This window comes from Chiloscyllium punctatum, chromosome 5 (genome assembly GCF_047496795.1).
Source record: "Chiloscyllium punctatum isolate Juve2018m chromosome 5, sChiPun1.3, whole genome shotgun sequence".
NCBI lineage: Eukaryota > Metazoa > Chordata > Chondrichthyes > Orectolobiformes > Hemiscylliidae > Chiloscyllium > Chiloscyllium punctatum.
In genome coordinates, this window is record NC_092743.1 from 118033658 (window position 1) to 118105746 (window position 72089).

At 42.6% G+C, this 72089-nt stretch overlaps 2 protein-coding genes across 4 annotated transcripts in view; both read right to left on the reverse strand.

Annotated features, from left to right (window-relative positions):
- Positions 1-213: 213 nt before the first annotated feature.
- LOC140477385 (activin receptor type-1-like) lies at positions 214-56278 on the reverse strand. Its single transcript, XM_072571196.1, has 10 exons — positions 56142-56278; positions 38928-39007; positions 28756-29010; positions 24028-24239; positions 21632-21731; positions 19671-19817; positions 16280-16555; positions 15995-16192; positions 5180-5310; positions 214-2380 (listed from the first exon to the last, which is right to left on the reverse strand). Exons 2-10 carry the CDS (start codon positions 38992-38994, stop codon positions 2246-2248), a joined length of 1521 nt encoding a protein of 506 aa, XP_072427297.1. The 5' UTR covers positions 38995-39007; positions 56142-56278; the 3' UTR covers positions 214-2245.
- An 11807-nt stretch (positions 56279-68085) lies between these two features.
- Positions 68086-72089, reverse strand: part of reck (reversion-inducing-cysteine-rich protein with kazal motifs) — a 177172-nt gene continuing 173168 nt past the window's right edge. For all 3 annotated transcript variants that reach the window (XM_072571197.1, XM_072571198.1, XM_072571199.1), the window contains one exon: positions 68086-72089. This exon is cut by the window's right edge and continues 273 nt beyond it. The gene's annotated coding sequence lies outside the window, so the exon portion shown is untranslated.

The window sequence follows — 72089 nt, forward strand, 5'->3', positions numbered from 1 at the left end:
AAATGGCTTATGTCTCACATTTACCCAGTATTTGAAATACAAATTACAGTAATATATAAATGTGTTATTAATATAAATTATAAAATGTGAGGTGATGGCCGAATGGTATTGTCACTAAACTCTTTATCCAGAGACCCAGGTAGCGTTGTGGGAACACAGAATATTGATTAAGTTTACTTGAATGATAACCTAACATTGCATCTGCTAACCAATTTTACTTTACCTGTATTGATAGAAACCATTTGCTTTTTTATTACTTGTGTGTGTTCTGTTTCACAACAGGTTTTCCAGAATGGCTGTTCATGATGTAGTTTTCTCGAATTCGGCAGTCTCAAACTGACTCCTACAAATATATTTGCACCATTACATTGTGACCTTTCAAGGCATCTGATGCTGAATGATAGAAACAAAGATGAAAGTGAAGAACACACAGGACATTCCTTTATTAGTTTTTTTTTTCTGAATTAAATGAAAAACTTTGAAATTGATGTATTTTTAAAACAGTGAAAAATTGCACCAGTCTTCTAAGGATTAAGGCTAAAACAATATTCTCCATAGATGAACACGAAAATTTAAATCATAATTGTTTCATCATATAATGCAAAACTGCTAAAAATGTAAGTGACATAGTAGCTTTAATATTGCTCATTCATAAATATCTGTTGCTTTAAGGAGTTACTGTTAAATAGATACTGCAACCAAGTTGAGTGTAGTGAAAGACTAATTGTGTCACTGCAGTCATAGGTTAACATAATGCTTTTGCTGTGCGTAAACAATTGCAGGAATACTAAGTTTCAATATTCAATTATTGCTGTTTCAGAAACTGAACTACACTGAAGTACTGGGAAGTATTACAGCGTAAGAATGGTATAGCTATTCATTGCATAATTCACCAAATGGTAAAGCTGATCAGATGTCCCAAATGAAATAATTAAAATCTTGTCTACAAATGCAACATACTTTCACTTATAAAATAATGCAATAAGCCCTTTTGTTTAAAACTACATAATAAATCGAGTGCTCTGTTACGCCTATTGCACAAATTAAAACAATAACAAAAGGCAACAAAGCAGGCTCCATACACGAACATTAAAGACTCACATATAGTTAGTGTTACAGTATTTCAGGGAAACAGTTCTCTGCATTGGAGATCACAATTTTCTTTTTAAACACTTTTGTGACAAATTTCCTTATTTCTCAGTGAGTGTATTGGCAAATAATTAATGTTGGTTTCTATTGTTCATTCCTGTAGTGTTTTTAGTGTTTTGACTTTTTACACATGATACAAATCAGTAACTTTGTTATTTCCTCTACTCAGCACAATCAACTTTCGAGGAAAATAAAAAGATCACAGAATAGTGTTTTGCCCATGATGAAGTTAAATAGCAGGGCATTTGCATGTTTAGAGAAACTGTATATTTTTTCAAATGTGGTTAGCTACAACAAAGACTTTTGTTTCCTATGCTTCTTTCTCCTAGGAACTCTTCAAGTTCAAAACAGCAAATCAAAATGACAAGAATGTTATTTCCTAACATGACAAAATATGGTATAAAAAATAACTTTAGACCTTGGGTACAACAATAAAGTCAAGGCATACAATCTGAACAAACAGTTTTAACAGATACACATACTGTGGAAAGTACTTAAAATAATTGTTTAACTGAATCTTAAGCAAGTTAACTGTAGCCCATAAATGCAAAGGCACCACCATTAGCAGTTGGTGAATATGTCCTCCTTTCACATAAAAGATAGGACCACTTTTATATTCAAATACAATAACCATTGAATGGCTCAAGTATCTCCTGTAACAAAACAACTAAACTTTACCTCATCGAATGAAAAACCTCATGCTATTTTCCAGGCTGAAGATCAATACACAGGTCAGGGCTATTGCAACATACTTGATAATATACAGCAATGCAAAAATAAAAAAAAACACAAAATTTAGTGCAAAACTTCCCCTTCCAAATAGAACTGAAATTTAGTGAGCACCTAGTGAACATGAAACTGCAGCCTGATTTAATTTGCATCAAGAGCAGCAGCCATTGTTGAGTGATTGGTTTGGTTAAAGACAATGATCCATCTGCCATTGCAAACCATAGCATCCTTGTTGCCACTTCTCGACAATGTCCAAGTGCCGACTGCAAAAACAGAAAAATGGGCAGTTTGAAATCTGCATCTCCTGCTCTGCTGCAGATCCAGTTATACTTGTTGAACAGTGGTAAAACAAGTGCTCATTTTCCGTTCAGCAGTCCATTTTCACTTTCTCTAGTGAATTGCTTATTTTTCCTAAAGTTTTTTTGATGCGTAATGCAGTGAGCCGTGCAGAGGGATTTTGGTACCAACACTCCTTCATCAGCTTGGCAAGAGCAGACAGTGTCTGAAACAAATGAGAACAAATAATATGATATAAACCAATTTACAGTTTACTGGAAACTCAGATACAAACCATGTTAAGAAAACACTAAGGTGTATTTGAAAATTGTAGCACAACACGCAGAATCAATCTTCATTTTTTTTCATGTAAGATAAATAGACTCTCAGTTTTTTCTCTTATCTGTTTTATTTTACATCTAAGTGTCACTTTTCTGTATTTGCTTCCTGTTTGAGAGTCTTTACATTTGATGCACACCAAGAACACATTTGCAGTTTGCTCCTTTTCCTGGGAAACTGTATGCACACTTGGATAGAGAATGTGAGGGAAATGGGGGAACGGACTGGACAGCATGGAGGATGGGGTGTCCACACACTTGAACAGAGTGTTGAGGGTCTACAAACTCTGGGGAGGGTGGGTGTTTTGTGTTTGGGGATGATTGCACTGTTGGTTGACTGCAGGTTAACAAGCCTGAGTTTTAAGGTCATGCCAGTGGATGGAGTCTGAAGCTCATGATACTTCCTGAGAACCCTGCAATGTATGACAGAGAAGCAGGATAACTGAGAAAAGCTAGTAGTAGCCTATAGAAGTGATGTGGAATAGAGTGGAACAACTTTGCTCCTCTGTGTTCTCCTTAAAGGGAGGGTTTTAAAAAAGACTTTCTGATGAGAAGTTATTAACATGGAACATTAACATTGTTTCTCACTGCACAGATAGTGCCTGACCCTATTTTCTATTATTTAAAAAAAATTAATTTCTTTAGCAGCTCCAAGCAGTCCCATTAAGGTTTGCTGTTGCACTGGAAATGAGTCGGCCATTCCGGGCACATGCTCCACCTGGATCATGCAAAAGAACCGGAAAATAAATGCAAGTCTATTTGCGTAATTACTTTGATGTGGGACATTGCAGTGTGTCAAAGGTAGCAGAATCAGGGGAAACAAAATTGAGGAGTAGGGACTTCAAAATATATATACATGGGAGGCGGTTGAGAAACATAGAAAATACTGAGTAGGCCATTTGGCCCTCTCAAGCCTGCTCTACCATTCCATCTGATCATAGTTGATCATCCAACTTAGTACCTTGGTCCTGTTTTTGATAGAATAAACTAGGGTTTCAGCACTATTTCATAGATGACAAGGCAGAAGGTAGAAAGGTACACCACTGGGCTTCAGGAGCAGATTAATTGCAGCCTTCCATCATGTAATAAGGGCTTGTGCCAAAGTCACCACCACTGTGATAAACCTTGCCCACTGGGCTCCAGAGCTACAGTTTAGTCCAGTAATCTCTGCCACATTTATTTCAGAGGGAGACAGTGGACCAAGACGTACAAGATTTCTTGGCTTCTGTTTTCTTTGGATCTGCTTCTTGGCTAGGTGAGCCTCGCTTCAGCCTTTTTAATCAGTCTCCACAAGCCATGACTGACAGTGACCGTCTTCCAGTTGTCAGTGTCAATGTCAACCATCTTCATAGCTCAGTTACAAGTGTCAGAGGTAGGAACAGTGCCACTGTGTCCCAAGAACCCTTGCTCTGGATTTATCCAACACTAGACATGTCTCGCTGAATAGCACTCTCAACATATGCAGCTAACACATCACTGACTAAGACTTGAACATTGTTGAGTGACAAATTGTTATAATTCATAGGACAAATGCCCTCCCCTTATCAATCTCAGCCATACTGTCTACTCAGTGAAAAACCAAGAGAACCTCAGCTGGACCAAACAGGCGCTCTCCACCCTTGGCACAAACAGTGTAGAAGTGAAAATCCACTTCCAGACACAGCATTGCATTCTCAACATGTGGGAAGAGGGAAACATTACTTACTACTTTAAGGATAACAGCACTGGAGTACAAGCTGTCATTAATGACAGCAGACTGCTTAGCTTCAGTTATAAAAGAGATTCAAGCGAGAAACCTATTACAGAATATATAGAATAGAATCTCCAGTGTGCAAATAGGCCATTCAGCCCAACATGATCACGCCAACTCTCCAAAGATTATCCCACCCAGACTCATCCCCTACCCTATCCCTGCACTTCCCATGGCTAACCTACACAACCTTGGACAGTATGGGCAATTTAGCAAGGCCAATCCACCTAACCTGGACAATTTTAGACTCTTGTGATGAAACCAGAACACCCAGAGAGAATGTGCAAACTCTATACAGACAGGTGCCCAAAGGTGGAAATGAATCCAGGTCCCTGGCGCTGTGAGGCACCAGTGCTAATCACTGAGCCACCATGCTGCCCCTCATGTACTAACAGCTGCTTGAAGTAAAGTCCAATGAACCGCTAGGCAGTGCACCATTCACTAATAAGTATTCAGTACTCAAGAGTACTGCCACAGTACTCTGACATCCTTCAGCACAAGGAATATCAGAGGCAGGTACAAAGTGACCAAAAAGGGGTCAAGTCCATAAGCAGAGCAGAGAAAATACCTTAACTCAACAGAAAGACTCAAAACATCTTCACGAACTGTAGCAAACTATTGGAGAGGCGGACAGACTACTATCTTCAGTGTTTTCCAGGAAGAACACTTTGGCATTATAAAAAAATTGCCAGTCATGGCTGAGCTGGTTATCAAAATTACAATGAAACAGTTGACTTAGTAAGGTCACTCAAGCACAGGAAATGGCTATCTACATAAACATCCCTGTCTCTGTTGAAGTAAATGGACTATTCCCCAGAGTATGCATGAATAGTGGAAGTTATGAAGACACAACAGACTTATAGTAAGATCACAAACTCCAGAGTGAAATGGGATATTAATAAATAACATCACATAAAACAAAGGGTGTCAAACTCACAGGATCCGAAAACCATCTGTTGGGAATATTTGGTCTTTGCTGTTCCACACATACAATTTTTCGCATATCTTCAAAACTAGGGTCATTCGGTACGAGATCATAGAATGGAGGTTTATACTCTTCAGCGATTCCTACAAAAACAAGAAGGAATTAAACTTCTCAACACTTCTTGTTTCAATGGCACATGGCAAACTCAATGTCCAATGCTGTGAGATATCATAGGCTTCTCAGGGTAGTTGAAGTTTCCAATGTTCTCAAGTTGGGAGGTTCTCTCCATGACCAGTGTCCTAACCACAGGGGTTCTTAAAGCAGGTGATGCACCAGGCACCTTGGCTGCACATCCCTGGTCTCAGGGTTCTCATAACAGGGTAGTCCTGAGGGTTTTCAAGTGGGTGATGTCTTTGAATGAGTGAGACAATTCATCCAAATTATCTTGCTGTTTGATGATGTAAAACCTCACTAAAGCAATTGTGAAAAGGACCATGGGTTTAGTTCCCTCATGCTTTGCGGAAAGTCACAGTGGAAAGCAACATCACGTGCTTTCTAGACCATTGTAAAGAACTAAAAGATATTTTTAATTTGAAAAATATATTTTATTAATAAAATCATATAAGTATATATAACGTTCTAAGTCATTTCTACATAATCTTTGCAGAGAGGGAAAAAATAAATGCATTGGAATTGTTGGCATGTCCTTCAAGCAGCTTTCTCTGCTGCTGGCCTGTGGTGGGCCTGCGGGAGGAAAGGGTTTTCTCCTCACCACCTGCCACACACACTTTGTTCACAGTCTCCTCCTCCATTGACTCTCTATTCTCAGGCAAAGGTTCAGTTAGTTTATCACTCTTCAGAGCATCTTCCTTTATGTTCCTGCAAGTCTTGCCCTCCTTCTGACGGACCCTTTTCTCAGTTGTCTTATTGGAGGCTGGTGCCTTACTGTCCTTTTGGGGTCCACTGCTTGTTTTGCTACTTCAGGCACCGCCCCACCCCACCCCTCAATTTGGGCAGGCTTTCCTGACAGAGGTTAAAGCTCTTGGTCCTTTGCAGTCCTTTGTCTGGTGTCCCTCCTGTTTACAGATACTGCAGATGGACACTTTGTTGTTCAGTTGCCATTTGCCCTGACCTCCCAGAGGTTTGGCACACTCTAGGCTGCCCCACGACTGAGTGGCCTCAGCTTCATCCAATCACGAAGCTGGAGGGCAGTTGGAGGATGTTCCCTATGGCATCTGCCTTCAGGGTCACCTTGACCTGCCACTTACTGTCAGAGTCATAAACATGTACAGCATGGAAACAGACCCTTCAGTCCAACTTGGCTGTGCAGATCAGACACCCTAATCTAATCTAATCTAGTCCCATTTCCAGCACTTGGCCCTTATCCCTCTAAACCCTTCCTATTCATATACCCATCCAAATGCCACTTAAATGTTGCAATTGTACCAGCCTCCACCACTTCCCCTGGCAGCTCATTCCATACACGTACCACCCTCTGTGTGAAAAAAATGCCCCTTAGGTCTCTTTTATATCTTTGCCGTCTCACCTTAAACCTATGCCCTCTAGTTCTGGATTCCCCCAACCAGGGAAAAGACTTTGCCTATTTACCCTATCCGTGCTCATGATGTTATAAATCTCTATAAGGTCACCCCTCAGCCTCCGATGCTCCAGGGAAAACAGCCTCAGCTTATTCAGCCTCTCCTTATAGCTCAAGTCCTCCAACCCTGGCAACATCCTTGTAAATCTTTTCTGAACCCTTTCAAGTTTCACAACATCTTTCCGATAGGAAGGAGACCAGAACTGTACACAATATTCCAAAAATGGCCTAAGCAATGTCCTGTACAACCGCAACATGACCTCCCAACCCCTGTGCTCAATACTCTGACCAAAGGAAAGCATACCAAACGCCTTCTTCACTATCCTATCTACCTGCGACTCCACTTTCAAGGAACTATGAATATGCACTCCAAGGTCTCTTTGTTCAGCAACACTCCCTAGGACCTTACTATTAGCTGTATAAGTCCTGCCAAGATTTGCTTTCCCAAAATGCAGCACCTCGCATTTATCTAAATTAAACTCTATTTGCCCACTGGACCATCTGGTCAAGATTCTGTTGTAATCTGAGGTCACCTTCTTCGCTTTGCACTACACCTCAATTTTGGTGTCATCTGCAAACTTACTAACTATACCTCCTATGTTCCTATCCAAATCATTCATATAAATGATGAAAAGTAATGGACCCAGCACCGATCCTTGCGGCACACCACTGGTTACAGGCCTCCAGTCTGAAAAACAACCCTCCACCACCACTTTCTGTCTTCTACCTTCAAGCCAGTTCTGTATCAAAATGGATAGTTTTCCTGTATTCCATGAGATCTAACCAGTCTCCCATGGAGAACCTTGTTGAATGCCTTACTGAAGTCCATATAGATCATGTCCACCGCTCTGCCCTCATCAATCCTCTTTGATACTTTTTCAAAAAACTCATTCAAGTTCGTGAGACATGATTTCTCACGCACAAAGCCATGTTGACTATACCTAATCAATTAAATACGCGTAAATCACTTCCCTCAGGATTCCCTCCATCACCGACAGCAGGCTCACCAGTCTATCGTTCCCTGGCTTGTCCTTACCACCGTTCTAATTAGAAGTACCACGTTAGCCAATCTCCAGTCTTCACCTGTGACTATTGATGATACAAATATCTCAGCAAGGGGCCCAGCAAACACTTCCCTAGCTTCCCACAGAGTTCTAGGGTACACCTTGATCAGGTCCTGGGGATTTATCCATCTTAATGCATTTCAAGACATCCAGCACTTCATCAGCTATAATATGGACATTTTTCAGGTTCAGATTCCAAAAAGGTCCACCACATACATGCTGCCTCCCTCAAGCTTTGTGCATTTTCCTAAGAAGGTCAGGACATCTGCTGGTGGGACATAGAGTTCTACATCTGGATTGTAACAATCCAGCTCCTCTGGGCTGGGAGGAAGAACGATGGTGAGCATCTGCTGTCCTCACTATGGCCTAGCTGCTGTAAACCATACTGTGAAGCCTCTGTAAAGATGCCCACCTTGAAGTTGTTTTCCTCTTCCCTCCACAAAGATCTCAGTAGGTCTCTGTCCCAATGTAACCTCCTGGTCAACTCCTCCAGGCTCTTTGGCCACAACCTCAAACAATCCTGGTACTACAGCAACGTCTCCTTCCTCAGCAGCTGCTTACATAGCCGGCTTATCCTCCAGGACTGCAAACAACATTCAGACCATCTCAACTTGGACCAAACTGTGACATTGCTATTTACAGCGCACCCATAGCTTCCAGAAACTATTCTCCCTGCGGATCCTCAGTTCCATGCTTGCAACCATGTGCCACTATCTTCTCTCACTCCAGTCTACCCTGCCCCAGCTTAGGGCCTCTCTTTCTCAGACCGGCAAAGACCTCAACTGTTTTTCATCCTCAGAAGAATCCACACCCTCAACCAATGTTTTTTTCTCCATCCTATCAGACATCAAAGAGTGCAAGTATGCGAATGAGTCCTGATGAAAGGTCCCAAGTTGAAATATCAACTCTCCTGCTCGTCTGATGCTGCTTAATACACTGTGCTTTTTCCAGCTCCGCACTTTATTGACTCTGACTTTTCAGCATCTGCAGTCCTCACTATCTCCTTGGATGCACAATGGTGCCTCAGACAGGATAGAAATAGGGCTCTCACCTTCTTTCTCCTCAAATACCTTCAGGTGATGTTGACATTATTTCATGCTTTGGAGGTCGAGTTGAAACATACCCGGCTACAGTCAGAAAATATCTGCTCCTTGGAACCTGTAGCAACCTGGGAGAGACCTCTTCACAAAGGAGGTCCAATTGACTTGTGTTCCTTCATCTACCTTTTTCACAGTCATTCTAGACAGCCTGGCCTAGGGCCTGAGGGCTTGCAGTGGTCAGAGGTCCAGTTGGCTTGGACACTGAAATGGCATTAGGCTGAAGCCAGCATAAGGATCTACCAACTCAAGTGATGATCCTCCAATATCCAATCACAAAACAACGATGATCTTTAAATCCTACGGTGACTCACAACTCAGAGCTAGCATTTGGTCCGAGCCAAAAGGCTGAAAGATATTGCATCAAAGTGCCACTGATATGCCCCTTCTTTAAATAATGGACAGCTGTCAAGGACAGAACAGATACTCCCACACAGTTCTCAATGATAGAGTTAAAAATCACATACCACCAGGTTTATTTAGAAGTACAAGCTTTCAGAGGGCAGCTTCTTCATCAGGTAGCTGCATAGCAGGATCATAAGGCACAGAATTTATAGCAAAAGATCATTTGAGTCATGCAGCTGAAACAATATATTGAACAAACCTAGATTACTGTTAAGTTTTTCATCTTTTAGAATGGGTTACAGGTTTTGGTTCATTAATACATAAATCCCAGAACTTCTTTCCAGTCACGTACCTGAGATAACTTGAGGGCTTTTATATATAAAAGTGACATCTCAGCATTAAAGGCGAGACATTATAGTTCATCTGTATCCCAATCTTGAGTCAGACTGGTTCCATTTCCAAAGTAGGAACATGTAAAAGCAGATGGTGTGCTTTTTGAACAAAATAGAATGTACCTGCAAAGAGAATTCTGCAAATGCAAATTCACCACATAGACTTGTGTGCACGCGTGTGGGCATGTGAGGGAGAGAGAGTGTGTGTGTGTGAGTGAATGAGTGAGTGAGTGAGTGAGTGAGAGAGAGAGTGAGAGAGAGAGAGAGTGAGAGAGTGAGAGAGTGAGAGAGTGAGAGAGTGAGAGAGTGAGAGAGTGAGAGAGAGAGAGAGAGAGAGAGAGAGTGAGAGAGTGAGAGAGTGAGAGAGTGAGAGAGTGAGAGAGTGAGAGAGTGAGAGAGTGAGAGAGTGAGTGAGAGAGTGAGAGAGTGAGAGAGTGCGTGTGTGAGTGAGAGAGTGAGAGAGTGAGTGTGAGAGTGTGAGAGTGTGAGAGTGTGAGAGTGTGAGAGTGTGAGAGTGTGAGAGTGAGAGAGTGAGAGAGTGAGAGAGTGAGAGAGTGAGTGAGTGAGTGAGTGAGTGAGTGAGTGAGTGAGTGAGTGAGTGAGTGAGTGAGTGAGTGAGAGAGAGAGTGAGTGAGTGAGTAAAAGTGTGAGTGTATGTGAGAGTGAGTGTATTTGTGTGCATGGTAGAGTATGCGGGAGTGCGATGGAATAGAAGTCTGTGAGAGGGTGTGCACGTGCGAGGGTGTGTGTGTGCGCATGTGAGTGTGTGCGCGCATAGTGCAGTGGGGTCACCTGCAGCGTAACATGAACCCAAGGTCCCGTTTGAGGGCATCCTCGTGGGTACCAAAGTTGGTTATCAGCCTCTGCTAGGCCACTCTGCCTTGTTGCGTATCCCGATGTCCACCTTGGGGACGGTCACCCAAGGATCAGAGGCTGAATGCCCCGACCACTGAAGTATTCCCCAACTGGGAAGGAACACCCCTGTCTGGCGAATGCTTCGTGGTGTTCATTCATCCGTTGTTGCAGCGTCTGCTTGGTCTCCCCAATATACCATGCCTCGGGGCATCCTTGTCTGCAATGTTGGACAAGTCACGAGTACCTGCAGCGTACATGGTGGTATCCATATCAAAACTCTGACACGTCTTGCAATGGTTGCCATGACAGGGTTGTAAGGTAATGTGGCCCATGTTGTCCTGAAGGCTGGGCAGTTTGCTGCGAACAACAGTCTGTCTAAGGTTTGGTGTTTGTAGTGAAGGTGTGGAGAAGGTCTTGGCGAGGTGCTCATCCTTATTGATAATGTGCTGCAGTCTGCGAAGAACATGGCATAGTTTCTCCACTCCCGGGAAGTACTGGACAATGAAGGGTACCCTATTGATCGCATCCCGTGTCTGTCTCCTGAGGAGGTCATTACAGTTTCTCGCTGTCGCACATCTGAACTGGTGATTGATGAATTGATCATCATACCCTGTTCCTATGAGCGTGTCCTTCAGCAGCTTCAGGTGTCTGTCGCGTTCCTCCTTATCTGAACAGATCCTGTGTGCGCGTAGGGCCTGTCTGAAGGGGATGGGTGTTTTAATATGCTTAGGGTGGAAGCTAGAGAAATGTAGCATCGTGAGGTTACCCATGGGTTGCAGTAGAGTCAGATACTGAGGTGCCCGTCCTTGATGGAAATGCATCGGTGACATGAACAAAGGTCCCAGTTGAGGCCATTCTCATGGTACAGAATTTGGCTAGGAGTGTCATCAAACCAGCAGATAAAGGAGGAGCCATCGTTATTCAGAATAGAATGGACTAGTGCAAGGAACCTTACCAACAACTGAACGAGGAACACTATAGAAAACTACCGATCAATCCAACCAAAGAAGACACCTGTGAACTAAACAGATTGATCAAGACTTTTGACCCAGTCCTTCGGAGTTCCCTACCACTCTCATCCCACGCACTTCTCGTGTAGGGGACTTCTATTGCCTTCCAAAGATAAGCAAAGCCAACGCACCAGGACGTCTCATCGTGTCAGGCAGTAGAACTTTGTGTGAGAACCTTTCTGGCTATGTCGAGGGCACCTTGAAACCCACTGAACAGGGGACCCCCAGCTTCTGTCATGACACGATAGATTTCTTACAGAAACTCAGCACCCATGGACCCGTCCTACCGGGTGCATTCCTCGTCACAGTGGTAGTTTCAGCACTCTACACTAGCATTCCCCACAATGACAGCATCGCTGCAACAGCCTCGGTACTCAACAGTAACAACTGCCGATCTTCGAGCACTGTCCTACGATTCATTCGCTTCAACATCGACCACAACATTTTCACCCTTGACATTCAATTCTTCATTCAGATACACAGAACAGCCATGGGGGCCAAATCTGCATCCCGGCATGCCAACATTTTCATGCACAAGTTCTTTGCTGCACAGGACCTCCAACCAACACTATACACCAGATATATTGATGACATTTTCTTCCTCTGTATCCATGGCGAGGAGTCACCAAAACAACTATACAGTGACACCAACAAGTTTCTTCTCATCATCAAACTTACCATGGACAAACTTTAGTACCTGTCTCATTCTTGAGCACACATATCTCCATCAAGGATGGGCACCTCAGTACCTCACTCTACCGCAAACCTGTGGATAACCTCACAATGCTACATTTCTGTGGCTTCCACCCGAAACATATTAAAACAGCCATCCCCTACGCCAACACAGGATCGGCTCAGATGAGAAGGAATGTGATGGAAACCTGAAGGTGCTGAAGGATGCCCTCATAAGAAACAGACACTCAACTTGTTGATCATTAGTTCGGACGTGCCTTAGCAAGAAAGCGTAATGACCTCCTCAAGAGGCAGACACGGGATGCGACTCATAGGATACCCTTCGCTGTCCAGTACTTACCGGGAATGGAGAAACTATGCCATGTTCTTTGCAGCCTGCAACACATTATTGATGAGGATGAACATCTCGTCAGGACCTTCCCTACATCTCCACTTCTCACCTTTAAATAACTGCTGAACCTTAAACAGACCATTTCTCGCAAACTGCCCAGCCTTCAGGGCAACATCGATCACATCACCATACAATATTGTCACAGCAAACACTGCAAGACATGTCAGGGTGTCGACATTACACATGGGGATGCCACCCACCATGTACGCTGCAGGCAAGGATATCCCCAAGCATGGTACAATGGATAGACCAAGCAGATGCTACAACAATGAATGAATGGACACCGCACAACAATGGCCAGACAGGAGTGTTACCTCCGAGTGGAACACTTCAGTGGTCAGGGGCATTCAGCCTCGGATCTTCAGGTGACCATCTTCCAAGGTGGACTTCAGGATACGCAACAACGCAGGGTGGGAGAACAGAGGCTGGTAGCCAAGTTCAGTACCTATAAGGATGGCCTCAACCAGGACCTTAGGTTCATGTCACACTACAGGTGACCCCACTACACTATACACATGCGCATGCACACACACTTCTACATACTCATGCAGACTCTTTCTCATACACACACCCTCTCACAGGCTTATACTCTGTCACACTCATGCACACACACATACACACATTCTCCCTCGCGAGCATACAAACAAATATACATATATATAAATCTATGGGGTGAATTTGCATTTGCAGAATTATATTTGCAGATACATTCTATTTTGTTCAAAAAGCGCACCATCTGCAGGAAATATAACCAGTCTGGCTCAAGACTGGGATACCAACAGACTCTAACCTCACTCCTTTAATGCTTTATCTGAACTGAGATGCCATTTCTATTTTATAAAACCTTAAGTTATCTTGAGAATGTGACTGGAAAGTAGTTCTGGGATTTATATATTAATGAACCAAAACTTGCAACCCATTCTAAAAGATGCAAAACTTAACAGCAATCTAGGTTTGTTCAACGTATCTCAAATTTGGTTATAGTACATTTTTCCCTGCGTCCAAGCCATTAATCTTGACTGTTGAAAAATAGTAAATAGTTGGAACCCAAGGATCAAGTAAAAGGAAGGAGTAACAAGAATGCAGAGTACTGGGCGAATGGTAGATTCTTGATATTATAGATGAGTAGAGAGATCTCGGTGTCCATGTACATAGATCCCTCAAAGTTGTCACCCAGGTTGATAGGGCTGTTAAGAAGGTATATAGTGTGTTAGCTTTTATTAATAGAGGAATTGAGTTTCAGAACCATTAGGTAATGCTGCAGCTGTACAAATCACTGGTGAGGCTGCACTTGGAGTATTGCGTACAGTTCTGGTCACTGCTTTATAGGAAGGATGTGGAAGGTTTGGAAAGGGCTCAGAGGAGATTTACGAGGATGTTGCTTCGTATGGAGGGAAAGTCTTATGAGGAAAGGTTGAGGGACTTGAGGCTGTTTTTATTAGAGAGGAGGAGGTTGAAAGGTGACTTAATTGAGATAATCAGAGGGTTAGATTGGGTGGACAGTGAGAGCCTTTTTTCCTAGGATGATAATGACTAGCACGTGGGGGTATAGCTTCAAATTGAGGGGAGATCGATATAGGACAGATGTCAGAGGTAGTTTCTTTACTCAGAGTAGTGGGGGCGTGGAACACACTGCCCGAAACAGTTATAGACATGCCAACTTTACGGGTATATATAGTCATTGGATAGGCATACGGACGAGAATAGAATGATGTAGGTTAGGTGGGCTTTAGACTGGTTTCACAGGGGGGTTCAATATCGTGAGCCGAAGGGCCTGGACTACGCTGTAATGTTTTATTGTGCATTGTTTCAGTTGCATGACACTGAGACCTTTTGCTATAAATTCTGTGTCTTATGCTCCTGCTCCACAGCTACCTGATGAAGGAGCAGCGCTCTGAAAGCCAACACTTCCAAATAAACCTGTTGGACTATAACCTGGTGTTGCATTAACTTTGTCCACCCCAGTCCAACACTGGCACCTTCACCTCAATGATAAAGTGGGTTTAATCATTAAGTGGCTGATCTATTAATTATACAAACACAAATCTGATTTGAATTTTATGCTGCCTTTGTTAATTGCACCAAGATTACACTAGAAATATTAAAATCGAACTTGAATCGGAAGAAAATTAGGCCAGAATTTCAATTGCTAACACTAACCAGAACTGCACAAACGCGGTTGTATAAAGATTAGGTTCCAGGATTCTCAAAATTGATCATGATGCAATATTGTTGGTTCCCCTTTGCTCTGACCAATATTTAACACTCAATCATCATCGCTAACAGTTTATCGGATCATAAAATTATTCTCTATTGGACCTTACTATGTGCAAGGCAAGCTGATTTGTTCAATGTCACAATTCTCCCCTCTAAATAGCACTGTGAATGTATCTACTCCCCGAGAAGGCAGAGGTTCAAGTCGGCAGGTCACCACTACCTTCTCTGTGGCAATTAGATTAGATTAGATTAGATTACTTACAGTGTGGAAACAGGCCCTTCGGCCCAACAAGTCCACACCGCCCCGCCGAAGCGTAACCCACGCATACCCCCACATCTACATCTACCCCTTACCTAACACTACGGGCAATTTAGCATGGCCAATTCACCTGACCTGCACATCTTTGGACTGTGGGAGGAAACCGGAGCACCCGGAGGAAACCCACGCAGACACGGGGAGAATGTGCAAACTCCACACAGTCAGTCGCCTAAATGCTAACCTAGGCAGCAATGCCCACAACCCCCACAAGAATAAAAAACAATCACTGAAATGTAATTCAATAAGCTCATCAGCACTTGGGGATATCATGGGGGCATGAAAAGAGCTGTACAAATAGGAGTCTCCTTTTCTGCATCCAGTCTTTAATTAAATACTTATATATCTGAATGTAGAAATATCCACTGTGTTGTCCTTGCTTTGCATTTGTAGATGACATATTCCTGAACTTAGAAAAATAAGATCATTTGAGATTTCAGGTGGTGGCTATCTGCACTTTTGAGGGTCACCCCCAGTCCAGGTCTGCATCTCATGTTCTGCATTATGAGGCACAGCTAAGGAGGAACTGGCATATTTTCAGTGATGGTGGTGGAAGAGACTTTAGAGACAATTACTGTTTACAACCAGAGAATCCTTCAAGATGATGATCTTTGAGAATTCATCCCCAATTATAAACACTGGGAAGAAACAAACTTGTCTGACGTTTTAAAATTTGCACTACAACTCTGGGAACTATGTAAAAATTAAATATGTTTGAACACTGGACTATTTGGTGTACATAAAGCAAAAAAATTTAAACTGGTTCACTTTACTTGAACTCAACATGGATTAGTAGTCCGGCCTTTTAATTGAAGAAACACTTGCAAAATAATAGTTTGGTTACGCTCACCATTACTGAATGTCCTCCTAGTTACTTCCCACAATACAAGTCCAAATGCCCAGATATCCACGCGTTTGTATGCATCAAAACAGTCAACTTGAATAGATTCTTCAAGTACTTCTGGAGCCATATACCGTTTGGTACCAACTTTAGGATTATTCCCAACATCTAACTGATTGTTGGTTTGAGAATGCATCACTGCTAACCCTATAAAAAGATATGTCAATTAATACAGCACGCATGCCAAATCAATCTTTTCTTTGAAAACAAAGAGGTTAAAGGGCTCGTACTCACCAAGATCAGCAATGCAACAATGCAAGTTCTTTTTGACTAAGATATTTTTGCTTTTCAGGTCTCTGTGAGCAATTGCAGGCTTTCCCTCAGTTCCAAAAATTTCATTGTGGATATGCACCAGACCATTGGCTATAGATAAGGCAAAATTCAGGCAAACTACAGTGTCCACTGCATTTCGCTGTAAATAATCATACAGGGAACCGTTCTCATGATAATGTGTGATTAGCCAAAGCTGGGTGCTAGAATTCCTTGATGTCATGTCAGAAGCAATGAAACCTAAAAAAGTAAAAATGAAGGATAATGATTGCTTTTAATTCTTGGAAAATGTGCAAGAAACAAAACAATATGAATGCAATTAAGATGCAAGCTATTTAAAAATAAACAAACTACTGCAGAATACCTTAATATATCCCTATATTAACAGCACTGTTTTGCTGCTAATAGATGATAAAGTTCACAAAATACAAAGTTTTTTCTTACTTTCTTCATTTAGTTGACCCTTTCTGACATGAGGAAAATATTAAATTTACTTTTTATATGATTTCTTATTGTATCTGTACTTCATTTCGGATCTTGACATCTTTTTAAACTCCCAATCAGCTTGCTTGCAATCACGAAACTTGACGTTGAAAACAGTAATACTTCAACAACAGACCAACTTGCATGACTACAAGTACCTTATGAAGATTCCATCTTGATATGAAATATAAAGATCACAATGTTAACTGAAGACTCTGTTCTCTTCATTATTTCTCTTTGTCCGTGCCACTTTCACACAAATTTCACTGAAATCCTTCTCAATCATTTTACCATCCATCAATAAAACTAAATCTTTTTCTATAAGTTGTAAGGTGCCATTTCAATGTTGAGATGCTTGAAGCTTATTTACATTTCAGCTCAAGACCTGAGCATTCGGTTACAAGCAATATTTATACTGAGTCACATACATGATCAGAAAATGACACTTCCAATGACTCTTCAGCTGAAACATGACATCTAATACTAAGAACTTTCTGACATAAAGGAAAGGCCAAAAACATGATTTGGAGAACCTTCTGGTATCATTTAGAAGCTCCCCCAGAAGCGGATATTCAGGATATTGATTCCTATTTTAATGAACTTCTGCTATATGTTATGTGTTGCACGTTTGTTTCCTCACTTTACACTGTTATCAGGCAGAGGAACATGGAATGTCAGCACCTGCACTTTCTATCCCTGAAGATTATGCAGGTCCACGGTAGGTTCTAAACAAGGCAACCTGAAGGCAGCTCTCTCAATCCTCTTCTCTGCTCACATGTTGATGGCTGCATCCTTTGCTCACATCTTTCATACTTAGTATAAATGTGAAGGGACACAAATAAGGCGACCTGGTAGTCAAAATTTTACTTTGAAATGATATAGATCCAGCTGAGAACTATTTTTAGGTACTAATTATAATAGTATTGCACAGATATAATACAGTACCTTTTGAGGAGGTATTTGCAGAAAAAACACACTTACTGTTATGTTTCATTTTTGGTAGGGATTCTTCATTTCAGTAGATGATTAAAAGGTGTAGGTCAAAGTATTCATGTTTTGTGCACAGAATACTAAACTCCCAAGAGGTGGATTGCATGGATATCTCCAGCTGCATACTGCGAGCAGCTGAAAAGTTACAGTCGCTTGAGGATCTCCCCTCTACTACAGTTTTCTTTAAAAAAAAATCATTGTTCCAATATCAGCACTCTGGCAGGCCAGCATTTATCGCTCAACACTAGTTACACTTCAGAAGGTGGTGGTGAGTTGCTTCCTAGAACTGCTGCAGTCCATTTGGTGTAAACGTTGCTGTGATGCTATTCTGGAGGGAGTTCCAGAGTTTTGACCCAGTGATATTGAAGCAATATATTTCCCATTCAGGATGATGAGTGGTTTGGAGGTGAACTCGCAGGTGGATGCATTCCCATGTTTATGTTGCCATTGTCTTTCCAGATGGTAGTGGTCATAGGCTTCAAAAATACTCTGAAGAACCTTTGAATTTCTGCAGTGCATCTTGTAGATGGTTCACACTGCTACTACTGGATGTAGGTAGTGAAGGGAGTGATTGCTTGCAGAGCCAGTTACGTGAGCTACTATATCCTGGGTGTAGTGTTCTAAGCTTCCTAAGTGTTGCTGGAGTGGCACTCAACTGGGCAAGTGGGTAGTGCGTCATCATACTTCTGTCTTGTGCCATATAGATGTTGGCCAGGCTCTGGGGAGTCAGGCAGTGAGAATCAGTGTAGAATTCCTAGGATCTGACCAGCTCTTGTAGCCACAATATTTATATGCTTATGCCAATCCAATTTTTGATTAATGGCAATCTCAGGATGTTAACTGTGAGGGCATTTAGCAATGATAATGAGTGTTAAGGGTTTGGTTAGATCCTCTCATGCTGGAGATGGTCATTGACCGGCTTTCATGTGGTGTAAATATTGCCACTTGTCAGCCCACACCTGGATATTGTCCATGATTGGAGCACTTGGAGATATAGACTGTTTCAGTATTTAAGGAGATACAAAAATGGTATGAACATTGTGCAATCGGCAGCAAGCACTCCCACTTCTGACATTATGATCGAGGGGAGGTCACTGATGATTCAGCAGAAAATGGTTGGGCCGAGAACAATACCCTGAAGAACTCCTGCAGAGATGCCTGAGTTCCAAAAACCGCAACTATCTTCCTTTGTGCTAGTTATGACTCCATCCAGTGGAGAGTTTTCCCACATCATCTTGGCTAACTGTGTGGTAGATACACAGTATCTTCAGGAATCTTGACAAAATGTTATCTGGGCCTAAAGCCTACGTAGCATCCACAGTGTTCAGCCATTTTTTTGTATCACATGGAGTAAATCTAATTGGATGAAGATGGGACCGATGAAAGAGGCCTGCACTTAAAACCATTACGTCCTGACTAGTCATTTGTTGTGGGCAACAGCTACTGATGTGTTGTTTTAATTGTTGTTTCACAGTATGCAGGGTTGCCATGTTTGGAAGTGCACTCATGTTGTGATTTTAACACCTTTTGGTTTATATTGTTAATAATGCTAGCATTATGGCTTAGATTTCAATTACTTCAGCTGCCACACGTGCAAATGTGCCTCCAGTTCTTTTCACAGATGCTGTCTGGCTTGCTGCGTTTACAGCATTTTGTTTTCATTTTTATAAATGAAGTTAGCTACTTTGCTGGTATTCTCACATGTTGGTGGCAAGGTAGCTGTTATTACTGCATGAATATTCATCTCAAGCAACAGGCATCTTCCTCTCCTTTTACTTGATGTCTTACTTGCTTTACTGAATTTTATATTGTCTATCATGAAAATCAGTTTGAATTTCACAATGTGCATCAAAAGCAAGGGTATATATAAACTATTTCTCACCTAATATATTCTCATGGCGAAGAAGAACAGTATTATAAATTTCAGTCTCTCTAAACCAAGATTTCTCATCTCTAGATGAGAAGATTTTCACCGCAACATTTTCTCCTTGCCACTGGCCTCTCCAAACTTCTCCATAGCGACCCTTTCCTATTTGAGGTGGGGAGAAAAGGAAGCTTGTTTTAGTAGTTGTTTGGCTATATTTTGTGATGCAGACATTTATTGTGCATTGGTAAAGGAATCATACTTCCTTTTCTGAGCTCTTTAGCCTGAACCAACAATTTAAGATCAAGATGTTGATCAAAAACTTATAACCACTTGCAACAGAAATTTATAACCACTTTTCTATAGAAACATTGTGGGGTTGTCAATTTATCTTACATTTTCTAGTTCTCAGTTGTACGCAATAATGTTGGAAATAAAGCTGAATTCCAGAAAAGCATCAAGCAAATGATCAGATTAACAGATATGGGGCAACAAATAGCATGTTTAGATACAGTGGGGCAAAAGCAAAATGAATACAAGGCAGTGGAGATCTAAAATAAATAAGCCAACTGGTAAACAGAGTAACCTGAATTCTAGCAATTTCCCAAATTTGGCACAGATATATCATATCTATAATGCATATTGATATTTTATCATAACTAGACCTATTACACAAGTAATTTAATACATAAGCCAGTTGCCACAACTATTTTATATTTTTCCCTGTAAACATCAGTTGAGTTTCTAACAGTTTTAGAGCATGTTACTCTCGAGTATTGTTTTTGTTCAGTGTCACTAACTGTTCATTCCCCCATAGATTTAGTTGGGACATTCAGGTGGCTTTTTATCCCTTATATTTATTACTTTGAGGAACAATTTGAAACTGCCACCTTTATAAAGTTTGGCATTTGGTATCTGCTATCATCTTTAGCTTTGATGATATATTACAATTAGAGTTTTCACAATACAACTGTTTTTTTAAATCTCTGTGGTTGTGATTTCTATTGATAAGCCCATTCCATAATTCATGATTTGGGGATACACAGGGAAAAAAAAATTCAGAATTTGTTTTAGCATATCACGAATTGTTACAAAATATCAACATTTAATATTTGAGCAAACCTTGAAATTTTGTTTGCTCAGTTACTCTACCCACAAGATTCTTTATTAGGAGAGCAAGGAAACAGTGTAAATGTGTGTGTACTGGATGTTTTGCTTTACTGTCTGGATTATAAAATTTGACTTCTTAATAGTTAATATGTTAAAAGCTGGTTAATGCGTGTAAACATATTTGCCCTCTTAATATGACAACTTTTTATTTATGCAGATAAAACTTTTCTAGGTGTTTGGCATGTTAAACCAAAACCTTACACTTCTGCAAACATTTGGCCATTTTGTAAGGAACAGTAAAAGCTTTGGAAACTGGTTTCGGCAAATTCCTGTCTAACTGGGTCGATCATTTTTACAGTAGAGTGACTGCAATATTTTCCAACTCAAATACCAAAAAACCTAGTTTTTATTCTTTTATTAATTTGTACTTCATTAAATTTAAAATTGTTTATCCATTTTTCTGCTCTCAATCCATTTTGAAAACGACACCTTCTATGGACATTTGAATAGTTACAAGGGCTGCTGTTTAACAGTCAATGGGCCACAATGCAATAAGTGACAGTGACAAACAAGTCTGTCATCAACAATCTCTAAAAGAACAATATAGTTTGCTAATTCCAGCAAACTAACTGAAATGTCCATATTCTTGTTTGCCCAGTGACATAGCCAAAAAGTCTATTTCTTGTAAACATTACTCAAGTTAAACAGTTTCTTGTTCAGTGGAAGAATAAAGGACTACAGGGAAAACGAAGGAAAGTGGAGCCAAAGAATGTTGGATCAGCCATAATGTTACTGAATGACACAGCAGGGGCCGAATGCTCCTATTTCTTTTGGTCTTACAAATCTAAGCTTCATCTTGCTTTACTCACCTACACATTCCATCAAAGTAATTTGTCTGGCAACTGTGCGTTGTACTAAAAACGGCAAACCCGATCCACTGCCTGATGTACGAGAGTGATCAAGCAAATCCTAAGAATAAAGAATAAAAAACAATATAGAAGTGGAAATCAGTAATATCTGGTTACAATACTTTAGTCATATTTGAAGTCTGGCCTAAATAATATTTTCACAACTGTTCTCTTGGGATTTAGTTTATGCTGAGTCAGAGGCTGAGAACACATTGGGACATCAAAACAAAGATTAACGTAGCATGTCACAAGCTGATTTTTAAAAAGGCAACATTAGTTACCAAGAGGTAACTGAATAGAGAGTCTGATATCTTAAAAACTTATTCCTTGCTGATTCTCCACTCTCCGGAACTCATCTTCACTAAAACTGAAGTGAGAATTAAATGGTACAATTAATTTAACTGATTTTGCAAGAAATTTGAACACAGTTTTGAAAGCAAGCATGCAAGGTGACAGAAGGCTCTTTTTCAAAGGTGGCAAATAATACTCACACCAGAAAAGTGCCAGGCTATGACTATCCAATGAGAGAACATAACCACCATCTGTTGACATTCAATGGCATTACCATTGTTCAATCCCCTGCTCACATCATTCTTAGAGTTACCATTGACTGGAAACTGAACCAGACTTGCCACATAAACACTGTGGCTCCAAGAGCAAGTCACAGGCTAGGAATCCTGCAGCAAGAAACTGACTTCATGACAACCCTAAAGCCTGCCTACCATCTACAAAGCACAAGTTAGCAATGTGATATGTTGCTCTCCACTTGCCTGTAGGAGTATAGTTCTAACAACACTCAAGAAGCTTCCCACCATCCAGGACAAAACATTTGATTGGCATTAAATCCTCAAACATTCAATCCTTTCACCACCAACGCCCAGTAGAAGCAGTGCGTACCATCAACAATAAGCAGGGCTCCTTCGGTTTCACCTAGGAAACTCACAATCACGACCATCTAGAAGGTCAATGGCAATGAAAGCCAACTTCTCCAACCTTTTTCAATACTTAAGTTTTTTCATCCTTGGAACCAATTTGGTTAATCTTTTCTGCAGTCCCTCTAAGGCTGCGGTGTTCAAAAGTGCACATAATGATCCAGCTGAGTGCAAGTTTAACACAAGTTCCTTGTTTTTCCATGCTATGCTCATCTTAATAAAGCCTTGGATACTGTTTGCCTTATTAAATGTTCTCAAGTCTCTCTCACTCTCTTTAATGATGTACATTTACATTTGGGTTGTGTGGCTCCTGCACACCTTCAGAAGTGTACCCTGATACCTTTCCCTGTTCTTCCTACTAAAAAGAATCACTTCTCTGCATTAAATCTAAACTTCAACTTGTCTTTTGAAGTTTAGATTTCCTTTTGAAGCTCTATACTATCCACTACGTTTCACAATATTTACAAGTTTTATATCATTCACAAACTTTTGACATGTTCGCAAACATACAGATCATTAATATAAGAGGAACAACTAGGTTCTAACACCAATCCTTGTGCAACTCCATTATAAATCTTCCCTCAATCTGGAAAAGAGCAAAATTTGTTACAGTTCCTTTTATCCCATGAACCATGACTTATGAACTAAATCTGTTGTGAAAAACCCTTATCAAATACGTTTTGAAAGTCCATATGTAGTACATGAACACCATTACACCCTTCTCCCTGTCTGCTAGCTCAAAAAACTCAAGGAAAATTTAACCATAGTTGGCGAACTTATTTTTATGAGAAGGTGCAACATCTGCAATTCTCCATACCCCTAGCACCAAGCCTGCATCTAAGGAAGCTTGGATAATTTTGAACAGTGCCTCTGCATTTTCCAGTCACTTCCCTCACTATTATTGGAACCATCTCATTTGGTCCTAGTGTCTCATCAAAATTTAAGTTGACAGCCTATTCAGTACCATCACGTATCAATTTTAAACCCTTCACATGCCTGAATCACCTTGTCTCCAAGCATTTATTTGACGGTATCTCCATCTTTAGCAAAAATAGATGTTCAGATATTCATTTAGGACACCAGTCATGCCTTTGCCCAAATCCCCTTTTTGGTCCCTATTCAGGCTCACTCCCGCTTACCACCATTTCTAGATTTATGTGTCCCTTGTGCATAATTAAACCTAAGAATTTCATTTTAAAAACAGAGAAAATTAAGCTTGCTATGGTCTTTAAAACTTATTTTTATGGCATTTGACACTGAACCCCATTCACTCAAGGCTACAAACTGTACTTTGACGAATGAATGAACTAATCATATACCAAAGTAGTGACTAACATCTTATAGTGTAGCTGCAGTCTACATCCTTTTCATATTGAAACACCTATTTGGTTCACAAAAGTTTAACAACAAAAAGGAACTGATTACCGCAAGTGTACTATCTCCCACATTGGAAGCTATAAGGCCATCAATTGCTCCATTTTCAGCATCATGGGCATGTAACCGTTGCATCCTATTCTGGTGAATTTTGCGGCAAATCAAGACAGCAACCACAGACAAAACTACCAGCACTATAACCGGACTAACTACAAAAATGATTAATGTCTCCACACTGTAGTCGATTGGTTCTTCCTTTGGTGCTGAAACAAAAGGAAACAAAAATTAATAAAATAATCCATTTTCATTCTGTTAATGTTGATGGTTTTAATGGTTTTCTTAAAAGAAATAACATTTCTCTCATAGAGTATGTACAATCCCACAGACTTACCAAAGGAGATGCTAGGACAGTGTTATTTTTCAATTATGTTTTAGGAGAAGTTCCTTGGGAAAAAGGATTCCTTGGGATGCATAGCAAAAGAGAAAAGTGTTCAAAGTTAAAAATCACACAACACCAGGTTATAGTCCAACAGGTTTAATTGGAAGCACTAGCTTTAGGAGTGCTGCTCCTCCATCAGGTGGTTGTGGAGTATAAGATCGTAATACATAGAATTTATAGCAAAAGTTTACAGTGTGACGTAACTGAAATTATATATTGAAAAAGACCCGGTTTGTTTGTTAAGTCTCTCATCTTTTAGAATGACCACGTTGTTCAGTTCTTTCACCTGTAAATTGCAAAACCTTTTAAAAAGTTACATTCTCAAGTGAACTTTAACAATTAGTGGCATGTCGGCCCAGACAATGCATTGAAGGTGTGAGCTGCTCTGTGAGAGACTGTCTGTGTCACAACGGTCAGACTGATTCTAATCCAAAAAACAGATTTACAGTGCTTCCAAATAAACCTATTGGACTAGAACCTGATGTGTGATTTTTAACTTTGTACAACACTGGCATCTCCCAATTGAGAAAAGCGTTAACTGCAATCAAAGCATTTGAAAATGGAAAGCAACAATGAAGGATTGAGATCTGGGCTGGTGGCTTGGAATCACTTACTTTTTAATTTTAAAATGAAATGTGGGTACTGCAGGCAAGGCTGGCAATTGCTGCCCATCTCTGATCATCATTTCAGAGGGGAATTAAGGATCAGCTACAGTGCATTGGGTTTGGCGTCACATTTAGGACAGTGTATTTAAAATTCGCAGATTTCCTTTCTACACTACATCAGGATACAGTGAACTAGTTAGGATTTTACAACAAATGATACTTTCAGGATCACCATTACTGACATTAGCTTTCAATTCCAGATTCATAAGATTCAATTTAAATTGCACCAACTGTCATGGTGCTAATTGAGCCAAGTTCCCAAAGCGTTTGCCTGAGCCTTTGGATTACTAACCCAGTGACATTACTAAGAGGCAACCATATTACTGTGAACCCTAGTGAATAAGGAATACTTCAGAGTTCATCCAAGATCAACCTGCCTATTGTCCCTACTATCTGCAGCAGCTTAGCCAGTTTCCAAACCAGGTCAATAATTGGCTGTCAATTCTCCTGTCCACTACTTTATGCGCGGTTTCAAAAATTAGATTCATCTAGTACAATCTATTCTTTACAAACACAAAATACTGTTAAATACGTTTAAAAAATACAACTGATTTTCATGAGTACGCCACTCCTAAAATATCACAGGTGAGCAAGAAAGCTGATTTCACGAGAAATAAACAGTACTAAGGTTGCTATACATCGCAGCTTTGAAATGAATGTGAACATAAATGGATAATTGGCATTGTATTCTGACTAATGTAGTTGATTTGCATATTTCAAATGTGGACACTGGGGATTTTACTCAAGCATGGTTTGACAGAAATTTGCAGTTTCTTTTAAAGATTCTTTCTCTCACAAACTTTATTGATGTTGCTTTGGGTTTACAGATTCTGAAATCTAAACACAGTAAAATTACTAAGAACTATTTAACATTTTCTTTTTCTCTACATCTTTTCAACATTATCCCTCAAGAATCTATATGGTCTTCAACAGATATCTACTAACATAGCTACATGCAGACCTTTCTTCTCACTAATCTGTCGACTTGCAGTTTCACCTGCATTTGAACTCACTTTCTTGTTGTTTACCCCGTTACTCGCAATCTCTGCCAATCCTTAAGCCACCTTCTTACTACAGCCTTTCAATGTGCAGCCTCTGGACTCTCACTGAATCTTTCACTCCCAACTCTGTTGCTTGCTGCTTTCCTTCAAAGGTGGGTTGGGAGGGGAAAAAGTCAGATGGCAGCAAGACGGTGGGTTTGGAAGAGGGGAAGATCTCAAGCTGGAGAATTGGCATCAAGGGAACACCGAGTGGGAAAGGCAGCTTCAAAATCTGCCATTCAGGTCATGCAGTCTTATGTCTGACTAGCAGGAAACTACTGTAAAATGAAGGTCATGATGGCAAATGAAAAAACTGGGTAGAATGATCATGAGAGTGAAAGAATACTATTTGGAATTAGAGAATTTCTGCAGTATGGAAGCATGCCATTTGGCCCATTGAGTCCACACTGCTCCTCTGAAGAGCATTCCATCCAGACACCACCCTCCCCACCCTATCCTTGTAATCCTGCATTTCCTTGAGGCAAGTTAAATGAGGAACACCTCCATTCAGTCCACAAGCATGACTATGACTTTCTAGGCTGTTGCTAGTTCCACATACCAACTTACTCTCAAGCTCACGTTTACATCTCAGGCCTGCTACACCATTTCACGCAAGCTCAAGGAACGATATCTCATTGACCAAATTTGGGAATTTGTTACTTTATGCATTTAATATCAAGTTCAACAGGTTCAGACCATAAACTCTTATCTGATTGATAGTTTTCTTTTCAGTGTTTGTATCTTGTTTTGCATGTTTTTGCTTTCAGACAGGCCTGATCTTTATTCTGCTAGTAACACCTACTCTGGACTAATGCGTTGTTACTAAACATCCACTCACCATGCCTTTGTTCCACAATAGTTCTGACTGCTAATTTTTCTTGCCTGTTCTTGTCCTTCCCATTCTGTTCAACTTGACCTCCATCCAATTTTAGCAACAACTTGAAACCATCACATTTCCAATTCTTTAGTTTTGGAAATTCATTACTGGACTTAAAACATTAACTTTGCAGATAGAGCTCGACCTGCTGAATTTCGCCAACACCTTTTATTTGAAGTGGGGTCTTACTGTACAATAAAATGTACTCTTGCTAAGTAGTAAGGCATTTCTGTAATTTTGCAGCTCAAATCAGAGACAGTCAAATGATTTTAGAACCTGTATAGATTTCAATTAACCTTAGTAATGTAGGCAGGGAACATATAAAGACCACTAATTATTTGATTTGACACATTTTTGAGACTGCGAAGCTGCACATTGCTTCCTGTTATGTTGTGTTAATTAGAGACGTAGGAAAAGAATCAGCTATTAGAAACAAAATAAAATCACATTCTGAGATCAGTCACAGTAAGGGTTGTGTGTCGTGCTTCACAGGCAATGCATCTAAGAAAGAGTATTAAAAAATTGTTATTGGAGGTCAGGATAATTACTTGCCTGCTCTGCTCACACTACATACCTACGGAGTATCCAGTCTTTGAAACACGACACTAAATAAATTATCTCACTGATTGCCTTCAAACTACTGTCAGAATGGCATTCTGTTACCATCTGTGCAACATTCCAAGAGCTTTGAAAGGGTGTACGAACTGACTGCAACAGATTGCACATTCGTATATTCTTGCTTTACTTGCATATTTAACATTGTTCACGTAAAGGAAAACCCTTAAAGAATAAAAACGGCTGTAAAACCAGACAGTCAAGCTTGCCAATGTGTAAATTCAATAATCTTGGGCACAACCACTGTGAATAACACAAATTTCTTCTTCTAGCAGTTCAGGCTGTTTTGAAGTGCAAACCCCTTCTTCAAATTTTGCAGGCTATGATGCTTGTAAATATAGTAACATTACATAACATTATGGTTAGGACAAAGCAACAGAGCTGAATCAAATCAGTCTTTCTATCTCTGTGTTCACAACATGGTAAAATTAAAGCCTTCAAAAACTCTCAAAATTGACCCAATGTTTCCTAACCAGTAAATAATTCCAGACACAGGTTTCTATCTTAAAACAAAAACTTAATTCATTAACAATGTGGCAACTTTAATGGAGCAAAATTAAACAACAAAATAATCTAAATGATCTATGCCTTAAGCCCAAAAGTCTTTGTTTTCAGCCCTATTCACAGAAGAGATAGACAAACAAACAGTTAACGGATAAACAAAAGAAAATAACAAACTAGCTAGAGTATTTAAGTGGTTTTCATAATGAGTTGTTCCACAGAGATGGATGCTGGCTTCTTGGTTAATTTTCTGTAGAACCTTTCAATCCGGAACCAACCTGCAATTACTTCCAGGCCTAGTCTCATGAACATAGATTGTTTAGTCTGTTTTCCTTTTAACACAAGCTGTTACCCATAGTCCAAAAGTCATCTTTAGCTCTCAGTTCCCAGCTCCAAATCAAAATTGATAAAAGAATAAAAGAAATAGGTTCTGCAAAGTTAACAATAAATGAATGGCAGAGGACTACTGGCAATGTCAAAGTCAAAAACACACCGGATAAGACCCATGGATGTTAATAGGATCTGCGTGCTATTTGGCAAACGTGCCAGTGGAATATGCTAAAGTGCTCAAGCAAACAATAACATATACATTTGTCCCATGTTTCTTGTTTAAAAAAAAACCCAAGAGATCCTAATCCTTACCTTGAGAAAGAAGGGGCATTGCTGTAATATTCCTGTTACACAGGCTTTCATTGCAGCACCGCACAACAGAACGTTCCGAGGGTAAGATCTTGCATAACATTTCAACTTTTTCAAGTGAATCAAAACAACCTTTCTGGTACACCGAAATATCTCCATTTTGAGTCACTGAAGCAAAACACCGTAGACCGCTGCATTCAGTCTTTATTCCACAGGTACTGCCCTCACATATGCATTGAAGACTTGAGCTTCCTTCATCTACACATTCACAGAAAAATAGATGGGCAAATTTTGCATAATGTTAGAATGACCAGAGACAAACTTTTCAGGCACTTCGTTAAACTGAGTGTTTCAAAAGTTTTTATGATTAAGCAATCTTAAAAGTAAAAAATGTAAAATCTACTTTTATCACACTCAATTAAAGTCATCAAACTTACCTACAAGGAAAATAGTTTAAGCATGAATTGAAACACACCTCCTTGACCATGCAGGTGTACCTAAACATCTCTATTCTAACAAAATATGAATGATGCCCTAAAGATACTCCACATTTATGGGCTGAAATGCCATCATCTAAAACTGATGTATTTAATAATCATATTTTACAATTCTGGACCAGTACCAAAGTCTTCAACAAAATCGTTCATTGGTTTCACTTAGGTGGAGCATTTTTGCATTTTTTATCAGGACAATTTAACATAGTATTTATATCTTCAACCAGCTTTTCCACAAGAAATTTTCCCTCATTACTGCCAGTGACCAAGCCATATCGAGTTCATAGGTACCAATGTTTGTCCAATGAAAGTCAAGGCAACTAACATTCAAAATTGGCCTCTCAAGTCAAATTTCTCAATAGGAAACAGAATGATTTATGAAAATGAACATTTTGCTAAAACTATACAAGATATTAGAAAATTATGAACATTTTGAACATTTTAAGGAAAGATACACTGGCACTGGAGCAATTCAGAGAAGGTTCACTAGGCTGATACCACGTATGCATCAACACTGAGGAGAGGCTAAGTTTGGGCTCATACTCATTGGAGTTTCAAGAATGAGAGGTGACCTTGTTGAATATACAAGATTCTCAGGGAATTTGACTCATTAGATGTGGAAAGATTGTTTCTCTTTGTGGAGGAGGCTTGGACAAGTGGGTATATTCTAGGAGTCACCCTTTTAAATCAGAGATGAAGAAAAATTCATTCTCTCAGATACTAGTCAATCCACAGAATTCTTACAGGTCTATACAGCCTCAATCATTAAGTAGATTCAAGGCTGAGATGGATAAATTTTTAATCAGTAAAGGAATCAAGAATTATGGGGAACAGGCAGGAAAGTGGAGGTGAGGATTGTCAAATCAGCGATGATCTTAATGAATCGCAGAGCAGATTCAATGGGCTGAATGGCCAGCTTCTGCTTCTACATCGTGATAGGTGGGATGTTACTCATACACCCCTACACATTAACAGCACAGAGCTGGGACAAGTGGAGAGTGGGCATCCACAACAAGCATTCTTGGACTCTTCATGTGGACGCACTGGTTACAAAGGCCCAACAACGTCTCTTCTTCGTCAGGCAGCTGAGGAAATTTGGCATGACAGCAAATACCCTTGCCAACATTTATAGATGCGCCATCTAGAGCATTCTGACTGGCTGTATCACTAACTGGTATGGCAACTGTACCATTCAAGATTGGAGACGGTTACAGAGAGTGGTGAACTTGGCCCCACAATCACAAAGGCCAAATTCCCATCTATAGAATCCATCTACCAGGCCCGCTGTCAAGGAAAGGCCGCCAGCATTCTTAAAGATCCACCCCACCTTGGCAATGTTTTTCTACAACTCTACCATCGGGGAGAAGGTACAGAAGCCTAAACACACGCACCAGCTGGTTTGACAACAGTTTCTACCCTATTGTTAGATTACTGAATGGATTCACAAACACTTAACATTTGCCTGTTTTTATTTTTGCCACTGTTTACCTACGATTCACTTATGTATGCTACTTAACTATATGATCTATCTGTATTGCTTGGAAGACAAAGCTTTTCACTGTGTCTCGGTACACGTGACAATAAATTCAATTCAATTCAAGCTCAGAAAGCTACGAAAGCTCAATCTGCAACAGCGTGAACAATCTGAGGGAAACCCGCAGGTGTGAATGTAAACATTCCTCATGGACCAACAGGTCATCAAACAATCAATCAAACCCAATAGACCTGGCCTGTGAACATATCTGTATTGCTCGAAAGAACATCACAAATCAGTGACAAGCAAGGAAATTTAACAAGCTGGTATACAAATGCACTAAATCAACATTAATAGCAACTAATTGCTATTTGAAAAGGATTCCATAGCTTAATTGGGAAGACAGGGTGCCAGCAAAAGGTGTAAGACTACTGGGTGCACTGTGGTCCCGAATTTATTTTATCATTTATTCACAGGATGCGAATTTCACTAATTCAGTCAGGATTTATTGCCTACCCTTAACTGCCCTCAAAGTGGCAGTGAGTAGCTTTCTTAAAATGCTGCAATCAATGAAAACATGGGTAAAACCATATACTATTCCAGATGGAGCTCCAGGATTTTGACCCAATAGCAGTGATGGGAAAGTGATGTAGATTTAAGTCAGGATGGTATGTAGTGTGGAGAAGAAATTTGAAGATATAGTATTCCCATGCAGCTGCTGCCCCTGTAAACATTCAGGCCATGAATTTAGAAGGTGCTGCCTCAAGGAGCTTTAGTGAGTTGTTGCAATGCACCTTACAAATTGTGTCATTATGTCTCACTGAGGAAGGGAGTGAAAACTGAATGTGTTAGCTGGGTTGTCAATCAAATTTTATGCTGGACGGTGTCAAGCTTCCTACGTTGCTAGAACTATACTCATTTCAATGAAAGCATTCCATCACACTCCTGAATTGTCTTTGAAGTGATGGATAAGCTTTTGGGAGATAGGTGGCCAGTTCTTTGTCACAAAATTCCTAGCTTTTGCCCAGCTCTTGTAGCCACTGTATTTATATATCTGGTCCAGTTCAATTTTGGTAAATGGTAACTCCCAGGAAGTTAACAGTGAAGGATTCAGCGATGGCAGCAATTTAATATGAAGGGACATGGTTAGGTTCTCCCTCACTGGAGGTGGTCATTGCCTGGCACATGTGTAGCATGAGTGCTATCTATCATTTGTCAGCCCAAGCCTGGCTGTTGTCTAGGTCTTGCTATTTATTGAGATGTATCGCTTCAGTGTCTGAGCTGACATGATAGTATTGCGTATTGTCACTTATCAGCAATTATGATTACCATCTTCCCACATGCTAGGTATGATTCCAACCAGCAAAACATTCCTGAATACTCACTGATTCCAGTTTTTTTCCGGGGCTCTTTGACACCAACCTGGATCAAAAGTTGCACTGATGTCAAAAGTTATACTCAACTTACCTCTGGAGTTCAGCGCCTGTCTGTTTAGAGTCATTTAATAGTACACAAAACAAAAGATCATGGAAACTGTTAACCAAAGTTTTGTAGTGGGAGACTGCTCGTGAGCACAGCGGAGACCATGGACTAGCAACTTACTCTGGTGTTCTTGCCAACTGCATAACAAGGAACTAAAGAGGATTTTAAAGTGAGTAGTAGGGCAATGGATCAAATTTTGGAAACAGTGGTAAATTAAAGAGCAGAGTCAAGGCCAAAGAGAAAGGAATTAATACAGGAAATAATAAATAAACCAAGACAGGACAAGATAGAGAGTATCAATTTATAAGTCAATCAACAGATAAAATTACAATCTACAAAGAGTAAATGGTTTACTAAGGCTCAGTATCTGAATATACATAGCATTCGAAACAACACAGAGGAACTGTTTCTGCAAATAAAAATAAGATAATAGACAATAGGTGCAGGAGTAGGCCATTCTGCCCTTCAAGCCTGCACCACCATTCAATATGATCATGGCTGATCATCCTTAATCAGTATCCTGTTCCTGCCTTATCTCTGTAACCCTTGATTCCACAATCCTTGAGAGCTCTATCCAACTCTTTCTTAAATGAATCCAGAGACTGGGCCTCCACTGCCCTCTGGGGCAGAGCATTCCACACAGCCACCACTCTCTGGGTGAAGAAGTTTCTCCTCATCTCTGTCCTAAATGGTCGACCCCGTATTTTTAGATTAGATTACTTACAGTGTGGAAACAGGCCCTTCGGCCCAACAAGTCCACACCGCCCCGCCGAAGCGCAACCCACCCATACCCCTACATTTACCCCTTCCCTAACACTACGGGTAATTTAGCATGGCCAATTCACCTGACCTGCACATCTTTGGATTGTGGGAGGAAACCGGAGCACCCGGAGGAAACCCACACAGACACGGGGAGAACGTGCAAACTCCACACAGTTAGTCGCCCGAGGCGGGAATTGAACCCGGATCTCTGGCGCTGTGAGGCAGCAGTGCTAACCACTGTGCCACCGTGCTGTGTCCTTTGGTTCGGCACTCACCCATCAGCGGAAATATGTTTCCTGCCTCCAAAGTGTCCAATCCTTTAATAATCTTATATGTCTCAATCAGATCCCCTCTCAATCTTCTAAACTCAAGGGTATACAAGCCCAGTCGCTCCAGTCTTTCAATGTAAGGTAATCCCGCCATTCCAGGAATTGACCTCGTGAACCTACGCTGCACTCCCTCAATAGCCAGAATGTCTTTCCTCAAATTTGGAGACCAGAACTGCACACAGGTGTGGTCTCACCAGGGCCCTGTACAGCTGCAGAAGAAGCTCTTTGCTTCTATACTCAATTCCTCTTGTTATGAAGGCCAGCATGCTATTAGCTTTCTTCACTACCTGCTGTATCTGCATGCTTACCTTCATTGACTGGTGTACAAGAACACCCAGATCTCTCTGTACCGCCCCTCTACCTAAATTGATTCCATTTAGGTAGTAATCTGCCTTCTTGTTCTTGCCACCAAAGTGGATAACCATACATTTATCCACATTAAACTGCATCTGCCATGCATTTGACCACTCACCTCTCCGAACATCCTCATCACATTTCACCCTGCCACCCAGCTTAGTATCATCAGCAAATTTGCTAATGTTATTACTAATACCATCTTCTATATCATTAACATATATTGTAAAAAGCTGCGGTCCCAGTACTGATCCCTGCGGTAGCCCACTGGTCACTGCCTGCCATTCCAAAATGGAGCCGTTTATCACTACTCTTTGTTTCCTATCAGCCAACCAACTTTCAATCCAAGTTAGTACTTTGCCCCCAATACCATGCGCCCTAATTTTGCTCACTAACCTCCTATGTGGGACTTTATCAAAAGCTTTCTGAATGTCCAGGTACACTACATCTACTGGATCTCCCTCGTCCATCCTCAAAAGATTCTAGAAGATTAGTCAAGCATGATTTTCCCCTCATAAATCCATGCTGACTCTGACCTATCCTGTTACTACTATCCAGATGTGTCCTAATTTCATCCTTTATAATAGACTCCAGCATCTTTCCCACCAGTGAGGTCAGACTAACTGGTCTACAATTTCCTGCTTTCTCTCTCCCACCTTTCTTAAAAAGCAGTACAACATTAGCCACCCTCCAATCCGCAGGAACTGATCCCGAATCTATCGAACTCTGGAAAATAATCACCACTGCATCCACGATTTCTCGAGCCACCTCCTTCAGTACCCCGGGATGTAGATCATCAGGCCCCAGGGACTTATCAACCTTCAGATGTAACAGTCTCTCCAACACCAATTCCTGGTAAATATAAATTCCCCTAAGTTCAGGTCCTTCAGCCACTGTTACCTCAGGGAGATTGCTTGCGTCTTCCCCAGTGAACACAGATCTGAAGTACCAATTCAATTCTTCTGCCATTTCTTTGTTCCCTGTAATATATTCCCCTGTTTCTGTCCTCAAGGGCCCAATATTAGTCTTAACCATTTTTTTGCCTTTCACATACCTAAAAGAACTTTTACTATCCTCCTTTATATTTTTGGCCAGTTTACCTTCATACCTCATTTTTTCTCTGCGTATTTCCTTCTTAGTAATCCTCTGTTGTTCTTTAAAAGCTTCCCAGTCCTCCGTTTTCCCACTTATCTTTGCTCTGTTATACTTTTTCTCTTTTAACTTTATATGTTTCTTAACTTCCCTCGTCAGCCACGGCCACCCATGCCTCCTACTAGGATCTTTCTTCCTTTTTGGAATGAACTGATCCTGCGACTTCTGCATTACACACAGAAATATCCGCCATTGTCCCTCCACTGTCATCCCTGCTAAGGTATTGCACCATTGAACTTTGGCCAGCTCCTCCCTCATAGCTCCATAGTTCCCTTTATTCAACAGAAATATTATCACTTCCGATTGTACCCTCTCCCTCTCAAATTGCAGATTGAAGCTTAAATAAGTATCATCCTGGCCACTATTACAGAGACATGGCTGCCCAGTGACATGGATTCGGACCTAATTGAAAGGTTCAGAACACCGAGGAATGAGAAGAAAGTTGGAAAAGCTGAAGTGATTGCGCTTTTAGTTAATGATTATATTAACCCAATACAGAGAGATAACCTAAGTTTAGGTCATCAAGATCTGGAAACAATTCGAGTAGGGAAATTTTAGAAGCTATTTAATAAGCAGAATAGGGGAGGAGTCTAAGAATAGAGGGCAAAGGCTTAAGGTGAGAGGGGTAGGATTTAAAAAGGGACCTAATGGACAACTTTTTCACACAAAGACTGGTGTGCATTGAATGAATTGCTGGAGGCTGGTACAATTACAACATTTAAAAGGCATCTGGTTGGGTATATGAATAGGAAGGGTTCCAAGGGATATGGGCCAAATGCTGACAAATAGGACTAGATTAGTTTAGGATATCCGGTTGGTATGGATGAGTTGAACCAAAAGATCTGTTTCCAGGCTGTACATCTCCAAGATTCTACGACACTAAGTTAAAGCAGGGCACTTTGGTAAGTTAAAGTAATCAGGCAAAATCAACATGGCTTTGTGAAATATAATCATATTTGAGTAATCTCTTTCAATTCTTTGAGTTTTAATGCATAAAGGATAAAGAATAAACTACAAAGGAACAGTGAATGTGCTGCACGCAGATTACAGATGACATTTGATAAGACTACACATCAATGGTTATTGTGTGAAATTAAAAAAACTTGGTGTAGGAGGTAGCACACTGACAAGGAGGGAAGATGGCTGGTCAGCAGAAAGCAAGATCTTTTTCAGGTTAGTGAGATGTAAAAATGAGCATGCCATACGGATCGATGCTGGGACCTCAACTGTTTATAACTTATATTAATGACTTGGCTGTCAAATCTGTTGACAAGTCAGAGATAGGTGAGAACATAAGTTATGTTGAGGAAAAATTGAGTTTACAAAAAGATTTGATGGGTTAAGTGAGTGGACAAAGATGTCGCAAATATGGAATATAACTCAGATGAGAATTTGTTTATACTGGCACAAGAATAAAAATGCATTTTATCTAAATGGCAAGACATTGTACAGCTCTGAGATACACATTGATCTTGATGTTCTTGTGCATCGATTGCAAAAGTATACAGTTTTAGCAAGTAATTCAGAAAGCCAACAGATTGTTACCATTTATTGTGAGGGGAATTAAGAAAGAACAAAGAACAGTACAGCACAGGGACAGGCCCTTTGGCCCTCCAAGCATGTGCCACCACATTTTGCAATTCCACACTAAAACTGTCTTCACTTATAGGATCCATATCCCTCTATTCCCTTCATATACACTTATTTGTCCAGGTGCTTCTTGGATGCTGCTACTGTGTCTGCTTTCCCCACCTTCTCTGGCAGCGCATTCCAGACACTCACCACCCTTTGTGTGAAAAACTTGCCTTGAACATCTCTTTTGAACTGCCCTCCCCGGCCCCTGCACCTTGAACCTGCGTCTCTTAGTAACTGACCTCTTCACCCTGAGAAAAAGTCTCATACTTTCCACACTATCCTTAATGAACTTCTATTATGTTGCCCCAAATCTCCTGCGTTCCAGTGAAAACCAAGGCTATCCAACCTTTCTTCATAGCTAATACCGCCATACCAGGCAACATCCTAATAAACCTTTTCTCTATCTTCTCCAAAGCATTCACATCCTTCTAGTAGTGTGGTGACCAGAACTGTATGCAATTATAGAGTCATTGAGTACAAAACTATTCAATTACACAGGGCACGGCTGAGACTGCCTCTGGATTACTGTGCACAATATTGGTAACCTTATTTAAAGGGGATGCAAGTACACTGGAGGCAACTCAGAGGATGTTTACTTGACCAATATCTGGAATGAGCAGGTTTGTCTTATGAGAAAAGATTGGACAGGCTGGGCTTATATCCATTGCCATTTATAAGGATAAGAGGCACTTTTACTGAAGCACATCAAATCCAGAAGCAGAGGTTAGTTCAATTTTTAACCTATTTTCTAATCAACCTGTTCAGAGATGTTGTTACACACCTCTGGAGCTGGTGGGACTTGAATCCAGTCTTCTCTGGTCCAGGGCCAGGGACACTACCACTATGCCACAAGAGCCTCCCCTCCTTGGTTCCTGTTATGGGAGATTCTAGACCTAGAATAAGGCGCTGCCCATTTGAAAACCTGCTTCCATCACAATATCAGGAAGAGTCATCGAGATGTTAAGCACAAAAACAGACCCTTTGATTTAACTTGTCTATGCCAGTCACATGTCTGAAACTAATCTAGTCCTATTTGCCAGCACTTGTCCCATATCCTCCTAAACCTTTGCTATTCATGTATCCATCCAGATACCTTTTAAATGTTGCAATTGTACCAGCCTCCAACACTTTCTCTGGCAACTTATTCCATACACATACCACCATCTGCGTGAAAATAATTGCCCCTTAGGTCCCTTTTAAATCATTCTCCTCTCACCCTAAACTTTTGCCCTCCAGTTCTAGGCTCCCCCAACCCAGGGAAAAGACCGTGTCTATTTACCCTATCCGTGCCTCTCATGATTTTATACACATCTGTTAAGGTCACCCCTCAGCCTCTGATGTTCCAGGGAAAACAGCCCTAGCCTATTCAGCCTCTCCCTACCACTCCAACTCTCAAACCCTGACAACATCCTTGTAAATCTGTTCTGAACCCTTTCAAGTTTCACAACATCATTTCAATAAGAGGGAGACCAGAACTGCACTCAATATTCCAAAAGTGGCCTAACCAATGTCCAGTACAGCTGCAACATAACCTCCCAACTCCTATACTCAATGCTCTGACTAAGAAAGGAAAGCATATTAAACACACTCTTCACTATCCGATCTACCTGAGACTCCACTTTAAAGCAACAATGAACCAGCAATCCAAGGTCTCTATGTTCAGCAACACTCCCTAGGACCTTACCATTAAGTGTATAAGTCCTACCCTACCTCGCTTTTCCAAAATGCAGCACCTCGCATTTATCTAAATTAAACTCCATCTGTCATTCCTCAGCCCATGGGCCCATCTGATCAAGATCCTGTTGCACTCTGAGGTAACTTTCTTTGCTGACTTCTACACCTCCCACCTCCAATTTTGGTGTCATCTGTAAACCTACTAACTGCACCTCCTATGCTTACATCCAAATAGTTTATTATTCCATCTGCCACTCCTTGGCCCCTTGAATATTGTTGAGACTGAGGTAGATTGATTCTTGTTAAGGGATTGAAAGATTATTGGTTGGCAGGAATATAGACTTGAGATTACATTCAGATCAGCCATGGTCTTACTGAATAGCAGAGGAAGCTTGAAGGATTGACTGGCCTACACCTCCTCATGACTGAAATACTCGTTTGTATGCAACTTACTAAAACATAAAATAAACCTTGCTACTTGGTCAACTCGTTTGTATCACAGGCAAATTGTACTGGTACTTGAACATATATCTGCTAGTTCCAAACATACCTCAGAGCTCTTGGAATTGAAAGAGCTAATTTTAAAATTAACATACAAACAATCAAGATGTGTCTAGTCCATTCAATAAAAGGCAGCTGAATCATCCAATTTTTAAACAGCAATGAAATAAAAGAAAAATAACTGTACCCAATCCTAAATGCACAGCAAGAATGGTTGGAACAAGGGTTCAGGAAACAGCTACTGGATTAGTGGTGCTGGAAGAGCACAGCAGTTCAGGCAGCATAAGCAGCTAGCTGATTTACAGAAAGCTAACTTACCTTCAGCTCCACAATGGAAGACCTTTGGGACCAAAAGCAGGAGTGCAAGGATGCTCCATTGGGCCATCAGGAAAATATTACTGCAAAACAAGGGCAGACATTTTTTTCAGATCTGGGGCTCCAATTATACAGCACCCAAACAGACCCTTCAATCTAACTTGTCTGTGCTAACCAAACATCCCAATCTGACCAAGTCCCATTTGCCAGCATTTGGCCCATATTCCTCTAAGCCCTTCCTATTCATATACCCATCCCCACACCTTTTAAATGTTGTAATTGCACCTGTCTTCATCACTTCCTTTGGCAGCTTGTTCCATACACAACACCCCCAGTGTGAAATAGTTACCCTGCTGGCCCTTTCTAAATTTTTCTCCTCTCATCTTGAAACTAGCCCTTTAGTTTTGGACTCCCCCACCCTCGGAAAAAACCTTGGCTATTCACCCTACCCATGCTCATGATTTTATTAAACTTTATAAGGTTGCCCCTCAACCTCCAATGCTCCAGGGTAAATAGCCCCAGCCTATTCAGCCTCTCCCTATATTTCAAACCCTCCAGTCCTGACAACATCCTTGTAAATCTTTTCTGCACCATTTCAGGTCTAACAACATCTTTCCTGTGGAAGGGCAACTAGAATTGCATGCAATATTCTGAATGTCCTGTACGGCCACAACATGACATCCAAGCTCCTATACTCAATGTCCTGACCAATGAAGGTAAGTGTGCCTTCTACGCCACTCTGTCTACCTGCAACTCAACTTTCAAGGAACTATGCCCTTGCATCCATAGGTCTCTTAGTTCAGCAACACCGACCAGGGCTTTATCATTAACTGTAGAAGCCGTGCGCTGGTTTGTCTTAGGAAAATGTAAAACCTCACATTTCTCTAAATTAAACTCCACCTGCCACTCCTCAGCCTATTGGCCTATCTGATCAAGGTCATTGTTATCTGAGATAATCCTCTTCACTGTTCACGACACCATCCATTTACATTCACATCCAAATCATTTGTTTAAATGATGAAAAGCAGCAGACCCAGCACTGATCCTTGCGGTACACCGCTGATCACTGGCCTTCAAACTGAAAAACAACTCCAGCATCACCCTGTCTCCTACCTCCAAACCAATTTTGTATCCAATTAGCTAACTTCCCCTGGATTCCATGTGATCTAACCTTATTAACCAGTCCAGCACGCAGAACCTTGTTGAACACCTTGCTGAAGTTCATAGAGATAATGTCTATTGCTCTGCCTTGACTAATCTTAGTTATCTATTTAAAAAACTCAACCAAGTTTGTGAAAACCAATTTCCCACTCTCAAAGCCATGTTGACTAACCTGAATCAGTCTTTGCCTTTCCAAATGTATTTAAATCCTGTACCTCAGAATCCCCTTCAACAGCTTACTCATCAATGATGTAAGGCTCATCGATGTTGAGTTCCCTGTCTTTTCCTTTCAGTCTTAAGTAATGGCTCTACATTACTTCCAGCACTTCCCCCATGGCTGTTAATGATACAAACACCTCAGCAAGAGGCCCAGTAATCTCTTCCATAGCTTCCAGTAAAGTTGTGGAAATCTCTGGATCAGGACCTGATGATTGAGCTACCTTCATGCGTTTTAAGGAAATACAGCACCACCTCTTCTACAACATGAACTCATTTCAAGACATCACCATTTATTTCCCTCCCCCCATTTTAGTTGATTATTACTATTCACTTGAAGATTCCATGTTTTTTAAATTATTTTGGACTGAAATGTGAAGAATTGTTTTAAAACGAGAAACTGCTAGAATTGCTTGCACGGTTTGAAAGCAAGTAACTTTTATTTGATGGTGTGCTGTACAAAAAAATTAGTACAGAAGCTATTAGGGGTTAGGGAAATTTATTAGCTTGGATAGAGGACTGGCTAACCAACAGACAGATAAATAGGTCTCCCTCTGGTTGGCAAGATGTAACAAGTTGGTACCACAGGGTTCAGTTCTCAAGCCTCAAATATTTAGTGTACATTAATGACGTGGATGCAAAAAGACATAGAAAGTACTAGTTATATTTGCAGGTGACATCAAAATAGGTGGAAAGGTAAGTTGTACTGAAGAATCAAGAAATTTACATACGGATATGGATAGGTTAGGTGAAAATTTAACAAACAAAGGTTAATGTGGCTAAATGTGAGGTTATCCATTTTGGCCAGAGAAATAAAAAAACTTATCTAAACGGAAAGAAACCTCAGTAATTTGGTGTGGAGAAATCTGGGTTTCATCATGCTTAAATCACAGAAAACTAGTATGCAGGTAATAAGGAAGGTAAATAGAATTTTGGCATTTACTGCTAAAGGAACTGTGTAAAAGTAGAGGAATGTTCCTACAACTGGAAAAAGCATAAGTGAGACCACATCTAGAGTACTGCATTCAATTTTGGTCCCCTTATTTGAGGAGGGGTGTAGGTGCATTGAAGGTTTGCTAAGTTGATCCCAGAGATGAGTTGCTTTTCTTATAAACAGAGTTTGAACAGTTTAGGGCCGTACACTTCTCATGTGCAGAAATATGGAACTAGAGATCATAGTTTTAGGATTGGGGCAGCAGATTTAAAACGGAGATGAGGAAAATCTCAAAGAGAAATGAATCTGTGGAATTCACCATCCCAGAGTAGGGTGGATGCTCGGACATTGAGTAAGGACATTAAGGAGATAGACTGAGAGATTTTAAATTAGTAATGTATTGAGGGGTTATGGAGACTGGGAGGGAAAGTGGAGTTGAGGCCAAGATAAGATCAGGCTGAGTAGACGAGAAAGCTGAATTCCTACTCCTGCTCCCAGTTCTTATGTTCTTTACATGATATCCACTGTGATGTCCAGCTGTAGGGACATCAGTGGTAGCAAGTGAACTGGAGTCAATGTGCTGTGTATAAACAGAACTTCGGTTGGCAACGAGTAGTGGATTAGTTTATTACTAGCGATCAGTGCTGAAAAATGTGTTGCTGGAAAAGCACAGCAGGTCAGGCAGCATCCAAGGAGCAGGAGAATCGACATTTCAGGCATAAGCCCTTCTTCAGGAATCAGTTACTAATTACAAAGATTTGCCTGTCAATAATTGTGGGATTTGTTTTCCAATAGCTAAGCAGCTTGGTGATTTCAACAAGATACAGAGAGGCCTTTGAAGCACCACCTGTTTAGGAGCTCTCTCTCTTTTCCCTGCAGCAAGCCACTTTAAGCCTGAAGAAAACCCATTTATCTTTCCTTCAATAGTTGATGTGAGCTACAACTTTTAACAAAGGTCTCTGGCTTATTAAGTGAACTAACCATCCTGTCTCTTCCAACCCAGTGAAAACATCAAGAGACAGATGACTGAGAAGCAACATTCTGACCAGGACAAGTATCATCTCAGCAACGCTCAAACTAACTGAACTGCTTTGCTAGTTCTTCACACCATTCATAACCCATGACTTTCTCACGTGTATGTGCACATATTTGTGCAAGAAGAGTTTATAAGGGAATTAGAATCTTAATTAGTAGAGTTCATATGCTGACTCAACTGCAGCTAGAGCTTAATTATATACAATAAATAGTCATTCTCATCAAGTACAGAAACTTAGCCCATGCTTTGTCACCCTGGGTCTACAAGACAGTTAAATTGAGAAATTTTGTCTTCTTTCAAAACCTTCATCTTTTGCAATGACTCAGGAATAGCATGACTTGATTTTCAGCACACGATCCTAGTGAGTCATAACATGGGAGCAAACCTTCAGCCACCCTGTATCATCCAGTTGCTGTTTCTATGCTTTTGCTAATTACACAGGGATACAGAGTTGCTCCAGGCAAGCGAGTCAATTTCTAACAAGAACTTGTGATCAGAAGTTTCCTCCCTTGCTGAATATAGCAGTCATGGGATAGGATCACAGATGGGTTCTTCATAGCACAAAGTTGGTGTCCTGACATGAAAGTTATCTGTTTATGAATGAGTAACTATTCATGTCTACATATCTGGAATAGATGCAGAGATTATATTGCTTGAAATGTTCAGATCTTTGTAGAAAGTGAACACACTGATATATTTTATATTTATACAGCAAAAATGTCTTAAGGCCCTTCAAAAGGTGTGTTACAAAACAAAGATGACACAAGTCTCACAAGGAGGATTAGATCAGATGGCCAAAAGCTTGGACCAACAGCTAGGTTTTAAGGAGCGCCTTAAAATAGAAAAACGAGACAGCAATTCAGAGGGGTCTATGGAGGGAATTCCACAGCTGGGCCTGGGTAACCAAAGACCCCAGGTGGCACTATCAAAATTGGAATGCATAAGAGGCCTGAAAACGAAGACAGCAGATACCTTCGAGCCTTATATGGCTGTAGAGATTACAGATAAATGGAGACAGGAATAAAAGAAAATAATTACATCCTGATCATGCTGCGCTAATCATCCTCACAGCAACTTATTACAAAGATTCATGGACTGTCTCTCAAAGTCTGTAATTTGTTTTTAATAATATGTATCAAGAAAACTGTGGTGATGGGACAAGGTGTGTCTGATCATACTAAATAACATACCAGTCTAAGTAATTAGTAAATCCTTTTACCTTAGCACCTCTCTGATGGGCAATCTGTCACTTGATGCAGAGCTCACTACATACACAGAGGAAGTAGCTACCACTGATGGATCAGCTTGTGAAACATGCATGGGCTAACATCAAAATGAACCTTCAGCCTAAACAGATGGTTTAGAAGCCTCAGACTTTTAACATATTTAACACTGTTGTGTGGCTTTGAAACATGAGGGGCTTGCAACTACCAACTTTTGAAGTAACTTGCATCTTATTTGTGTCACACTATGGGTATTTCCTGGCAGGACAGAATCGTGAAGTTAGCAGTCTTTTTGAAGGCAGAGCTCCCAGGTGTATTAGAGGTAACCAAACAGAAGTAGCTTCAGTGGCTCAAGTACTGGGTACATCTACAGGATGGATAATAGTTGAAAACAAAGAACCTCTTGGTGAGGTAGCTGGAGCTAGATGACCAGTGGAACTCCCAAGTCTCTGATTCAAGGATGCTTGGAAACATGACATGAAGGCCCAAACATCGGCAACTGCACCTGGGAGTTACTAGCTGGCGAAAGAGGGAGATAGACACATTACCATGACCAGTTGCTACTGAAGACTGACAACAGCAAAACAGGAATAAACAGCCTACAAACTGCTCGGATGCCATTAGCCATGCAGCTACCACCCCCACGGTGATTGATGATGTCACTTCTGCCCCCAACATGGCCGCTTCCACAGCCACTTCCGCCCCTCAATTCCTCATGCACCACACGTGACATCACTTCCACCCCTCACTTCATCGCTGATGTCACACTCTCAGTGACTTCCGCCCCCCCACTGCTGTGTTTGCCACCACTTCAACCCCCACCAACGCCACTCACCTGCATTCTGCTGACATGCCCCCCACAGATCCCACTGCCACCATCCCTGTCCCCCAGAACCCTGAGGGGAACACCACCCTTGACATGACTCCACCCCCATTCCCCCTACCACCAGGCCCACTCCAGTTACAGGCTCTGCCCCCACTCCCAGCTCCATACCTATACCAGATCCCAGCTCCCAACCCTGCCAAGTTTTCACCATTCCTCGACCACTCCTTAATGAGGATGAATGATTAGTCCTCAGCAAAGGACTCACCTTCATCCCCCTCCGCCCACGCATCAATGAATTTAATACACGCCGTGTCGTTGAACACTTCTTCCGCCGCCTCTGAGCTTACTTTTACAATCAGGACTCCCGCCCATCTTCTGAGGACCCCTTCGCCCACCTCCAACACACTGCATCCACCTGGACACCCCGTGCTGGCCTATTACCTGCCCTCGACCTCTCCATTTCCAACTGCCGCCGGGACATTAACCGCCTCAACCTGTCTACCTCCCTCCCCCACTCCAACCTCTCACCCTCAGAACGTGCAGCCCTCCAATCCCTCTGCTCCAATCCCGACCTCACCATCAAGCCAGCGGATAAAGGGGGCGCAGTGGTAGTCTGGCGCACTGACCTCTACACCGCTGAAGCCAAACGCCAACTCGAGGACACCTCTTCCTACAGCCCCCTCGACCATGACCCCACCCCCCATCACCAAACCATCATCTCCCAGACCATACAGTACCTCATCACCTCAGGAGATCTCCCACCCACAGCTTCCAACCTTATAGTCCGTGAACCCTGCACTGCCCGGTTCTACCTCCTTCCCAAGATCCACAAGCCTGACCACCCTGGCCGACCCATTATCTCAGCATGCTCCTGCTCCACTGAACTCATCTCGACCTACCTTGACACTGTCCTATCCCCCCTAGTCCAGGAACTCTCCACATACGTTCGAGACACCACCCATGCCCTCCACCTCCTCCAAGACTTCTGTTTCCCTAGCCCCCAACGCCTCATCTTCACCATCGATATCCAGTCCCTTTACACCTCCATCCGCCATGATCAGGGCCTCCAAGCCCTCCGTTTCTTTCTCTCCCGACGTCCCCAACAGTACCCTTCCACCGACACACATTCGTTTGGCTGAACTAGTCCTCATCCTTAACAATTTCTCCTTTGAATCCTCCCACTTCCTCCAGACCAAAGGCGTAGCCATGGGCACCCGTATGGGCCCCAGCTGTGCCTGTCTCTTTGTTGGCTACGTAGAACAGTCCATCTTTCGTAGTTACACCAGAATCACTCCCCACCTCTTCCTCCGCTACATTGATGACTGCATTGGCACCACCTCGTGCTCCCATGAGGAGGTTGAGCAATTCATCAACTTCACCAACACATTCCATCCTGACCTTAAGTTTACCTGGACCATCTGTGACACCTCCGCCTCACCCCTCCCTCCCTCCCCCCCCCTTCCTGGACCTCTCCATCTCCATTAATGACGACTGACTTGACACCGACATTTTTTACAAACCCACCAACTCCCACAACTACCTGGATTACACCTCTTCCCACTCTACCTCCTGCAAGAATGCCATCCCGTATTCCCAATTCCTCTGCCTCCGCCGTATCTGCTCCCAGGAGGACCAGTTCCACCACAGAACACACCAGATGGCCTGCTTCTTTAGAGACTGCAATTTCCTTTCCCACGTGGTTAAAGTTGCCCTCTAACGCATCTTGTCCACACTTCCGCCCTCAGACCTCACCCCTCCAACCGTAACAAGGACAGAACGCCCCTGGTGCTCACCTTCCACCCTACCAACCTTCGCATAAACCAAATCATCCGCCGACATTTCCGCCACCTCCAAATGGACCCCATTACCAGGGATATATTTCCCTCCCCACCCCTTTCCGCCTTCCGCAAAGACCGTTCCCTCCGTGACTACCTGGTCAAGTTCACGCCCCCTACAACCCACCCTCCCATCCTGACACCTTCCCCTGCCACCGCAGGAATTGCAAAACCTGCGCCCACACCTCCATCCAAGGCCCGAAAGGAGCCTCCCACATCCATCAAAGTTTTACCTGCACATCCACTAATATCATTTATTGTATCTGTTGCTCCCAATGCGGTCTCCTCTACATTGGGGAGACTGGACGCCTCCTAGCAGAGCGCTTTAGGGAACATCTCTGGGACACCTGCACCAATCAACCACACCGCCCTGTGGCCCAACATTTCAACTCCCCCTCCCACTCTGCCGAGTACATGGAGGTCCTGGGCCTCCTTCACCGCCGCTCCCTCACCTGGAGGAAGAACGCCTCATCTTCCGCCTCAGAACACTTCAACCCCAGGGCATCAATGCCCTGGACTTCACCAGTTTCCTCATTTCCCCTTCCCCCACCTCACCCCAGTTCCAAACTTTCAGCTCAGCACTGTCCCCATGACTTGTCCTACCTGCCTATCTTCTTTTCCACCTATCCACTCCACCCTCTCCTCCCTGACCTATCGCCATCATCCCCTCCCCCACTCACCTATTGTACTCTATGCTACTTTCTCCCCACCCCCACCCTCCTCTCACTTATCTCTCCAGTCTTCAGACTCTCTGCCTTTATTCCTGATGAAGGGCTTTTGCCCGAAACGTTGATTTTACTGCTCCTCGGATGCTGCCTGAACTGCTGTGCTTTTCCAGCACCACTCTAATTTAGCCTACATTATTTGGCAGCTTCAACCGTCACTTTTGGCAGAACATGTCTCCCAAAGATTGGCCTTTTACAGCAAATCAGTGCGAAATGAAGACACCTCATCTAAATGGATTATTGCCATGTGTGCTTATCCCCTCTTACAGTTGGAAGAGTGCCAGCACAACACGGGTCATCAAAGGTGGAGATGGGTAACTCAATAACTGCTGAAATATTGTGGCAGAAGGTGAGGAGCAAGGGTAGATAAGACTTTGAAAATGCAGTTGTACAATTTACAAAGGACAAATGTACAGCAATAGGGACAGAGCAAGACACTGGAACCAAATTAGTAACTCCTTCAAAAAGTTGGCATCAGCATGACGGGACAAGTGACCTCCTTCTGTGCTGCATTCGGTAACCATTTCTGATTCAGGTAACATCGACATTTAAATTTTTTTAAAGTTAGAGGTGCAATTGCAACATTAACTGTAAAATGTTTATCCACTATTCAACAGTATGTAACTGATTAAGGGTTTATGACTTTAGTAATTGTATAATTATAGTTCACTTACCAATTTAGAATCCTCAATATATTTGAAAGAAATGCACTGTAGATTTGCTAAGACAGCCCAGAGTATCAGCAAATAAGGACACCCAATAATTTTACATGTTTTGATCAATGGCTACTATCATTCTTTACTTCCTATCAAAACACTTCGCACTCCACTCACTTTCGCATCTCTTTCCGTGCTGTATGACTCTATGAAACAGTATTCTACAGAGATCGTGTGGGTGTAGTGTTCACACAGAGAAACCTCATCGCAATGTTCTTGTTAAACGGCCCATTACATGATCTAATCTTTCATTAGCAGAAGAATATTAGTGTGTACATGCATGGCTCAGCATAATTACACAAACTAATAAGGCTGAAGGTTCATAAACCCCCAGGACCCAATATTCTACATCTCAGAATGATGATGGTGCTGGTTGGAAAAATAATCAATATATTAATCATCTTTCAAAATGTTATCGATTCAAGAAGTATTCCTCCAGGTTAGAATCATGTCACAACATTATTTAAGAAGGAGCAAGGAACATCAGTAGTAGGGAAAGTTCGAACATGCAGAATAAAGGATAGTGTAAATGGGTGATCTGAAGAAGAGTGATCAGATTGAGCATAGTTAATGTCGATTTGTGAATGGAAAATTGCATTTGACAATCATGTTGAAGTTTTTTGAGGATGTTACTAACAGAATTCAGAAAGGGATGTCAATGGATGAAGTACACTTGAATTTTCAGAAAGCTTTTGATATGGTCCCTCCCACCAGAGGTTGGTGCATAAAATCAAAGCACGACATAGAAGATAATACACTGACACAGCTTAAAGATTGGCTTACAGGCAGAAAACAGTTGGAATAAATGGGTCATTCTCAAGATAGCAGCCTGTGAACAGTCGGGTACCACAAGGATCAGTACTTGGCACCCAGTTGCTTACAATGCATATTAATAAACTGGATGAGAGGAACAAATGTAATACTTTCAAACTTGCAAATGGTACAAAGCCAAGTGGAAACGTATGGTGTGATGAAAATGTTAAACAGTTTCTGCAAGATTTGGTCAGGCTTAGTGATAGGCAAGTACATGGCAGATGGAATATAATGTGGAATAATGTGAGGTTATCTACTTCACTGCAGCATTGGGGAGGGCTGCATTTTGTTTTCGAGGCACCTTTCAATGATTGCCTATTCTCCCAGAAAACTGACATGCACATTTCCAATTTTTTTCAACCTGAAGTGTCAGTAGTGGCATGCCTACCTAAGAGAAAGCCGGGGACTAAGTCGAGCAGAAAATCTAGGTGAACATTCAGAAGTGAGACATGATGCATTTTGACACAAAAAAATGTGAAAAGGCATTATATACTTAATAGTACACTCCAAAAGAGTGTTTAGGAAAAGAGGGACATGGGGATTTATGTACACAGATCTCGGAAGGTGGCAGGTTACAAGAGTGTGGTTATCAACACAGGAGGAGATCACAAGGCTTTCCAAATAAAGGCATGAAGTACAGAAACAGGAATGTTATGCTAAAAAACTATGCACCTCAGGTTAAGGTCACAACTGTTTCCAGTTCTGGGAACAGAACTTTAGGAAGGATGTGGAAGTCCTCAAGAAGCTGCAGAAGAGATACCAGGGATGAGGGAATTTAGCTCCACTGTGAGGTCGGAGAAGCTAGTGTCCAAGGAGATTGAGCAGAGATTTGATAGAGGTGGATAAGATGAACATTTACATAATGTTAGCAAAATAGCTGCTCCTGTTAGCTGATGGTACAAGAATTAGGAAATATAGATCTTAAGCATTGTGTAAGAGAAACTGAGCAGATGTGAGGAAGAACATGCTGATTTAACAAGCACCAATGACTTAGAAGGAAAAGAAAAAACTGCTCACTGATGCTCAGTCTGGGTTTTGCCAGCTCCTGACCACGTTACAGCCTTGATTCAAAGATGGACAAAGGAGATGAAATCCAGAAGTGAGGTGAAAATGCATTCCCTTGATATTAAGGCATCATTTGACTAAGTGTATCAAGGAACCTTAATAGAACTGGAGTCAAAGGCAATTAGGAAACTCTCCAGTGGCTAGAGTCATACCTGGCACAAAGGTGGTGATTCTGGTTGTTGAAAGTTAATCTCCACAGCTCCAGAGCATCACTGAAGAAATTCCTCAGGATCATGTCCTAGGCCCTAACATCTATAGCTGTTTCAATTACATCCCTGCCATCTCATGGCTAGCAGTAGGGATGTTAATTGATAAATGCACAATGTTCAACATAACTTGCAACTCCACAGATTACTGAAGCAGTCCATATGCAGAAACATTTTCCATGCATAACTACATCTGTGCCACACAGGTGCCAGGTAATGACCATCTCCAACAAGACAGAATCCAACCATTACCCTTTGATACAAAATGGCATTACTATTACAGAATATTCCAAAATTAACAATCCCAGGGGTTATTACTGACCAGAAATTGAATTGGACCAGCCATGTAAATACTATGGCTACAGAAGGTCAAAGGCGAGGAGTTCTGCAGTGACTAACTGATCTATCTCTATTCCCCCCCATCCTCCGCCCCCACCCCACACAGATTCTCTACTAAAGTTGCAGGCTTACTCGGAGTAAAGAACTTACTCTGATATCTGTCCAGTATCTATCACCCCTCAATTTAAAGCTACGTCCCCTCATATCAGCCATCACCATCCGAGGAAAAAGGCTCTCGCTGTCCACCCTATCTAAACTTTTAATTATCTCATATGTCTCTATTACGTGACCTCTCAACCTTCTTCTCTCTAATCAAAACAGCCTCAAGTCCCTCAGCCTTTCTTCATAAGACCTTCCCTCCATAACTGACAACCTAGTAAATCTCCTCTGCACCCTTTGTAATGCTTCCACATCCTTCCTACAAATAGAATCCCTATTGAATTAGAATCCCTGTGTGGAAACAGGCCCTTCTGCCCAACAAGTCCACACAGACCTATTTAGTTCAGACTCATGCACCTAACCTATACATCTCTGAACACTATGAGCAATTTAGCATGACCATGTCACCTGACCTGCACATCTTTGAATTGTGGGAGGGAACTGAAGCACCCGGAGGAAACCCATGCCAACACAGGGAGAATGTGCAAACTCCACACACACAGTCATCGAGGCTGAATCGAAGTCGGGTTGCTGATGCTATGAGGCAGCAATTCTAACCACTGAGCCATTGTGCTGGCCCATAACGCGATGACCAAAACTGTACAAAATACTCCAAATGTGGCTGCACCAGAGTTTTGCACAGCTCAGCATGACCTCATGGCTCCGAAACTCAATCCCTCTAATAATAAAAGCTAGCACACTGCACACCTTCTTAATGCCACCTGGGTGACAACTTTCAGGGATCTATGTACATGGACACAGAGATCTCTCTGCTCATCCACACTACCAAGAATCTTACTATTAGCCCAGTACTCAGTATTCCTGTTATTCCTTCTAAAGTGAATCACCTCACACATTTCCGCCTTAAACTCCATTTGCCATCTCTCAGCCCAGCTCTGTAGCTTACCCATGTCCCTTTGTAACCAACATCACTATTCACAACTCTACCGACCTTAGTGTCATTTGCAAATCTACTAAGCCATCTTTCTATGCCCTCATTCATGGCATTTATAAAAATGACAAATAGCAGTGGCCCCAAAACAGATCCTTGAAGTACACCACTAGGAGAGTCATAGAGATGTACAGCATGGAAACAGACCCTTCGGTCCAACCCATCCATGCCGACCAGATATACCTACCCAATCTAGTCCCACCTGCCAGCGCCTGGCCCATATCCCTCCATGATGAACATTTCCCATCAACAGCCAAGGAAGGAAAAAATCATTTGAGGTGAGAGGAATAGGGAGAAATCTATACACAACTGATAAAGGCAAGCATCTTCTCAATAACATATTAACCTGAACACCGCCTGTCTCTGTCCACCCCAACACTGGCTTCATTCCACTGGCTCACCCTCGGGCTCACTCAACAGACCCCCCCCCACCACGGCACTCTCGAGCTCACTCAACAAACCCCCCCACAACGGCACCCTCGGGCTCCATCTATCGCATCCGTCCCCTCGAGCTCACACTAACCCCCCAACGCCCTCTCAGTCTCTCCCTCCCCCACCCACCAAAGTCTCTCTCTCCCCCCTGCCCCCCACCATCTCACCAAGCCCCCTCACAGTCTCCCCCTCTACCCCCATCTACTCACACCAACAGTCTTCCCCCACACCCCCCCACCTTCTCTATCCCCCCACCCCGGTCTCTTTCTCACCTCCAGTCAAACCTGCCCACCCCACAGTTTCCCTCTCTCCCCCCGCCCCGGTCTCTCTCACACTCGCCCACCCCCCCACAACCTCACCTCTGCCCCCCTCCCCGGTCTCTCACACCCCTGGCTACCTCTCTCCAACCCCTCCCCGATCTCTCTCTTTCCCACACCCCCTCCACAGTCCATACGACCCACCCACCGGTCTCTTGCTCTCCCCCATCTCCCCACCGCACAATCTCCCTCTCTACGACACCCCTGCCCCGCTCTCGCTCCCCCCACTCCGGTCTTACCTCCCACCCCACAGTCTCCCTCTCTACCCCCTCCCTGGTCTCTCTCTCCCTCCATCTCTCCTCCCTCTCCCCCTCCATCTCTCCCTCTCCCTCTCCGTCTCACTCTCTTCCTCTCCACAGCCCCGTCTCTCCCTCTTCCTCTCCACTCCCCCCGTCTCTCCCTCTTCCTCTCCACCCCCCTCGTCTCTCCCTCTTCCTCTCCACCCCCCCCGTCTCTCCCTCTTCCTCTCCACCCCCTGTCTCTCGTTCTTCACCCCCCCGTCTCTCCCTCTTCCTCTCCACCCACTGTCTCTCGTTCTTCACCCCCCCTCCGTTTCTCCCTCTTCCTCTCCACCCCCTCTCTGTCTCACCCTCTTCCTCTCCCTCTTCCTCTCCACCGCCCCGTCATTCCCTCTTCACCCCCCTCTGTCTCTCCACCTTCCTCTGCGCCCCCCACTCCGTTTCTCCCTCTCCGCCCCCTCTCCCCCCCACAGTCTCTCCCTCTCTCTCCCTCCAAGTCTCTCCCCTTCCCTCCCACCGTCTTTCTCCCCCTCTTTCCCAACAGTCTATCCTTCTCTCTCTCTCTCTCTCCTCCCCCGCCGTCTCTCCCTCCCCACCCGTCACTACCTCTCTCTTCCCCCCACGTCTCTCCCTCTCTCTCCCCTCCCACCGTCACTACCTCTCTCCCCCCCCACCGTCTCTCCCTCTCTCTCCCCCCCCACCGTCTCTCCCTCTCTCTCCCCCTCCCCACCGTCTCTCCCTCTCTCTCCCCCTCCCCACCGTCTCTCCCTCTCTCTCCCCCTCCCCACCGTCTCTCCCTCTCTCTCCCCCTCCCCACCGTCTCTCCCTCTCTCTCCCCCTCCCCACCGTCTCTCCCTCTCTCTCCCCCTCCCCACCGTCTCTCCCTCTCTCTCCCCCTCCCCACCGTCTCTCCCTCTCTCTCCCCCTCCCCACCGTCTCTCCCTCTCTCTCTCCCCCCCCACCGTCTCTCCCTCTCTCTCTCCCCCCCCACCGTCTCTCCCTCTCCCTCTCTCCCCCCGTCTCTCCCTCTCTCTCTCCCCCCCGTCTCTCCCTCTCTCTCTCCCCCCCCACCGTCTCTCCCTCTCTCTCTCCCCCCCCACCGTCTCTCCCTCTCTCTCCACCCCCCCCCGTCTCTCCCTCCCTCTCTCCCCCCCGTCTCTCCCTCTCTTTCCCCCCCCCACCCCCATCTCTCCCTCCCTCTCTCCCCCCCACGTCTCTCCCTCTCTCCCCCCCCGTCTCTCCCTCTCTCCCCCCCCGTCTCTCCCTCTCTCCCCCCCCGTCTCTCCCTCTCTCTCTCCCCCCCCCGTCTCTCCCTCTCTCTCTCCCCCCCCCGTCTCTCCCTCTCTCTCTCCCCCCCCCGTCTCTCCCTCTCTCTCTCTCTCTCTCTCCCGCCCCGTCTCTCCCTCTCTCTCTCCCCCCGTCTCTCCCTCTCTCTCTCTCTCCACCCCCCCGTCTCTCCCTCCCCCCGTCTCTCCCTCCCCCCGTCTCTCCCTCTCTCTCTCCCCCCGTCTCTCCCTCTCTCTCTCCCCCCCGTCTCTCCCTCTCTCTCTCCCCCCCCGTCTCTCCCTCTCTCTCTCCCCCCCCGTCTCTCCCTCTCTCTCTCCCCCCCCGTCTCTCCCTCTCTCTCTCCCCCCCCGTCTCTCCCTCTCTCTCTCCCCCCCCGTCTCTCCCTCTCTCTCTCCCCCCCCCGTCTCTCCCTCTCTCTCTCCCCCCCGGGTCTCTCCCTCTCTCTCTCCCCCCCCCCGTCTCTCCCTCTCTCTCTCCCCCCCCCGTCTCTCCCTCTCTCTCTCTCTCTTCCCCCCCCCCGTCTCTCCCTCTCTCTCCCCCCACCGTCTCTCCCTCTCTCTCTCTCTCCCCCCCCGTCTCTCCCTCTCTCTCTCCCCCCCGTCTCTCCCTCTCTCTCTCTCTCCCCCCCCCGTCTCTCCCTCTCTCTCTCCCCGTCTCTCCCTCTCTCTCCCCCTCGTCTCTCCCCCCCGTCTCTCCCTCTCTCTCCCCCCCACCCCCGTCTCTCCCTCCCTTCCCCCCCCCACCCCCGTCTCTCCCTCCCTCTCTCCCCCCCGTCTCGCCCTCTCTTCCCCCCCCCACCCCCCGTCTCTCCCTCTCTCTCTCCCCCCCCGTCTCTCCCTCTCTCTCTCTCTCCCCCCCCGTCTCTCCCTCTCTCTCTCCCCCCCGTCTCTCCCTCTCTCTCCCCCCCGTCTCTCCCTCTCTCTCCCCCCCGTCTCTCCCTCTCTTTCCCCCCCACCCCCGTCTCTCCCTCCCTTCCCCCCCCACCCCCGTCTCTCCCTCCCTTCCCCCCCCACCCCCGTCTCTCCCTCCCTTCCCCCCCCCACCCCCGTCTCTCCCTCCCTTCCCCCCCCACCCCCGTCTCTCCCTCCCTCTCTCCCCCCCCGTCTCGCCCTCTCTTCCCCCCCCCACCCCCCGTCTCTCCCTCTCTCTCTCCCCCCCGTCTCTCCCTCTCTCCCCCCCCGTCTCTCCCTCTCTCTCTCCCCCCCCGTCTCGCCCTCTCTTCCCCCCCCACCCCCCGTCTCTCCCTCTCTCTCTCCCCCCCCGTCTCTCCCTCTCTCCCCCCCGTCTCTCCCTCCCTCTCTCCCCCCCCGTCTCGCCCTCTCTTTCCCCCCCCCACCCCCGTCTCTCCCTCTCTCCCCCCCACGTCTCTCCCTCTCTCTCCCCCCCGTCTCTCCCTCTCTCTCTCCCCCCGTCTCTCTCTCTCTCTCCCCCCCGTCTCTCCCTCTCTCTCTCTCCCCCCCCCGTCTCTCCCTCTCTCTCTCTCTCTCTCCCCCCCCGTCTCTCCCTCTCTCCCCCCCGTCTCTCTCTCTCTCCCCCCCCGTCTCTCCCTCTCTCCCCCCCCGTCTCTCCCTCTCTCTCTCTCCCCCCCCGTCTCTCCCTCTCTCTCTCTCTCTCTCTCCCCCGTCTCTCTCTCTCTCTCTCTCCCCCCCGTCTCTCTCTCTCTCTCTCCCCCCCGTCTCTCTCTCCCTCCCCCCCCGTCTCTCCCTCTCTCCCCCCCGTCTCTCCCACTCTCCCCCCCCCTCTCTCTCTCCCCCCCGTCTCTCCCTCTCTCCCCCCCCTCTCTCTCTCCCCCCCGTCTCTCCCTCTCCCCCCCCGTCTCTCCCTCTCCCCCACCGTCTCTCCCTCTCCCCCCCCGTCTCTCCCTCTCTCCCCCCCGTCTCTCTCTCTCTCCCCCCCGTCTCTCTCTCTCTCCCCCCCGTCTCTCTCTCTCTCCCCCCCGTCTCTCTCTCTCTCCCCCCCCGTCTCTCCCTCTCTCTCTCTCCCCCCCCGTCTCTCTCTCTGTCTCTCCCCCCCCGTCTCTCTCTCTCTCTCTCCCCCCGTCTCTCCCTCTCCCCCCCCGTCTCTCTCTCTCTCCCCCCCCCGTCTCTCTCTCTCTCCCCCCCGTCTCTCTCTCTCTCCCCCCCCCCGTCTCTCTCTCTCTCCCCCCCCCCGTCTCTCTCTCTCTCCCCCCCCCCGTCTCTCTCTCTCTCCCCCCCCCCGTCTCTCTCTATCTCTCCCCCCCCCGTCTCTCCCTCTCTCTCTCTCCCCCCCCGTCTCTCCCTCTCTCTCTCTCCCCCCCCGTCTCTCTCTCTGTCTCTCCCCCCCCGTCTCTCTCTCTCTCTCCCCCCCCGTCTCTCCCTCTCCCCCCCCGTCTCTCTCTCTCTCCCCCCCCCGTCTCTCTCTCTGCCCCCCCGTCTCTCTCTCTCTCCCCCCCATCTCTCCCTCTCCCCCCCCGTCTCTCTCTCTCTCCCCCCGTCTCTCTCTCTCTCCCCCCCCCCGTCTCTCTCTCTCTCCCCCCCCCCGTCTCTCTCTCTCTCCCCCCCGTCTCTCCCTCTCTCTCCCCCCCGTCTCTCCCTCTCTCTCCCCCCCGTCTCTCCCTCTCTCTCTCCCCCCCGTCTCTCCCTCTCCCCCCCCGTCTCTCTCTCTCCCCCCCCCCCGTCTCTCTCTCCCTCTCCCCCGTCTCTCCCTCTCTCTCTTCTCCCCCCCCCCCCCAGTCTGTCCCTCTAATCTCTACGAACGGTGTGTTTCTGCTCTTACCCCTCCCCCCCGGTTCCGGTGCTGGTGCCGGGCCTCCTGCTGGGATCCGCACGGCTCGGGCTGAGAAAGCCCCCGCTCCTGGGCCTGCAGCTCCCGGCTCCTCAGGGTGAGGCTCGGGCCCGACACTGCGGCATGACGTCAGCGCGCAACGCACCGCGCGCCGGCTAGACACAACTCACTGTGCACTGTCTGAAACAATGTGCATGCTGTGGGTGTGTACAGTCTGAAACAATGTAGAGTCTGTGGGTGTATACAGTCTGAAACAATGTGCAGTTTGTGGGTGTGTACAGTCTGACAATGGGCAGTCTTTGGGTGTGTACAGTCTGAAACAATGTGCAGTTTGTGGGTGTGTACAGTCTGAAGCAATGTAGAGTGTGTGGGTGTATACAGTCTGACAATGTGCAGTCTGTGGGTGTGTATAGTCTGAAACAATGTTTCAGACTGTACACACCCACATACTGCACATTGTCAGACTGTACACACCCACAAACTGCATATTGTTCCAGACTGCACATTGTCAGACTGTAAACACCCACATACTGCACATTGTCAGACTGTACACACCAACAGACTGCACATTGTGCATTGTTCCAGACTGTACACACCCACACACTGCTCATTGTTTCAGACTGTACACACCCACAGACTGCTCATTGTTTCAGACTGTACACACCCACAGACTGCACATTGTCAGATTGTATACACCTACAGACTGCACACAACCACACACTGTACATTGTTTCAGACTGTACACGCCTACAGACTGCACATTGTATAGTGTGTGGGTGTGTACAGTCTGAAACAATGTGCAGTGTGTGGGTGTGTACAATCTGACAATGTGCAGTGTGTTTCAGACTGTACACACCCACAGACTGCACAATGTGTAGTGTGGCGGTGCGTACAGTCTGACAGAGAGTGTGTATAGTCTGACAATGTGCAGTCTGTGGATGTGTACAGTCTGACGATGTGCAGTCTGACAGTGAGTACATCCAGTCTAGGTTAGAGTGGTGCTCGAAAAGCACAGCAGTTCAGGCAGCATCAGAGGAGCAGTAAAATCGACGTTTCGGGCAAAAGCCTGATGAAGGGCTTTTGCCCGAAACGTCGATTTTACTGCCCCTCGGATGCTGCCTTAACTGCTGTGCTTTTCCAGCACCACTCTAAACTGGACTCTGGTTTCAAACATCTGCATTCATGTTTTTACCTAGTGAGTACATACAGTGTGACAATGTGCAGTCTGTGGGTGTATACCGTTTGACAGTGAATGTGTAGTTTGACAGTGTGCACTCTATGGGTGTGTACAGTCTGACAGTATGTACAGTCTGACTGCAGTATGTGGGTGTATTACAGTCTGACAGTATGTACAGTCTGACAATGTGCAGTCTGTGTGTACAGCAAGAATGCACAGTCTGACAGTGACTGTGTACAGTATATGAATTTGTACTGACAGTGAATGCATACATTCTGACAGTTAGTGTGTACATTCTGACAATGTGTGTCATCTGTGAATGTCTACAGTCTGAGAGCAAATGTGTATAGTCTGTGTGTAATCTGACAGTGAAAGTGTACAGTCTGTGAATCTGTGCAGACTGAAGGTGAATGTATCCAATCAGTGTGTAGTCTGACAGTGAATCTGTAGTGTACACACTCTTGATAGTGAATGATAGTGAATGAGTACTGTCTGTGAATGTGCACAGTCTGGCAGTTTATATGTAGTCTTAGTGTACAGTCCGACAGTGTGTATACATCTTGACAGTGCATAATCTGAATGTGCGTACTGACAGTGTACAGTTTGTATGTCCAGGAAACCACCCCTCTCATAGCAGTGACTCTTCTTCATACTTTTCTCAGCCATATCCTTCATCATCCTTTGTAGAACTGAATGATTCCTTTAAATACCAGCTATTGCATCATGTGTGCACACAGTACATCCACAAACACATGATTGCATCAAGAACCCCATTAAATTTATTAAATTGTACTTGGCTCTGTTTTTTATTTACTTGAGAGATATGGATGTCGTTGGCTGGGCCAGCATTCATTGCCTGTCCCTACTTGCCTCTAAGAAGGTGGCGGTGAGCTGGTCTCTTGAACTGCTACAGTCCATATACTGCAGTTAGATCCACAATGCCATTAATGATAACATTCCAAGATTTTGACCCAGCCAGAGTGATGGAACGATAATATATTTCCAGTTCAGGATCATGAGTGGTTTAGATTGGAACAAATGGTGGTGTTTCCATGTATCTGCTGCCCTTGACCTTCTAGATACAAGTGGCTGTAGGTTTGGAAGATGCTGTCTAAGGAATCTTGGTGAATTTCTACACTGCATCTTGTAAATTGTGCACATCACTGCTGAGTGTTGGTCGTGGAGGGAGTAGATGTGGTACCAATTGGCCAGGTTTGCACATCATGCAGTGCTGCCATTTTAAACCTGCAAATAGACTCTCACAATGGATTCCCTCTTCATGGTTAGTGTCAGGACCAAGATGCAAGGAATTTTAAAACTACAGCCCTCAGGTGTAATATGTCTTGGTGGGAAGAAATTGAATCATTGCTGAGCCCTAGACAAACATAATAAGGTAGCCTGCAATTTAACAATAAACTAATCGGAAAAGAAGTGCTGGAAAGTGAAATACCTATCTTACTGTATACGACAAATAAAATAATTATATCTACGACACACTGCTGGCTATTAAGTATTCTATATAAACCATTTTTTATTTATGAAAATTAAGAATGCAAATCAATGTGACAGAAGCACTCAATTCTTTTAAAATATTCCTTTAATCGGATTTAAATGTGTAACATAAATACTAATATTTTTCCAAGGAGAACACATCCTTGTACTATGATAAATTGAGGTCTACAATAAGTGCCTAAACGTTTACAAAATCTAAAATTGTATTCCATTTTTTAAAAAAGATCTCATGAAGGCACCTACAACGTAATACTGAAGATATACAAATAACTTCATATAAAAGATAGGCCTTGTGTGCACAAAGTACAAAAATAAAGAACAAAAGTAGAGCTAAAATGGCACACAGCATTCAGCTCAATAGTACACTGTCATACATTCTAAAAATGGACTTCAGTTTAATTTGAGAAGTATCTATTAGTTTTCATGCATTAATACTTTCATATGGCATTTTCTCTATAAAGTTGTATAACAAAATCCTTCAAAAATTTTAAATAGCTTATACACTATAAATATTTCAGCTCCAGACCACGAATTAAACACTTCATTGAATATTTTTAATCTCAAGGATTATTAAAATAATAAATTTCAGTTTACTTTATACACTTAAATGATTGTCATATTGTAGACATGGCTTCATTCTTTTTAACATGTTGCAAAAAATATAGAGCAATGCTATTACTGAAGAAAGAAAATACACATTGCTCATTTAAACCAAAGCCTCAGTCCAGAAAATTATTAGATCTTGCATTTATGTTGTTATATTTATACAAGTTTTTAAAAAAGACTCCCAGCATCAAATACTTACACAATATAACTATTTACTCTCACTGTTGCAGTACAAATTTTAATCCACAAAAGGAGAAGGAAAATTTACTTTATTAAAGTACTCCACCAAAAAACAAGAGGACCTTTAAGACAAATTCTAAAAGATGTTTTAAATTCTCCCTCCCACTCACCATTGTTCCTTCTCCTTTAACTGAAAGCAAACATATTAACATGTGATGGAAAAATACATTTTCTGCAATCAATGCTTAAATATCACTTTTTAAAATGTTGTATTCTTTTATGGGATATGGGCATTGCTAGTAAGGTTGTTGCCCATCCCTCACTGTCCTTGAACCGTGTGGCTTGCTAGACAATTTCAGAGAGCAGTTAATTGGCAAGCACATTGCTGTAGGCCTGGAGTCACAGAGGCCTGATGGCAAATTTACCTCCGTAAAAAAACTAGATGGATCTTTCAAGACTAATTTTCAATTGTTAACTGAATTTAAATTTCCTCTGCTGCCACATTAAGAGCCTGGACCTCTGTATTACTAATTTAGCGACATCACTTTACACCATCTCCTCCATTAAATTTTTTTAAAGGCAGCACTGGTAAATAACTGTGCAAAAACACTTCATTTTCTGTTCTACTAAACTTCAATACTCTTCATTGCAAACATTTGCAGACAATGTATTTTGGTTTAACCAAGTTTTAGAATTCATTTCTTCATTTTTCTTGAGAGCACTATGTTAATAGAGTATGAACAAACTCTACAAAGCTAACTACAATTTCAAAACAAGATTTGCTTTACTACAAATCCTTCACTGGTGGGATAGAACTGGTGTCACTAGTTTTGGCATTGTTTAAAATACTTTAGTGGGAATGTTCAGCTCTGACAAACTTTAATAATACAAATGATGTGGGTTCCTTTGATTTGGGAATGCAATGGTACTTGCATAACCATGTTTTTTATGCATGGTCAACAGTAGGAAAGGTTACAGGAACTACTGGTATAGAAAGATGATGGAAAGGTTCTGAGAAGAGTTAAGGACATTGCTGTGATTGGATGGTTTGAATTATGAGGCGAGACTTGAATGAGCTGGGACATCTTTCCCTGGAGCAGTAGATGCTAAGGGGTGACCTTATAGAGGTTAATAAGATCATGAGGGGCATCAATAAGGTGAATAGCCAAGGTACTTCTCCCAAGGTAGCGGAGTCCAAAACTAGAGGCCATAGGTTTAAGGGGAGGGGGAAAAAAATTTAAAAGGGACCTGAGGGGCAACATTTTCAAGCAGAGGGTTGTGCATGTATGGAATGAACTGTCAAAAGGTGGTGGAGGCTGGTACAATTACAACATTTAAAAGGCATCTGGACAAGTACATGAATACTTAAGGGCTTAGAAGGATATGGGCCAGATGCTGGCAAGTGGGACCAGATCAGTTTAGGTCGGCACAAAAGAGTTGGACCAAAGGGTCTATTTCATGCAGTATAACTCTATGATTCTATATATGGATAGATTGGGAGAAGAAATAAGGTTTGTATCATGGTAAATTCCCCAACAAAGCATTGAAAGTGGGTGGTTGGAACTGCAAGTCAAGGTTTCAGGAAACAAGCTTTCTCCTTTTGAAATGGATAGCAGTTGGTTAGGAAGTTAATCAAAACAGCAGGCTGACAGGGCAATATCAAGTAGACAATATGTATTCCTCAACTCCTCCTAACATTTGGAAAACCAAGGTAAACCGGAGTTTGCAACTTGAAATTTGAAGGCACATTACTCTATGGATATCGAAAATTTTGATAAATATGAGTTAATAACAAAAAGGCAAAATGCTGAGTATTCTTAAGGATCATTTGGAAAAAAGGTCTGCACTTACGTTATGCCCTATATCTCAGGAACATCCTAAAATGACTAAACCACCTTGAAGTGTAATGATTTGTTATGACCTCAATTTATTCAAAAGATTCTTGCAGATAATATTTTCAAATGAAATTATTCTATCAGTGGACAGGCTTCAATGCTCTCCAAAAGCACAATATTGGAATTAATTTTGGATGCAATGGGCAAGTATGCATTCATTGAGGTAAAAATGGCTATCAAGCCAAATTGCAATGTTTAAATAGTGCTAACATTATCAGGGCAGACTGATTTTTCAAACTACCGAAAGTCTTATTATCAAAATGGAGAAGGAATATGCTACATTTGCTGCAAGTTTCACCCCAGGTTCTGCAAACTATATTAAAGATGTCACCCTTCATCTTACATTTCTGTAATGGAATCACTAACAGTCAATTGCTCTGCTCAAAACTTCCTTTTCCAACAAAAATAGAAGTTGTGACAGTGGAATGTTTCCTGAAAAATGAACACTGGCCTTGAAAGTAGCTAATAATTAATCCTGTCTAATGTGGCTTTGAGTAGTTATTGGAGAAAGGGCACCAAACGTATTTCTGGGCAAAGATGAAAGAAAGAAATTGATATGCATCTCCGGACATCCGAACCAATGGGTTACTTCAGAAATGTGACAGCTAAGTTGTGCCAAAAAAAAAGGCCTCCCCCCCCCAAAAAAAAGAGAGATAAATGATCAGATTATATGTTTTTTGTCTGTACTGGTCAAGGGACAAATATTGGCCAGGACACATGAAGAATTACCTATCCTTCCTTTAAATTGGGCCATGGAAACTTGAACTTGACAGAGGAGATCTCCAATTTAAAGTTAACCTGAAAGAAGGTACAGGTATTTTCAACAGTACCATCCCCAGCACATTGAAGTTTCAGCAATGATTATGTGCTCTAGTCTCTGAAGTGGGGTTTGAACCCATGACCTGCTGATTCCAAACCAGGAGTGGTAAGAACTTAACCAAGGCCAAGGTCTTATCCCTTACATTCTACTATATTTATCTGAGAGCAGGGGTGCACTCGAATCCTGTTCCCTTAATATACTGTAGTTATTACCAAGCTGGGAAAATGAAATTACAGAAATTGCGATGTTTCTGTCAATTCAATCCATACTCCTAAACTGATTTTATCCATTAGAAACCAGACTTCAGCAGTAGTGTTTAGTCTGATATTGTGCTCAGTTAAAAAACTTTAGAAATCAGCACCAAGACGAAATGACACTATTATAAAGTTAAAAATCACACACCACCAGGTTATAGTCCAACAGGTTTAATTGGAAGCACTAGCTTTCAGAGCGCCGCTCCTTCATCAGGTGGTTGTGGAGGACACAATTGTAAGGCTAGTGTGCTTCCAACTAAACCTGTTGGACTATAACCTGGTGTTGTGATTTTTAACTTTGTACACCCAGTCCAACACCGGCACCTCAAAATCATGACACTATTATAAAGTTTGTTCATGTCCTTTAAAATACTGCTACAATTTCCTTCAAAGATACCATTTGCTGTAATACTGATTTAAGATGTAAACGATTTTTAAAACAATGATTACAAAACATAGACACTTGAACTAGATCAGTTTAAAGTGAGCATCAAGTTATGGCTGAACTACAACAGGTATTGCTGAAAACTGAACATCTTGCACATAGCCCATGTTAATCAATGAATGAGTTAATCAATGTGAATACCTATAGAAACCAGTAATGCTTTGATGGAACAGTATCACATTTTTGAGTTTCATTCATTTGAAAACAGCCCAAAATTTTAAAAATTTGGCTTTCAAAGATTCTGCTTCAATAAAATGTTTGCTCATTTCAACCCTAATTTCACTTCCATCCCACTATAATTTTCATCATCTTACTAGGGCACAGGGAAAGATTTTGGTATACACTCAGTTTAAAAGTGATACTAAAAATCTGGATCTGGTCCAGAGTCAGGTTTATTAAACATAGTTTGCAGCGAACCCTGTTAATACTTGAATAAAATTACAGCTTACATTTAAGTATGCTTATGTAGTGCATTTATAACATATAATCATATATCTTTGAAAAATTTGATAAATGGAGAAGAATAGGTGCAAGGGGAATGATTAGATGGAGTTCTGTAGAGAGGTATTATTGCTGAATGTCAGAGAACTTACAGAACGTTATCTAAAATATTAAATTGTGTTTACAGCAACTAGCTGTTGGATTGTGGCAGTTAAATGTAGCATCATCCGACAGCTGATTAGCTTGGTTCAGTGCAAGCTCATATTTCAGCTATTTAAATTAGTTTCAGGTCTTTTTTCACCTCTGATGTAGATACACATGACAAAGGACAACCAAAGTCTAAGCTTTCTTAGGGTCACGAGTTTACTAACTGGCTTGCAAACCTAAGAGGTAGCTGCAATTACTAGCCACAGTACAAAGAATCAATGGGTTTCAAGCAAGATGATATTGAACTTCAGGTTAGTAACAATGATAAAACTGCTGGCATAGGAGAGGGTTTCTCACAAACCTCTGTGAAAAGACAGAATGCCTTGACAAGGAAGCCCACAAACTAACCAAGACACGGCAGCTAAGGTGCAATGCTACTGGTGATGCATTAGTCACATAGACATCTGTGCACACCATTTAAGAAGCTACATCATTACTATAAAGGAGATTGACACAGTCAGTGATTTAACAAATTGTGCAGCTGAAATTAGAAGTGCAGATCTTACTGTTGAGGTCATAATTAAAAAATATCATACGAAATAAAAATATACCATCTGAAATTAGGAGTAGGTAATTCAAGCCCTCAAGGTAAAAACAATGACTGCAGACGCTGGAAACCAGATTCTGGAATAGTGGTGCTGGAAGAGCACAGCAGTTCAGGCAGCATCCAAGGAGCTTCAAAATCGATGTTTCGGGCAAAAGCCCTTCATCAGGAATGAACTGCTGTGCTCTTCCAGCACCACTAATCCAGATTCAAGCCCTCAAGCCTGCTCCATCACAAGAGGATTATGATTTATCTGATTATGGGCTCAACTCTACTTTCTTGTCTATCCCATAATCCTCTGAAGCCACCAATGGTGTAATTTTCAAAGTCCAAAGATGGAAAGCAAAATAATGAGATGTTTTCAATGAAAGCATCCAAAGAAAATAAAGCAGACATCAACACATCTAATCTAATTTGGTAAGCATCCTGAGGAGTACACTAAGTCAGTTAAGTGATGTACATAATAAGATGAACAATTTGGATGTTGTTCAGAACAGGATTCAAACTATAGATAATACAGATTTTGGAGATCAAGGGAAATGTTCTGTGAAAATAGTTCAATCACCAAATTCAATAATGCATCCTGACAACCATCGTTACTTTCTCTCTGTTCAAATTTGGGTGAATTAAAGACAAAAGAAACAAAGTACAAATAAATTACCCCAAAAGAGAAGTTCAACAAACCAAAACTGTTTACAAGGAAAAGGGTTTTACTTTTCACTTTGGCTGAAAAAATAATTAATTATCAATATTTAATATTAATGTATAACTCACAAATAAAATAGCAGTTTATGGTTGCAAGCCTTGTATTCTGTTCAACTAGAGAAAGCAACCTATCATGATGCCATTGTAATGGTTATTTTTAACACTTTTCAGGCAACTAATGAACCATTTAACTGGTTATACTAGGGCAGAACAATCATTAATCCAGCTGTGAAATGTACACAATGGCTCAGCAGCAGATTCGAAAAGCCATGGTAACATTCATACTTCCCACAATATGTTGTGTTTCTCAATTAAATGATAGAGAATTGACAGAAACTGAAATCTGAGAAGCTCATTACACAATGGAATCAAGACTAGAAGTGTGGGTGAAAGGATTATGCCTTGTCCTGCTCCAAAACATCTCATGTAATGTACATGCACTCTGGGTCGGAAAACTCTACTACAATTCACTTCTATCACTGCTCTGGTAATATTTCAAAATTCTTAGCTAATATTAACAAAACTAAATTCAAGTCTCAGCTAGTTGCTATTCTGTGTAAATCTGCATGTTTCCTCTGATGAAAGAAACCCTGCTTTTCTATTGAAAATTTTCATAAAACCACTTGAACGTGAAATGCACTAAAGACTGCTTTGAACATGGGTGAAAGATGAAAGCAAACCTTTTCTACATTTTGAAGAATAATTTTGGAAAGAAATATGGCCTGAAATCCTTTCATTTAAAAGAACTATTCTTCATTTGAAAATGCAGTTTTATTACCAAATGACCAATAGTTACTGTAGTACTTCAACAAGTGATTCACACAACTGTACCGGTCTTGCTATTACTAGCACTGCTAAAAATCTAGTCAGATTCACCCTACTCCTTGGCCAGAGAGACACTCTTGCAGCTCAGATAAAACTTGGTTGCAGTGAACCATAGGTGGCACGGTGGCTCAGTGGGTCGCACTGCTGCCTCACAGCACCAGGGACCCAGGTTTGATTTCCACCTCGGACGACTGTGTGTGGAGTTTGCACATTCTCCCAGTGTCTATATGGGTTTCCTCTGGGTGCTCTGGTTTCCACCCACAGTCTAAAGATGATCAGGTTAGGTGAACTGGCCAAGCTAAATCACCTGTAGTGTTCAGGAATGTGTAGGTGCATTAGTCAGAGGAAAAGTCGAGTAATAGGTTAGGGGAATGGGTCTGGGTGGGATACTCTTCGGAGAGTCGGTGTGGACCGGTGGGCCAAATGGCCTGTCTGCACACTGCAGGGATTCTATGATGATTCTAAGATAAACCAAACTAAACTAATCACAAGTAAATATCACTACTCAGACACCATAATATGTGCCAAGAACAAGCAGTTGGTCCATTTCTTTACTAAACATTTTAACAAGATTATTTAAATTTAAATGTTCATTCTGATGTTGGTTGTCTAGATCTCAGAGTTACAGTATGCTAAATGTCTGTCCACTTTGTTATTAACATGTTAATTAGGCAATTCTGTTCACTTCTTTAAGTACAAAATGTGTTCATTCAGCTCTCTTGAAACAGGGTGGGATGGGGTTAGTAAGTCAATAATTTGAAAAATTGGTTATGGTTTGGGACGGGTGCGGGGAATGCTTCATACAAAATGAGACTTCCTGGTTTCATAATCAAATTTCTGACCATACTACTGGAAATCAAGCAGATAATAAGATTAGTACTAAGAGGGGTTAAGCATTCCTCCTATATTGTTAAAACTATTCATTCAGTTTTGTTGCCAAAGTTTTTTCAGGTACAGTTTACTAAAAGCCCACTATAATGTTGTACTTTGATAGCAGCTGTGTACATCCAGAGTTCAAGTGTGAAGTCAGTGACTCAGTAGACCTTCTAGCAACTAAGACTGAAAGCTTGTACTATATGTTGCCTAGTTGCCTCAATTTCCAATTTGTGCTCCCTGGTTGGGAAGATAAGCACTGACACAAATTTGTAAAATTGACTCATTTTTGTGTTGAGGGGATTCTTATTCTATAATCTGTGAAATGCAACTGGATAGATTTGAACAAAAGGAATTGAACAGTTGGATTCGTACCTTCAAAACCCTCTAGACTTGAGGACAAACTTAGTCAAATGAAATGATAGAACAATATTCATGCAAAGCTAGTCAGCTTGCTATAGAGCAAATGCAAACCATGGGCCCATTGTTCATGTGCTAGCATTTTGAAAGAGCTACTCAAAAATTGTTTCACATTACTGGGCTTTTCATATAGACCTGTAAATTCTTCCATTGAAATATTTGTTCAATTCCTTTTTGAATTTGTTAATGGAATTGTTCCAGCAGCCTTTTAGGTAGTGCATTTCAGAACACATCCTGCAGTTAAAAATAACTCATCTTGCCTCTGGCTCTTTTATCAATAATCTCAGATCTGGGTCCTCCAGTTACTGACTCTTCTGTTACTGGAAACAATTTCTCCTTATTAACTCTTTCAAAACTTTTCAAGAGATCAAAAACTTATACTAAATAGGAGAAAGTGAGGACTGCAGATGCTGGAGATCAGAGCTGAAAATGTGTTGCTGGAAAAGCGCAGCAGGTCAGGCAGCATCCAAGGAGCAGGAGAATTGACATTTTGGGCATGAGCCCTTCTTCAGGAATGAGGAAAGTGTGCCAAGCTGGCTAAGATAAAAGGTAAGGAGGAGGGACTTGGGGGAGGGGTGTTGGAAATGCGATAGGTGGAAGGAGGTTAAGGTGAGGGAGATAGACCAACCAACTCAACCACCCTGTGGCTCAACACTTCAACTCCCCCTCCCACTCCACCAAGGACATGCAAGTCCTTGGACGACTCCATCGTCAGACCATAGCAACACGACGGCTGGAGGAAGAGCGCCTCATCTTCCGCCTAGGAACCCTCCAACCACAAGGGATGAACTCAGATTTCTCCAGTTTCCTCATTTCCCCTCCCCCCACCTTGTCTCAGTCCCAACCCTCGAACTCAGCACCACCTTCCTAACCTGCAATCTTCTTCCTGACCTCTCCGCCCCCGCCCCCACCCCCACTCCGGCCTATCACTCTCACCTTAACCTCCTTCCATCTATCGCATTTCCAACGCCCCTCCCCCCTACCTTTTATCTTAGCCTGCTTGGCACACTTTCCTAATTCCTGAAGAAGGGCTCATGCCCAAAACGTCGATTCTCCTGCTCCTTGGATGCAGCCTGACCTGCTGCGCTTTTCCAGCAACACATTTTCAGCACTTATACTAAATACCCTTGTAACCTTCTCTGCTCAGGGAGCAAAGAGCCTGAAATTCTCTCATCTTTTTATGAAGAATTTCCATATCTTTGGAACTATTCTAATAAACTTCCTGTATTTCCTAAACTTTGATTTGCGGTCAAAGCATATCCCAGCTGGAACATCACCATTCATAAGACTTACAGCATAATTTCATTCATTTTGTACTCTGTACCTGTATGTAAAGCTACATGTAAAGCTTTCTAAGTGCTACATTTTAAAAACGATGTCAACTTGTACTATGATCCTCAAAGATTTGCATAAACACAAATATCTCTGGCCCCCTCTTTCTAATGCTAAGTATAAAATGTGTTCATTCAGCTCTCTTGAAATAGGGTGGGATGGGGTTAGTAAGTCAATAATTTGAAAAATTGGTTATGGTTTGGGACAGGTGCGGGGAATGCTTCATACAAAATGAGACTTCCTGGTTTCATAATCAAATTTCTGACCATACTACTGGAAATCAAGCAGATAATAAGATTAGTACTAAGAGGGGTTAAGCATTCCTCCTATATTGTTACAAGTATTCATTCAGTTTTGTTTCAAAATATAAGAAATGAGTAGTGTCAGTATATAGAACTTTAGTATTTGTTACAGAATGACATTCATTAGGAATTTCCAGCATTTTGTACTGCAAATATAAAAGGGGTTTGTGCTCTTCAGCATTCAAAGAGTTGGGTACCTGTGCAATAAAAACTAAATTCAATGAAAACGAGTTAGTGGTGGTGTAAGGATGCGATAAAGGACCTGGAGCACGAAAGTGCACAATGTCAAGAATATCTAATCAGATAGTAAAGTTGGCAAATTGAAACAATAAAGAAAGAGAAAACGGTTCAATATGAAATAGGGGAAATGCCATCTAAAAATATCACAGCAGGAACAGAGGTGGCTTAGATAAATAACACTAAGTCTAAACAAGGAAATACAAAAACAAAAAGAACTGCGGACATTAGAAATCAGAAAACAAAACAAAAATTGCTGAAGGAGGAGGTCCAGAAGTAGCATCTGCACAGAAAAAGTAGACAAAAATATTTTGAGTTCAGTGACTCTTTTTCAGAACTGGAGAGTTCTAGAGACTGAAGGGTAACTGAACTAGATATGTCAACTCTGCTTTCTCTCCATGGATGTTGCCAGACCTGCTGAGGTTTTCCAGCAATTTCTTTTTGTTGTCACATAAAAATAACCTCAGGTTAACCAGGAGAAATAGTCAAAGCAAAAGAGGGCTTTTTATTTTTTTAAAAGTGCGTTTGAATGGCTAAAAGATGACTAGCACTTAAGTAGCATTTTTCACTACTTCGACAGTCAATGAAGTATTTTTGAAATGCAGTCACTTGCTGTTAATCAGGAAACATTACTTTGCACAGCAAATCCCCACAACAGCAATGTGATAATAGTCACATTATCTGTTTTTTTTTGTGATTTGGATTGATAGATAAATAGTGGCCATGGCACAGAGGATAACTCCTCTGCTGTTTTTATTCTGAAATATTGCCATGGCATCTTGTACATCCACTCAAGCAGGCAGATGGACCTCATTTAATGTCTTATCTAAAAGACAGCACCCTCAATAGTGTAATATTCCCACGGTAATGCACTGGAGTATCAACCTTGATGATTGTGCTTGAGCCCTAAGTAACTTTCAGATGCAATTTTGCTACCAAATGAAAACTGAAAGAACTGTAGATGCATTAAATCAGAGACAAAAAAAACAGAAATTGTTGGAAAAAGCTCAGCAGATCTGGGAGCACTGCGGAGAGAAATCAGAATTAATGTTTCGGGTCCAGCAACATATTTTCAGCTCTGATCTCCAGCATCTGCAATCCTCACTTTCTCCTGACAGAGAGAAGATTAGTATTCAACAGATTAATCTCCAAAAAAAAAGTCAACAAAACAAGGGACATGTAAAGGACAAAGAGCATCACTACAACAAATCAAAGAACTGCAGATGCTGGATATCATAAACAAAAGCAAAAATTGCCAAACAGCCAAGGAAGGCCTGGCAGCATGGTGGACAGAAAGCAGCGTTAATGTTTCAGGTCCGGAGATCCTTTATTACAGCTGGTAGATGCCATCAGATCTGCTGAGTTTTTCCAGCTATTTCTCTTTTACCATTATTATATATGCTTTAAGTTTTTGATCTCTGTAAATACAGATGAAGGCAATGACGAAATTCTAAGAAGCAGATAAAGGAGCATTGGATCGATTAAAAAGTAGGAAGTAAATTGCATTAAACAGATCTAGCTTAAATTAATAATTATCCTGACCTAGAGAGGGACCCTTCAGAAAATAAAGGGAATACAGCTGCAATAATAGGAGGTAATTCAAAAAGTTTCTTGCAAGATTCTTAAGACCATAAGACATAGGAGTGGAAGTAAGGCCATTCGGCCCATCGAGTCCACTCCGCCATTCAATCATGGCTGATGGGCATTTCAACTCCACTTATCCGCATTCTCCCCGTAGCCCTTAATTCCTCGAGACAACAAGAATCTATCAATCTCTGTCTTGAAGACATTTAGCGTCCCGGCCTCCACTGCACTCTGTGGCAATGAATTCCACAGGCCCACCACTCTCTGGCTGAAGAAATGTCTCCGCATTTCTGTTCTGAATTGACCCCCTCTAATTTTAAGGCTGTGTCTACGGGTCCTAGTCTCCTCACCTAACGGAAACAATTTCCTAGCGTCCATCCTTTCCAAGCCATGTATTATCTTGTACGTCTCTATTAAGTCTCCCCTTAATCTTCTAAACTCCAATGAATACAATCCCAGGATCCTCAGCCGTTCCTAATACGTTAGACCAACCATTCCATGGATCATCTGTGTGAATTTCCGCTGGACCCGTTCCAGTACCAGTATGTCCTTCCTGAGGTATGGGGACCAAAACTGGACACAGTTAAGTGTGCTTAAAGTCTTGGGAATATCGTCATAACTCAATTAGGCTCACATCAGTGACAAAAAACTGCCAGAGATTCTAAACAGGAGGAGTATTAGAAATGTATCTGCCAATAGACTTAAGAGTAGATCAAGTTTCAAACATATAACCAAACTCTTCCAAAAATTGTTATGCCTATAGACAAGTGTTGCACTGGATGTAGGAAATTTGGAATTTCAGAACAAAATTTGGTAAAGGACTATGAAACATGTTGCAGAATTTTAAGACCTAAAGTATTAAGGGTGACATAAATGGAAACACAATTGAAAAGAAGAAAGCAGAAAATGGTAACAAGTCAATTTCACATTGGAGAGAACAGGATATCTCAGAGATATGATAAGAAGATACTAGAAATATGTACACTACAGCAAAGATGGCAGCTTAGGTAATCTAACCAATGTGATCAAACTTTTGAAAAAGTTGGAAAGCAAAAGTGGTAAGAGATGAAGAATCAAACGAGTGACTTAAATTTGGATCAATGCTGCAAGTGTAATGGAGGAGGTTAAAAGAAATGATTCCAGAAAAAATATTATTAGTTATTTCAGTTGTGTGGAATTTAAACACTGATGCATACCAGCTGGGTCAAAAGGCCCACTTGTGCTCTAGATTAAAAACTTAATACATGATTTAAACTGATGCAATATTGATTGAAATTGCATCATGTCAAATCTTGCAGTACTGAATTCAATCAATTCCCTATTTTATGTCAATTTGCATATCATGATATAAACTATATCGAACAGTTCTAAGAAATAAATGCATGATAGCTAACTGACTAATTTACACTGCACTCATTTTAAATAAAATAAACTAAGCCCTTCAAAAAAGGCCTGTATAAAGATATATTTTGAATTCTACTTGCATTTAGAAGATGCCAAAGTTGAAATTTTGTATAACTCATTGGCTTATCTTGCTCTATATTTACTATGTAGGGTGTTGTAGTTCAGCCATTAAGCAT

Excerpts from the sequence above, each read along its gene's own strand:
- LOC140477385 (XM_072571196.1), bottom strand. The coding sequence starts at position 38,994 with ATGGCCCAATGGAGCATCCTTGCACTCCTGCTTTTGGTCCCAAAGGTC. Across the intron at positions 29,011-38,927 it reads CTTCCATTGTGGAGCTGAAG|ATGAAGGAAGCTCAAGTCTT; the intron begins GTAAGTTAGCTT and ends GTGAATGTGTAG. Across the intron at positions 24,240-28,755 it reads AATGCCCCTTCTTTCTCAAG|CACCAAAGGAAGAACCAATC; the intron begins GTAAGGATTAGG and ends CTTTTGTTTCAG.